Genomic DNA, 72,089 nt, shown 5'->3' with positions numbered 1-72,089 from the left:
TATATAATAATATCTCTTTTAATAAGAATAAAAGTACTAATAATAATAGTAATTTTTCCTCTAGTGTGTTTTTAAAATGGTTATTAATTTTTTAGTGTGATTTTGGATCTGTTTGTTTTTCGCCTTTTAAATAAAGAGCTTAGTTTTGTTCTTGCCCCTAAAAAGATTTTCATTGTTGACATTATTTGTAACATTGAAGATGGAATTAGAGACCTTTGACAATGTTAAAGAAGTTATTAGGCAAGACTAGGTTATTGTGCTTAGGAAAGCTAAGCTTCTTAAAAGCAACATTAGCAAAAATGAGTTTCTTGCCCTTAAAGCCTTTAGGGATAACCCTAGCATTGTAGTCCTAAAAGTGGATAAAGGTGGGGTTGTTGTTATTTTAGATAAAGTCGACTATGTTAACAAAATGATGGATCATCTTTATAATAGTGGTCGTTACATTAAAATTAAAAAAAATCCTATTAAAAAAAAATTCTAAAGAAGTTATGTTCGCCATAAAATCTAATAATGATCTTAATCATCTTAACAAAAAGCTTATTGAAAGCAACTCTCCCACCCCCAAAATTTATGGCCTTTCGAAGATTCATAAGGATGGGATCCCCCTACGACCTATTGTTAACACAATAGGTGGACCCACTTATCTTCTTGCTAAATTCTTGGCTCAAAAACTCAAACCTCTTGTTGGTTGCATTGATTCCTTTGTTAAAGACTTTGCTTCCTTTGTTAAAGAGTTGAAGGATATAAGGCTAGAACCTGGGGATCTGTTAGTAAGTTTTGACGTTGTTTCCCTTTATACTAATATCCCTATTTAGGAAGTCATCGATGTCATTAATCGAATCATTGATGATGACACGACCAAATTTCTTGGTATATGCCTTGCCTCTACCTTTTTTAGCTTCCAACGTGAGTTTTATGAACAAACCAGTGGGGTTGCGATGGGTTTGCATCTTTCCCCAATAGTTGCCAACTTATTCATGGAAGATTTTGATACCAAAGCTTTGGCCTTTGCTCAATTCTGCCCTAAGCAATGGAAGAGGTTTGTTGACGATAATTGTGTCATTTGGCCCCATGGTCGTGAAAATTTAGATTTGTTTCTCAACCATCTTAATTCCTAATTTGACTTCATCAAACTCACGATGGAAATTGAGGTGGATGGGTGCCTTCCTTTTCTTAATATTCTCCTCTCTAGAATGAATGATGGTTATGTTTATCACCAAGTTTTTCGCAAAAAAAAACACACACGAAACAATATCTTCATGTTAGTTCTCACCATTTTCTGACACAAAAACTTGGAGTTTTCAACACCCTTGCCACCTATGCTCTAATAATTTCTGATCAGAATCACTTAGAAGAGGAAAAATCTCATATTCTGGAAGTTTTTGAAAATAATGGCTACACTAAGCATCAAGGCTTCATAGCTTTTCAAAGAGCCAGTAAAGAATCAAAGGTTAAACCTTCTCATGAGGATCAAATCTCCATTGTTCAGCTTCCGTTTATCCAGGGGACCACCATAAGGTTTCTCATATTCTCAAAAAGAACAAAATTTCTGCTACCTTCAAACCCCTTCGTATCATTAGAAATTCTCTTAGATATGTTAAAGACCCTGTAAACCTTAAATACATGAAAGGGGTCTACTCAATCCCTTGTTACTATGGGATTCCGTACATCGAGGAAAAAGTTCACTCCACTAACCAAAGAATCCATGAACATGTAGCAAATATTAAGCACAATTGTTCTCGTTCCTCAAGTTTAGCTAAAAATGTGGTGAAATCCAAACACCATGTCTGCATTGAGGATTCTCGAGTGGCTAAGGTTGATCACTTCCATCATAGGAAGCTTAGAGAGGCCATTGAAATTGACAAGCAAACAATTTATCTTAACAGGTACGATGGTTGGAAGTTAAGTAGGTGCTTGAATCCTTGTTTATTTTCATATTAAAATATTCTCCAATATTTTAATATAATAACATTTAAAACTAATGTTTGAATAATATTAATCTTATTTTAAAAACTATTTGACTATATATATATATATATCCATTTCTATTATTATTAATTTAGTTTAACTTAATTGAATTCAATGTTATTTTAATTAAAAATAAAAATAAAATAAAACAAAACAAAATGATGATAATAATAATAATAATAAATATATGAATTTATTAATTCAACAACTAATTTTTAACGGATGCATTTTTGTCCTGAGGATGAACCACATTATACGGTTCGAAAGGCGGCTAAATCTGGAACATGATGCATCTTTGTTATTTAAACATTTGGATTGATTGATTTTTTCACCTTTGTCCTAAAGATGAACCACATTAGGTGGTTCTAAACACCGACCAAAAACTTATGATGTGATTAATGCTAAAGACATTATCAAAATAATTATATTTATCTAGCATATATATATATATATATATATATATATATATATTTAATTTAATTTATTATTGTTGAAGATTTGCGGCAAGAACTATATAGTGTTTTCGGTCCGTGCAACGTTTCAGATGGTTACTCCATCCATCATAAGGGACCAAAGAGCTATATGATTAAATGAGTGATGAAGAGCTTTTTTATAGAAAAAGGAACTAGAGGCATTTGGGTAAGAATTAAAATAGGTCAAAGATTAAGATGAAAAATAAAAATTTACCATTATTAGTTAGAAATAGATGTTAAGATATGTTTAAATTAATTAATAAACTAAAACAAATATTTGACCCAAATTTGAATAGGGTCAAATTGAAATTTAAGAATTTATAATAAATTGAAATAAAATAATTTTTAGAAGCGGTCGTTAAAATTGATTTAAATTAATGATTAAATAATTATTTGACCAAATATAAATAAGGTCAAATTAAAATATAAGGATTTAATTTAAATTTATTCAAGGTTAAATAAGAATTTAGAGTAAACTGGAAGTGATCGGAGATCGATAAATCGGATCGAGATAATACAAGGGAGCAACAGACTGGAGCCGAACTACTGATATACCAGGAGGCGGAAATGGAGCGCGGCGGTTTCGGCTAAAGGTTAGGGCTTCTGTCTCACTACAGCAGACCGAGACTGTTTCCTCTCTCGGTATCTTTCCTCACCCCCCATCGCCGATTACCTGCTAGGTCGTGCCTGGGCTCGGTCTCTCCCCTGCGCCCCCGTCTCCATGCCGTTTTCTCCTCTGTCGTTTCCAGATCGCCCTTAACCGTTACGGCCGCTACCGACCTGACCCTATCTTCTCCACGGTTACCTGCGAATCGAGGTGTCCGCCGTTCCGAGGTTTTGTAGCTGGCGATATGGAGGACCAGGATGCTGTCGACTATTCTGAGGACCCGCTGGAAGGAGTCTCCATCTGGCGTACGCCCTATTCCACATCACAAGGTATGCTCCACTCAGATCTCCCGGAAAATTTGGTTTCATTTTCCTCCGGGGAGTCGCCGCGTCACTATCCCGTGATTCTCCCGGATATTCCCCCCACCTGGCCGGCCTTGTCTACGCCTCCTCACTCTCCGGCCACCCTGGGTTTTGTGGCGGGCTGTATCAACCCTAACCCTAGTTCCACCCCTTTTCCTGCTTCGATGCCCTGGTCTTCCGCTGTTACTCCGTCTTCCGCACTCCCCTTAACCACCTCCTCATCTGCCGGTGCTTATTCTGGATGTTTCACCGATATCCCTCCACTCTCTGGACCGCTCACCTCTTCCGGCATCAGCCCCTCGCATACAGCGCTCCTCTCCCCCAGGGTTTTGGCTCCGACCCGGTTTCGAATCCTTCGTCGAGATCTGGTCCCAAAAAGAAGTACCGATGTTTCAAATCCAGGGCAGAGGATATTTTTCTTAGGCTTGAGGAGGACATTCAGTGGGGTGAAATCATGGATTTTGCTGACAGAGTCCTTGTGGGTCGCATCAGAGGCAGGAATTACTCGGCAGCACGACTAAAGACCTGGGCTACTGAAGTTTGGGGCCATCATCTGGTTGACATCCCCTTCGTGCAAACCTTTGTGAGAGGATGGTTCGCATTAAGGTTCGCTCGTGCCGACCATACAAATTGGGTCCTATCCTCATTTTGGCATTTCGAACATGCCCCGGTCCTTCTCAAACGATGGACCCCTATGTTCGACCCGGAAACTGAGCAGATTGGGATAGGACCAGTATGGATCAGGCTTCCCGGTCTTCCCCTGCAGTATTGGTCTGAAGACATTTTCAGGAGAATAGGAAACGCCATAGGCGTTTTTATGGACTATGACAAGTCGTATCTTCACACAGGCATGATGGCTTACGCGCGCCTTCTCATCAACCTGGACACTAGGGGAGGTCTTCAGGAATACATCACGATTCAGTGGAGGGACTCAACCAGGAAGCAGATCATTGATTATGAAGGGATCCCGTATAGATGCCGTAGATGCCACAAAGTTGGGCATCTTTATCGGGATTTCCCTTTGCTCCGTAAAGGGATGGTACGCGCTCAAGAAGAGGCACCGGTTAGGCCTCCCCCTCCACCTGCTCGCCCTCCGACAGGGGAGCCCTTGGAAGCACAGATGCAGGTTGATGGATCTCCTCTTTATCCTCCGAGCTCCTCGACTGGGGTCCAAACCCGCTCATCGCTTGCCCCCGCTCAAGAAGACTCTGAACCGGCGGGGGACGATATGTCGGGTATGTCTGTCACTTCCTCATCTTTCATTTTATCTCCTCTGCATGATCATGATGTCTCTGCATCTGTGCATCGGCATTTCTCGCATCCTCCATCTCTTTCTGCTCCTTTTTCGACTTCCATCTCCTCCTCTGCTCCTTTACCTCCCTCGCTAATCTGTCCCATCCCGCCCCCCTCACCTGTCTCCTCCCCGTGCCCGCCTACTCTTCCCCCGACTATTGTCGATGCGCTCCCGGCCCCTTCACCCCCTGTTCCCCCCAGATACTCCCTCTGTCCCAGATCTAAAGACAGAGGTCCGGATGTTATTGGACTTGACCTTGATTCCGTGCCTGCCTCTCTTAAGCTCTCTCGGGGAAGACCTTCTCGCATATCGAAAGCTAGACATACTGCAGATGCTGAAGTCGCCATTGGACGACAACAAACCATCCTTCGGGCCCTTAGAGCGCAGAATGGCCCTGCCTCCCATCCGTCATGAAGATTCTATCCTATAACTGCTGAGGGTTTGCTAGTACACCCAAGAAACTAGCTCTCAGGAGAATACTCTCCCTCTCACAATCGGATATAATTTTTCTGCAAGAGACCCTCTGTCCTGCTGATACCCTTATTCCTACTCTTAAGGCCTGGTTACCCAACTAGACCTTTTACGCTCTAGATGCCTCTGGGAGATCTGGCGGGTTGGCTATAGGGATCAATAATAGAGCGCTGAGGATTAAGAATACTTGGGGTGGAAGAGGGTTTATTGGTATAGATGCCTATGTTCTCTCCATGGACTTAGATCTTCGGCTCATCAACGTATATGGCCCATGCTCTGATAGGGCATCCTTCTGGAGTTCCTTACTGGGATCTGTTCTTTTACAAGAAGATAACATCATATTGGGAGGAGACCTAAATTTCACCATGGGATTCTGTGAATCTTGGGGACATGCGGCCCAGGTTGACCCCTTCTCGAAGACTATATCTACTCTGCTGGAAGAGCACCACTGAATAGACACCCCCATGGCAAAACTGCAACATACCTGGTCAAACAATCGATGTGCTGAACAGAGCTTAGCCAGGAGACTCGACAGATTTCTGATTAAAGAATCCCTCTACAATAGAATTGCTCGTATTAGGCAATGGGTTGGATCCGGAGGCATTTCGGATCATCGTCCAATCTTTTTGGAGATCTTCGACATCTACAACAAAATTAAGAGCCCTTTCAAGTTTAATTCCTCCTGGTTAAAGGACCCCTCCTACGCTCAGATGGTCACTGAGTATTGGCTGAGAAACCCTATCAGAGACGGTGAAAACTTTACCGAAGGCTTCACCAGGAAATTATCGGAGCTCAAAAGAATCTCTAAGCTCTGGGCCCATCAGAAGCGTCTTCGTGATGACCACACATTGAGGGAGGCTGAAAGGATAATAGCATCACATGAGGAAGATGAAAGAGGCATCTTCCTTTCTCAGGAAAGAAAGGATCTTTACACTTCCCTCATTGCCAAGCGGTCACAGATCCTGAAAGAAAGAGAAGAAAGTTGGAGGCTGCGGAGCAGAGCTATATGGCTCACAGAGGGGGATGACAACACCAAATTCTATCACAATTTTGCCAATGGGAGAAAGGCTATTAACACAATCTGGGAATTAAAGGATGATCAGGAACATATCGTTACATCTCAGAGGCACCTTGCTAAGCTAGCGACTGATCATTTCAAAAGCATCTTCAAGGCTCCCCGTGAGGTCAACATTCTTGAAATTATGAGGGTGGCCGAAAAATTCCCCAGATTTGTCTCTCAAGAGGATTATGACGACCTCACTAAGGAAGTGACCATGGAAGAACTAGAAGCGACCATTAAATGGTTTAATAAAGATAAAAGCCCTGGCCCGGATGGTTGGACCATCGAGTTTTATATTGCTTTTTTTGACATTCTGGCAAACGATCTCTTGAAGGTTATCGAACTTTGCAGGCAGAACGGTAGAGTCTCCTCGGCCCTTAAATCTACTTTCATCGCTCTCATCCCAAAAGCTGACCACCCTACATCTTTCAATGACTTCCGACCCATATCTCTCTGCAATTATCTATACAAAATCGTTGCTAGAATTATTGCCAATCGTCTGAAGCCTATTTTATCTCACCACATTTCATCAGAACAATTTGCTTTCCTAAATCATCATCAGATTCATGAAGCCATAGCTACTGCTCAGGAACTCCTTCATACCCTCCACATTAAAAAACAAAAAGGTATGATACTAAAGGTGGACCTATCCAAAGCCTTTGATAAAGTCAATTGGCTCTACATCAGATTGCTCCTGACACACCTTGGCTTCCCCTTCGACTTCATTAAATGGGTCATGAGTTGTATATCGGAGGTATCATACAGTGTTCTCTTAAACGGGGAGGCCACATCTTTCTTCACATCGGAAAGAGGGCTCAGACAGGGCTGCCCTCTATCCCCTCTCCTATTCCTCCTTGTCATGGAAGGGCTAAGCAGACTTATCATTGCTTCTAGGGATAGGAATCAGATAACTGGCATTAATATCTCAGATAATTTTTTCCTCTCGCATTTATTGTTTGTGGATGATATTCTCATTTTCCTAAATGGAGGCATAGGAGATGTCACTGCTCTCCACAATATTTTTCTTCTATTTCAGCAGGCTACGGGGATGATGGTAAACGATAGTAAATCCACTATCACGACGGTTGGTTGCTCTCGTCATGAATCTGCTTATGCTACACAGCGCTTTCCCTTTACCTCATCTACCCTCGCTGACGGTATCAAATATCTGGGGTACATGTTAAAACCACTCGGCTACAAAATTGTAGATTGGACATGGCTAATTGCCAAGGTGGAGAAAAGACTTCAGGTTTGGTATCACAAATACCTCTCTCGAGCGGGTCGGCTGATTCTCATCAAAGCTGTCATTGAAGCTATGCCTGTCTACTGGATGACTCTAGCTTGGATACCCCGTGGCGTACTAAGCCGAATTCAGAGTATATGTACCAGATTTCTATGGAATGGACATCACTCAGGGAAGATATTTGCATGGGTGAAATGGGATACCATTGCTAGGCCAAAAAGTTGGGGAGGCTGGGGCATTAAGAGGCTTGATCTCTTTGCAAAAGCATTAGTAGCAAAACTCGGATGGCAGCTACTGACCTCTGACAGCCTTTGGTCCCGTGTAGCCCAAGCAAAATACATCAGACCATCACATCTCATGGACTGGTTCCGCCAGCAACATGAGCCTGGGCATAATATATCCAACATATGGAAGGCAGTTTTGCGCTCCCTTCCTCTTTTGAGGGATGGTATTACCTGGCGCATCAAGAGTGGGCAAGATGTTAGAATCGGGATGGACCCATGGGTAGGGTGTGGTAACATGCACAGACTTTCGGAAGGCCTTATCAGATATCTGCATAGCAGAGGCATCACACATATAAACCAAATTGGAGACAGTGATAACTCCACTTTTCTACAACAGGCTTGGATTTCATCCGAGACCCTGGAAATTCCTGAACAATGGCAGTTTGAATGGCGCTGCTTTACTGACGCGCTCACCCAGGCACATATCAGACTGACTGAAGGATCAGATGAGCTTATCTGGGCCATTGCTAAGCATGGTTTATACTCTCCTAAAATGGGGTACCTGAAATTAATGGAACCACATAAGCCCCCGAATATTCTCCCACTCTGGAAAAATATATGGAAGCTTCAAGCTGCCCCTCGCTGTCGATTGTTAATGTGGAACATCATTTTTGACAAGATTCCCACCGGGAAAAATCTCTTGAAAAGATCTTTCCACGGACCTTTCAGATGTCATCTCTGTTGTAACGATGAGGAGAGCACAGATCACCTTTTCTTACACTGTTCAGTTACTAAAGATTTCTGGCACAGCATATCATCATATTGTACCTCCCTTAAAGCATGGCAAGGGTCGAACATTTTGGAAGCTTGGAGCTTTTGGACACGAGAACACTCAGGGAAACCCATCAACATGCCGCTCCTGGTATGCTGGGCTATCTGGATAGCTCGGAACCAAATTATTTTCAACAATAAGGCTCCCCACTGGCCTTCTATTCTGAGTCATACAATTGCTGACTACAATCTGCTTCCTGAGACAGACTACAACCCCCCAGCCCGCACTATTAATCCCATTACCATTGATAAGTCAAAGCCCTGGGCCTACTTTGATGGATCCGCACAAGAAGAGGGTTGTGGCGGTGGAGCAGTTTTATATATCAATGAGTCGCATTGCTATAAGATCCAGATCAAACTTGAAAATGGCACCAACAATTTCGCTGAATTAAGCACAGCAAAACACATCATTCATTTTGCACACCAAAAACATTGCAGACACCTACAATTATTTGGAGACTCACAGATTGTTTGCAATTGGCTGAATTCTGCATCTCATTGTTATGCTTTCTCTTTGAGACATATTCTTGACGAAGCCAAAAGACTGATATCATCTTTTGAATCTTTTGTCTGTCGCCATATTTACAGGGAACAGAATACAGAAGCGGACCAACTTTCCAAAGAAGCAGCGCATAGCCACCTAGATCAATGGCTGATCCAGGAGAAGATTGATGGAACTTTCCATCAATACTATCACAGGCCTTTTGTGGACCTTAATAGAAATGGGTCCCAGACCCGCATATAAACAGTCACAGCCATCTTAGACAATTTTGATACACGTACTTATATTGTATAGTTTTATTTTCAGTAACTGTCTATAATAGTGCTCTTAGTGCAGAGCAGTTTTTGATATAAAAACTGTTGGTTTTTTATCCAGCCAAAGCTTCAAGACTCCCTGCGTGGAGATCCAGATCATTCAAGAATTTTTTGTATCCAGACTGGCCATTGGCCACATATGAATATGCGACCAGCATCTACAAAATGTAATTTCTTTTTATTAATAGAAATTACGACTTTTTCCTTAAGGGAAAAAAAAAAGAATTTAGAGTAAACTAATTAGAAATAATGGTTAAATTAGATTAGAGTAATTAATGATTAAATCATATTCAAACAAAGTCAAATTCAAATCAACCTAAATAGATATTTAGGGATTTTTTATAGCTAACAAATTTAAAAAATGTGCCCTAAACTTTTATCCTTCCCTAAACTTTTTTCAAATTTGTTAGTTATAAAAAATTCCTAAATATCTATTTAGCTTGATTTGGTTTGAATCTGGTTTAATCATTAATTACTCTAATCTAATTTAACCATTATTTCTAATTAGTTTACGATAAATTTTTATTTAGCCTTTGAATAAATCTAAATTAAAACCTTATATTTTAATTTGACCTTATTTATATTGGGTCAAATAATTATTTAATCATTAATTTAAATCAATTTTACCAACCATTTCTAAATATTATTTTATTTCAATTTATCATAAATTCTTAAATTCCAATTTGACCCTATTTTGGTCAAATATTTGTTTTAATTTATTAATTAATTTAAACATTTCTTAACATCTATTTCTAATTAAGAATGTTTTATATTATTTGTCATCTTAATCTTTGACCTATTTTAATTCTTACCCAAGGGCCCCCTAGTTCCTCTTCCTATAATAAGACTCTTCAGCACTCGTTTAAGCATATAGCTCTTTGGTCTGTGATGATGGATGGAGTAACCATGCTAAACTTTGGAAGGATAGAAAACACTACACAGTTCTTACTGAAAATCTTAACAACAAAATCTTAACAACAATATGAATAACTGTGGAAGTCTTAAATTACTTATAATTTAATTTATTTTTATATATGATAAATATGTAAAATAGGGTTAATAATGTTTTTTTTTTGCATTTGATGGTAATGTGTATGTGTATATATATGGAAAGTTACAAATTCAAAATTTATATAAATTTATATGATTTATTTATTTTTAAATTTGTTTTTGTAAGATTGTGGGGTAACTTAATTAGTGATAGTTATGTTATGAAGTACTATGTAAACCAGGAAATCCAAGGTTCAAATCTCAATTGGTTAAACTAAAAAGAAAGAAAAAAATGTACCTATAATTTCTTAAGGCCAGTCTAACTTATAGACAAAATAGTTTTTTCAAACCATTTTTTCTAATTAATTTTAACCAAGATCTGGGGAATTTTTAAAAACTTCACTTTAAGTTGTTTAATCTATAAAATTCGATTGCCATAAAGTTTTTTTAGGGTGATGAATCCATTTAGGCATTAAAAAAATATTTTAAGCAACAAAAAATTAAAATCTTGTTGCAAAAAACCATTTCTTCTATAAGTTAGACTATATCATTTCTTAGTTATGAAATAATCGGACTTTCAAAACATTTTAATTTAATATTTTAATAAGTATAGTATATTATCATTATCATTATTATTTAGACAATGGGAAAACCTATCATAACTCATTTGTCAAAATAATAATAGGGTCTGTCAAAATAATAGTAGGGGCAACTATGAGTGGTTGCATTGACTCATCATTGTTATTCAAGCAAAATCACTCCACCTATAATTATTAGTTGGTGCTCTGAGGTAGGCTTTCACTCATGTGAGATGTCTCTCAGTTTTAGGTCTTTAACCTGTTTCCTTACCTCCCAAAAACACAAGTTCTTAGCCAAACATAAGTCATTTTGATTATATTATATTATTCTAAAACATTTTATTATAATACGTTTTCCCCATTTTAAATATTTTTAACATTTATAAATAAAACTAACAAGAACTACTTGGTGGCATGTCACTCCATTTTTCGTACTCATGAATTAAGTGCATCAAGTTTTGTTTGCTTTCTAAATACTTTGAAGTTGGCATATAAGACTATAAATCTATAAAATAAATTAAAATCACAAATATCCATGGTAAATATATATTTGAAAGTGAGAAAATCATTGTTGTTCAACAAAAGCTTTGATTACATACATATAAGATAAAACAATATATCATTCTTAATTATAATTTATTTGGGTACATATCATTATTTTTATCTTATTCATATATATTTAAAAATTATAATTAATTATTATTATTATTATATACTTATAAAATTAATCTAAAAAAAAATTAAACTAAAAACTAGAACTATATTTTCTATACAACCACATGCTTATTACATTAATGTTTTAAATTTTTATTTTAAGAATGATATTCACAACAACCATATTGTTATTACATTAATATCTAAAATTTCTATTTAAAAAATGACATTTACAACGTGAAATAATAAATTTAAAGAAAAATACAAATTAAAAAATTTAATGAAATTTTGTGTGAACAAAATGAATTAGACTCTTCATATCTTGCTATGACAAAATAATCCAAGGGTTTAGCTTAGCAAATTGTTGCTAATGAAGAAATTGAATTTATGTTAAATCATTGACATTTAATTTCCAGATCTTGTTTACTCAAAAGAAAGAAAACATCACCACTTACAATAATTCTTTCAATAATCAAAAGGACAAGCATAATATCAATTTGAAAACAAAACTACTAAGAGTACTAGCTTCATTTTAATCTTTCTAAACATGGAATCAAACTAGTTCAGTTCTTCGAATTAAAAGAGAAATATAGAGTAGCGCAACAAAGTCTTTCTTTTCAAAATTTCAAAACCCTTAAACATGGGTTCGAAAGAGTCTTGAATAGTTTTTCAAAATATGAAAGGACTAACCATAAGTCAGATATTCCCTCAACCAAAGTAAAACATACTAAAAGAAAATAGTAAATAGTTGCAACAATAAGACTAAAAAGAGATCATCCTTGAGTAGGTGAAAGTGATGATGAAGACTCATTGAATGACTGCCACCGAGAATAAATATTGAGAAGGTTATCCAACTCAGGAGGTGAAATGTTGACTAACATGTCACAATCTGAGCTTCTAGTATGGAAAATATTTGAATAATATGTTCATTCAATACCTTGGTGCTTCGATACTCATTGAAGTGTTTAATAAGGAATTCCCAAATTTTATCGAAGTTGAAAAATGTCAATTGATCAATTCTTTTCTTGAACTCATCCCTATTTTCATGTACTTCAAGCCTTAATTTGTCAACTTCGGGAAGAGAATCATTTGTATATATAATCGACATTTTAGTGTGTTTCAGTGATTGCATAGTCGATTGGATAAGTGAGTCTCAAAGCCTTTCTGCATCTTCTACCATTGGTTTGAGAGTGTGCAACTGAGCTTTCCATGAATGCATTACAATAGACTTTTGAATCTTGCTAATAGTGGGTAGGTTGGAAGAATTCCCATCTAGATCCCGCTGCCATTGCAACAACTCTTTAAGTTTGTTCCTTGAATGTTCAAATGATTTTTTCATGTTAAACTCATTAATTAAAACATCAACTTGTTTTTCCATAACTTGCAATTTTGCCAAATGATCACAGAATTGTACCTGGACATGCTAAAATGTTTGATTATTACTGAGTACTTCATGTTTGAATTTCGCCAAACTAATTACATTGGCTTCTATGGCTTCTATTTTCTGCAACAAGTCATTAACTTGAGCCTCTTTCTGCTTTATATCTGCTTCTAACATAGTTTTCACTTTAGCAACCTAATCATTTAATTGTGACCTCAATATTGAACAATCTAGTTCCATTAGGATTATCTTCTCATCGTTTTGCTTGATGAATATTTTAACTTTAGTTGCCTTATGGATTCTTGCATTGGCATAGGCTCCAAAATATTGTGTCAATTCTTCAAAATCTTCATACAAGGTGGAAGAAGAGGTTTCCCAAACAATTTCTAATGTTTTTGTTGACACAAAGGTGGCAAGTGAAATATTTCTCTTCTTCCTACTCTTCCTTAAGATGACTTATTGCTTATCATTGTAAAACACTTCAATTGGAGGCATTTGTGAAATCTAAAATTCAAAATCATTACCTTGTGGAGATACTTATTATAAAATAGGAAAAGTATTAATAGGAGTTGATATAATAACATCAGGATTAGAGATAGTAATGGCTATCACAACTGGAGAGTTTATTTCCATCTGTTGTTTGTTAGCAACTTAGGTGGACAAAAAACTGGAAACTGGGTTTGACGTATATTGAGTTTTATCTTGAGCAACATATGTCGAGATTATCTAATTATGGAATTTCCATTCTTCGTCCATTCCAGGATTAATAATGAGTTCGGGAATATTTTCCCTATGAGGCATAATCTTCTCTGAAATATTCTACTTTGAAAGAACAGTTTTCCCATGAGTCTTTTCTTTTATAGGATCAACAATTATATCTTTAGATTTCTTAATGAGGTATTTCTTCTCGATAGTAGTTGATTGAATAGTAGCCTTCTGAGTAGCAATTTATTTAGGATAAGCCTTTTCACAAGAAATTATTGGTGAGGAATTTCCTATTTAGTATTCTTTGGGGCGATGGAATTCATAGTTGCACTCAATTGCATGGATGAACTAGAATCCTATATAAAAAATCTTTCAGTCCCAAGTGATTGTAAAATTGGAGGAAATGTGTCTCCCTTGTTCTCCTTGTAGATTATAAAATCATGTTGTAGATTGGGTGGTAATTTGTTCATTCTTGCGATTACTTCTTAATAAGAGGATGCAGATTTAAATAAATCATCAAATGCAAAATTCTCATGAATATAATTTTTAGGACCAAAGGATGTAGTGATTGTTTTAGCTTGTTTCCTAAGGTCATGGTGTTTAAGAGGAATTGTAGCTAACTTGAGAGCTTGAAAAGGAATAATATCTTTTTCTCCATGAGGATAGTTCATAATAGAGTACATGCCCACTCGAATAGGGAATTCAAGCCAAACCCTTTTGGACACCTTTTTTAATTCATGAGTAATTCATGTGCCAATTGTCTGATAAGCAACCTCCCCATATACAATCGTGTTTGGAACATATATAGGAAGAGCATGGGGGGGAGCAAGGTAGCCCATGATTTTGATATAGGAAATTTCTCCTCAAAGTCTCAATCTCCAATTTTTTAAGACAATCAATAACTAGTTGAGAAATCCTGGAGGGTTTCCTCTCAGACAAGACTTCATGAACAAGAATCATAACATAGTTACAAATGGAATTCTGAGAAAAAATTGTTGGCATCGTAGTGTTGGAATTGATGTCAACATGGTCATGATGTTGCTTGTAATATGCATTTGTGATGGATGTTTGACTTGATGGTCTTGTTAGTTGGCATTGATGTCGTCATACTTATGGAGATGCTGCTACAAGAGTTAGAGATGTTGCTACAGGTGTTGTGTTGGAGGTGTTTGGACAAAATGTGGTTGCTGCTTGAGGAGCTAAAGGTGTTGATATTAGTGATAAGGTTGGCAGAATAGGGACTAATTGTCACTGATTTGTTGCAGGAGTTATTGGACTATGTCATCAGTTACAGACTTGTCACAGAGGTTTGGAGGAGTGTTCAGGAGCTGAAGAAGATGATACATCAGCTGGGAGAGGTCTTGGATTGATGCTTTAATGTTTTTCCTTATCATTTTCCCTAGTCGCATGGATCCAAGCCCGCGGGAGCAGCTGAAAAGCTCCAGTCCCTGGCAGACAGACCTATGGGAGCAACTGTGATGTTCCACTCAAGTTTGTCCAGTGTTATGCATGTGACTAAGTTTTTTCACAAGTTTTTCTCTGGATTCCTCACACTTGTCAACTAATTTCTGTATTGGGGTGAAGCCTATGATCAGAACTTTTCATCTTATGGTCGGAAAAGTCAATGGGACCTCCAGAAATTTACTAAAGTTGAAAATTTCAAAAGGAAAGCGGATCTACTGGCTTAATTGAGTTTTGAGATGATGTCAGATCAAATCAAGCATATGAACACGGTTGTGAAGCCCTGTAGTTCTTTGTAATTATTGACTTGAGCACCTGTTGTACCGACTACAACCACACTCCAAAATTTTTCCTTAGCTTTGTTTTGGAGCCTCCCTACTAACCATCCTTAGCAACATGTCTTGCACTGTCAAAGTACCTATGCTTTAGTTGAGTTTTAGTGGTTTATCAGCTTGTTTGCCTCCCTCCCACAGGCTAACATTCCGGAACTTAGACATTTTTTGGTTGTTATGTTCACTTGGAAAATTGTGCAATTCTGGAGGGGAACCAAACTTCCTCTCCAAAACTGTGTAATCCATATAGGCTACCTGCTGCTCTCCAAAAATGTGCAGAACAGCCAGACAACCTTCTCTCTGGAAATTGCGCAGAGCAGCCCATCATTGGGCTTGCTCTAAAAAATTGCGCAATTATGGCTGACAGCTAGGGCTTTAGTCTAGAAATTATGCAAAACCTCAGGGACAACTAGATTTTCTCAGCCCAGAAACTACACAAAAGTCACTCCCAAGCTTGCAGTCCATTGCATGTGCTCCCAAGTTGACAGGTTCCCTCTCGGACTGAGCAATCTTGATTGGCATGCATGATTTTATTTTCCTGAAAAAAAAAAAAAAAAGAAAAAAAAGCAAAAACATCCCTAGATTTTAGGTATACGTTTTTAGTAGCTTGATGTTACATGAAAAAACCATTTTAGAAGCCTCTCGCCAAGTGTCTCTTTTTCTGAGATTTGTGGCATGCACGTCATAAACCTCGATCTTATCAAAACTTATTTATTTGATGCTTTAGAGCTCATTCCTCACATGGATCTTGGAGCTCTGACATCCCACATCGGATCTAGGAGCATTCGGCACACTTAGATCATCTTTTTCTGGATAAGTCTGCTTTTCATGTCTTTTGCTGCTTTTTTGTTGCTTTTTGTATTTCAGTTTGTGTGGGTGTTGTTTGCTTGGTTTTGTTGAATGCTTATTGTCATTTTAATGCATGTTAGCTTGTAGAAGCATTATTTCAAGTTTTTCATTGCATCTCACTGTTATCGCATGCATGACACTATTTATACACTGACAGTTGTCATTGCAGCAACTCGCTTCACACACTTACTTGTTTTCCCATTTTCTGAATCCTACACTCACTGTTTGCATGCATGATCATTCATTCTTGTTTTCACTCAATTTCACCATGCATTCAACTGTTTCGTGTTTTTAGTTGCCCATCAACGGGTCTGGGTTGCCTTGGCTAGGACCATGCCTTTCCTGGCTTGCATTGCACATTTCTAAGAGTGAAGGTTCTCCCTTCCTCCCAGAAATTGCGCATATTTTTCCCAAAAATAGCCTCTAGGCTTGCTCTGTGCAATTCTAAAAGGCAGTGCTCTACTGGCCTCGGGAATTCAGTGGATGAAATTCTTGGTTTGCAGTCATTGCTGACTGAAATTGCACAGTTTTAATCCTCAACAGGCCAATATGGACTATGCATTGTGCAATTTGAGCAGTCAGTCAGTTCGTTGATAGCCTGGACTATGCTTTGCATAGTTCTTGTAGTCAGTCTCCCAGCCTCCTAGTGAAAATTGTGCAGTCTTTCCAATCAGTTACGCATGTGTGTTGCATGTCAGTCCTCAAGTTGCTTTTGGTTTTCAACTGAAAGATTGCTTGCCATGACAGTTGCTCTGTCTCCAGGTATCACAGGTGTTCATCCATCTCTCAGCAGTACAAGTATAATGGCCTCCAAGAGACTAGGGTCAACGGACACCGTTGAGAGTGAAACTAGAGATGTCGTTGAGCAAGTGCCTATGAGCTTGCCTATCTATGAAGACAACAAGTTGTTCACAGACAAGGAGATCAAGATGAAATGGAAATACATCAATGACACCTTTTCAGGCACATTTGAGGAGAATCTGGAAGACTGTAGGGTCTATGTCAACATTCACAAGTCTGGCTTGTATCGGATTGCATGCAGGTATCTCGTGTTTCCATGCATGGACATGATCCATTGGATTGTCTCTTATATTGGTCCAGAGACAATGATGTTGAGCAATGTTAGTGGAACACAACTTGCTACCTTGAGGGTGAAGGAGTTTCAGAAGATGTATCACTTGTTGCAGCTGGTGATCATGATGGATACACCCTTCACCAGACCCAACAACAGTGCAAACTCAAGAAGCATCTTGAAGAGCTAGGTGAAAAATCCATCCAAGTTCATAACGACACCCAGCTAGGTTTACAAGACAAGGATACTGCGGAAGGCATATCAGCTCTTGGTCATCTTCGCATGTCGCTTATACGACCAAGAGAGCACAAAACCTTCCTGCAGAGTTGGGTGATTGTGTTGGATCAACTAGAAAGCGAAGGAAGAGCTTTCAACTAGTCCGACATGTTGGCTCTCAGGTTGAAGGAACAGGTAAAATAAACTCGGCATCCACCCAAGGGTCAACAAGCGAAGCTATACATGTTTGCTTACATACTTGATGCAATCTGTGCCCATCAACAGTTCTCAGGCTTGGGTTGGGCATGGACACCTTTGGAAACCTCTGTGCACACTTATTGCAGGTTGTTCTCCGAATGCAACTTCCATGGAGTTATCATACAATTATCATACCACTTCGTCACCCCAGTGTACAAGATGATCTTTGAGCAGGATCCACCTTGCATGTCGTAGGCAGTGATGGAGGCATTGATCAACATAGCATATTGGTATGCCTCACCCCTTGGCACCTTCATACGAATGTACAATGCGGAGAAGGCTCCGCATGTTTTACTGAAGTTTGTCGTGGATAAGCTCGTCATGCAAGAAGTGTCATATCACATCTCGACAGGGTTGTCAGCTAAACTGCATAGGAAGAAGAAGGCACCTTGGCCTGCTCTTCCTTTACGGATTGAGTTGTATGAGATCTGGAATCTCAAGCATGTTGAGGCCGAGATAGAGGAATTTAGGATATTCACCTTCGGCACCAGAAGTTTCAATGTGTATGACCTGCATTGCTTAGTGAAGGACCATTGTGTGAGAGTGCAACATCCTTAGATCTACAGGGCGTGTCATTGGCCTGAGGAAGACCCATGGAGGTACTGCTATCACTTCTCAAGGCTCAATGAACTGGTCAACATAGCTATAGAGTGGTTAACAAAGTAGAAGGTAGAAGCATCTCAGAGAGCAGCATCATCAACAATAACAAAGGGTAGCAGACCTACGTGCACAAAGGCAAATAGAGAAGCAAAAGCTGGAAGAAGAAGAAAAGGAGTTGTAGGAGTTGAAGCAACAACTTCGGGAAGAACAAGAGCTACGCTAAAGAGAGAAGGAATAACAACAGGAACAGGAACAAAGGGAGGCACATCATGCAAATGTTGATGAAACTGTGCCCATACAGGTTATAGAGTCATTCGAACAACTGGCACATCGCAGACATGGTGACTAGTTGCATGAGCAGGACTTTAGTCAAGAGATTGAACAAATGCTAGAGAATATGGACACGAATGTGGCTCAGCCAGAGTCAAATTAGGATATTGACCTCATGCCTCAGAACCAAGATGTCACCCCACCATCTTCACCAAATCCAAAATCAAAGCAAGTCCTAAGCGATCAAGGAGAAACTGAAATCCTTGAAGACAATCCAGAGGCGGAGATGCACAACATATCTTTCGATGAGTCATAACACAGAGTTTTGCAGTCACACAGAGTACCTACTCCAGATGTCCATGTATCCCCTGGACAGTTTTAAGAGCTAGTGATCGTGTTTTATGTGCGTAGACATCCAATTGCATTGGTCGATGCTACCAAAGCATATGCCGAAGCCACCATCTCAAGTGTTAGATTCTTGATAGTTGAGAACGAGTGCATGGCTAAGGAGTTACAAGTGGCCAAGCAGGGAGGAGAGCAGGTTATGACATCCTCCATAGAAGAATTGAGGAGAGCGATGCTAGATGAAGTATCGTCTCTCAAGATAGTCATGCGGAAGCTGTACTTCAGATTCGTCACCTTGCATAATTAATTTGTCCATCTCAATGTTGGAAGTAGCGTTGTGCTAGGAGAGCATGCATCTTGTCAGATTTACACAATGTTGTCGATCACATGCAAATATGGACAATGAAGTACAAAGGAGCCCCATTGCACTTCCCAAAGATGATGAAGCCAAAGTCGGTAGAATTGAAGGCACGCATTTAGAGTCAGATCTAGAATTATGAGGAACTCCCACAGCTCATCACCATCTTATAGGCTTTACATCCACGGCGTTCAGGAGCATGGATATCATTGTGCGCACACATACGATCCCATACATTGGCACACTCACTGAGGTGAAGTCAAAGAACCAAGTCTAACTGAAGCTGGACATGCACTTTGATTAGATGATGCACATAGCCACTAGCACAAACTTGTATATGAGCATAGACACTATGCATCAGTATGTTGCTGGTTCAGCTGCACTCAAGACTATGATGTGCATGCTATCAGATGAGTTGGGCAGAGGTGCCAAATCAGTGTACCCGGATGCAATGGAGGCAAGAGTTCACTTTTAGAAGGATGTCACCATAGAGCACGTGGACACCATAATAGACTAACAAGCTTGGCATCAGTTCACCACCGACGATCATCGCAAGGATGTCGAAGATTTAGTCTTCCCACAACTGTTGGAGTCTTAATGATGTCTTGCATGGCTTACTCAAGCCTATTTTTGTCTCACATGGGTACATGTGCAGATTGTAATGTAAACCTATTGTAAAAGTGAAAGACCAAGTGTCAATAGTAGAATGTAATAGTCATGTAGTATTTGAAGAGTCATGAGGCCCGAGGGTAGGTGAAGAGTCACAAAGGGGAATGTCAAGGGTCACCCCACCCTTTGTAATTTATAGAACCTCCTAACTCATTGTACATGCTTTTGGGAGCCAAGATTCCTATAGGTGTAACTTAGAGAAAGCTTGGAGTGTATTGTAACAAGCCTTGGCTTCTCCATAGTACAGAGCTAGTACATCTCTTTGGAGGAGTAGGCGGAAATGACTGTAATGTTCCACTATCGGGGCTAGTGGAAGTCATGGTTGTATGTATGATTGGATCTTAAATTATTTTAATATAATAGAGCCATCATGTTTCATGCATATGTTTTTATTGTAGTTCGGCTATCCTGGTTACTTTAATGATGTATGTAGTTGTTATTTACGGATGTATGTATGAAATATTCTATATGTGTTTGTATGAATCTTATCGAAGTGTGTTGTTGATATAACCTATTAGTGTCAGTATTTGCATACTTCCATTAGTGATAAAAATTCCTCTTTTCATATCATATTAGGGTCTCATTCCGAAATTTTTGTCATTCCACTAGGTCGTCATGCAAAATTTGGTCACCGAAGGTTGAATTAGGGTTTCCTTTACTCCTTTTAGAAATTTACCCCTCGCTAGCTCATTTCAACCTTGCTCAGTATCCATTGTACATGAATTTAATGACATCATGCCATTGCATTAGTCATGTCATCTTGAAATTCAGTCCTTCAAGGTCTCATTAGGTCTTTTAGGGTTTCCAAGGTTCCATTAGGTCATTAGGGTTTCCAAGGTTCCAATAAAACTCCATTCCATTACATAAGACCAACAAGTAAAGGGTGATCAAATAACATCTCTTCAAAATGTGAAGATGATTTGTAAAGGGAAATGTTTATTTCATCATGTAATTCTATGTTCACTATATGTAATAAGTATTGTTCCTAAGCTGCCAACTCAATCTCTATATGCCAACTTCATTAAAGCAAATTCAAATTCAAAAAAGTTCTCAAAGACCATCAAAAGATCAATTTGTCAAAGGACACAATCAAGTGAAAGGGTAAAGTTTCAAAAGGTTAAGTGAATGCCAAAGGGAGTTGTATTTTCCCAAGGGTGCCAAAATCATCATTTTCCACAAGCACTAAACCCTAATTTCCTCTCCCATTGAGCTAGGGTTGGTGCTGGCTTGTTGGGGCCTGACCCAGGTTCGAAGGTGATTTAGACAAACAAATACTGGTACTACTGGCCCTTTCAGGAAAAGTCCATGGAGTGCGGACTGAGGTCTCACCCGAAGTAGTATGGGAGGGTGCTAGAACTAGGTTTCCGCACCCTGGAGATGTCTGATGGTTTCAAGTGGTGCGTGGTTCGGCCCTGTGTGCACGTCGCTACGCGCACTTACTCGTACCTCGCAGCCTATGATGTGGCCTTTGCGCAACCCTACTCAGGGGTCGACCGCTATTATTACCCAAGTCCTTACTAGTATTCCCCTTTTAGTTGATTAACTTAGCTTATTTGCATGTGTAAAGTATATTAGCAATATAAATCATTCATACAAGTGCGCGCAGTAAATAAACAATATATTTGCAATTGATATCCAACATGTAATAACTCAAGAATAGATACACAGAATTTGGATAAAACTTCTCTTTATTATTCTCTTCTTTGGTTACAAACTCGACTCCACCCTGCGCACTCAGCTTCTGCACACTTAGCTGCGGACAACTAGGCCTCTCCACACTTAGCTGCAGAGCCTTCTCCTACCCTATGACCCAAGATACACTTAGACACTTACTCTATGCTTCTACTTCCTTATCTCCTACTTCGATCTCTTTCCTTTAACTATATTTTACACTTAGAGCCTCGCTCTATTTATACAATCCAATGGTCCGCGGACCATGGGTAGGCCGACATTACATCCAAAACTAGGGCAGACAACCCTATGACTCTAACATACTTCTGCGCCCACAATTCGTGGGCCTTTACAACATCATTCGGTCAAAACATGGGCTTTTAGCGCCAAAACATACTGTAGGGGGATTCCATGCCCAACAGGCCCCAAACACAAAGATCGTGACTCACCCTCGAGTCACTCTGTTGGTGCGATGATCTTGGCACAAAGTTCCTCCAACTGTCCTTGAACTGTGCTGATGTCGGCAACACACTGAGCCGCTGCTTGCTGAATCTGTTGCATCCGCTCCTCTGTGTCTGAACTATTTCCATACATCTGTACTGGTGTCTATGGCATGTGTTTAGAGTCCCGCGCCTTGGTCCGGCTCCTCAGAGCGCAAAGACTGTGCTTTTGCTGGCTAGTCAGATAGTTGGTCCAGCCATGTAAGGCTTCAAATGGCTGCCATTCACCTTGCCTAGGAAAGGTTCTCCATTTAGTTTGACTAGCTGTACTGTGCCTCCGTCTGTGACCTCCTTAATCACGTATGGTCCCAGCCAATGCATTTTGAACTTCCCTGGGAATTTTTCAAACTTACTGTCATATAACAACACTAAATCATTTACCTTGAAGGTGCACAACTTAATATGGCGATCATGCCAGGCCTTTTCATGCTACTTTTTTACATGCTAATGAAAACTAGCCAAGAATCATTCCTCCTCAAGTTCTTATAATTGCGCGAGCCTATCTTCCAGAGCTTCGCAGTCTGTCATACCTGTAAGTGCGACTATTCGTAGACTAGGTACAATATATTCCATTGGCATGACAACTTCCACGCCGTAAACTAATCAAAAAGGTATTTGTCCCATCAGTTTCTTGCACATTATCCAATAAGCCCAGAGTACTGCAGGTACGCACAGGTCCAATCGTTTTGTTGTGTGTTGCACACTTTGGTTAGTGCAGTCTCTAGTATTTTGTTGAAGACTTCTACTATCCCATTAGCTTGTGGGTGATACGGTGTGCTTTTCTGATGATAAATCTGGAACTCTTCTGTGAGTGCACTGATGGTTTCATTCAATAAATGTGTACCCCGATCACTCATTAAGATCTTTGGACATCCAAATTGGGTCAACACGTGTTCAACCAAAAACTTCACAGCCGTTGTGGTCATGCAGTCTTTGACCAGTTGTGCTTCCGCCCATCGCGTCAACTACTCCATCGCGGTGATGATGTAGCGTGCGCCCGTCTTTCCTTGAGGTTTGATGGGTCCCACAAAGTAGATTTCCCATTTCTCGAACAACTGTAGTGTTATTTGTCGATTCAATGGCATCTCGTCCCTTCATGATGGTTTTCTGGTTCTTTGACATATATTGCAGGCCTTACAGTGCGCTTTTGAATCCTGGTGAAGGGTTGGCCACCACAACCTTGCGCGGAGAACCTTTTTTGCAGTCGCTCGTCCTGTATAATGTCCTCCTGCAGTGCCCCCATGTTCTTTTGCGAGGATCTGACTTTGTTCAAATTTAGGTATGTATCATTGCAATATCTCATTATTTCCCATTTTATAGAGGTGCCCTGCGATGACAGAAAAGTTTGTCGCGTGCACCACTAATTTCTTCTTCTGTTGGACGGAGTATTCCTTCAGTGTGGTCCCAGTTGTCAGAAAGTGGATTATGTCTTCGAAGTTCTTGTTCACGACGCGTACAACAAAGATCTATGTGTCAGGTAATCCTTCCTTCAAACTAGTAGGTTCCTCGCCTGTTTCAATACGCGACAAGTGATCTGGGCATGTGTTCAGGTGTCCAGGTTTTACCATGACCTCAAAGTCATATTCTTTGAACAATAAGAGCCACCGACATATGCGCCCCCCAAACACAGGCTTATTGACCAAGTACTTTAGCGCGAAATGGTCTGTATACATTTTGAAATGTCCTCCTAGAAAATAGTGTCGGTATTTTTGGAGCGCGTACACCATCGCCAACCCCTCGCGCTTAGTTGTGGAATAGTTCTTCTCGGCTTTGGACAATCTATGACTTGCAAACGCGATAGGATGATCCAAGCCCTCTCCACCCTCTTGTGTGAGCACTACTCCCAGCACGATACACGACGCATCAACATGGACATGAAACTCCACATCCCATTTTGGGAAGACCAGGATTGGAGCGGAGGCCAATTTCCCCTTTAGGACATCCAGGCTTTTCATGCAATCATCATTCCAGCAAAATGTGACATCCTTTTTTAGTAATTTCTCCATCAGCACGATGATTTGGGCATAGCTTTTGAGGAAATTCCTGTAGTACCCTGTGTGTCCCAAGGTAGTACGCAACTGTTTAACACTTCGTGGTGCTTCAAAATTTAGAATTACTGCAATCTTCGCAGGGTCCACCATCAGCCCCTATTTGCAGACCACATGTCCCAACAGGTTCCCAAAGGGAATGAGGAATGTGCACTTCTTAAGGTTCAGCACAATCTGGTGTCGTTGGCAAGTATCCAACATCAAGCGTAAGCTTGCTACGTGGTGCTTAACCAATCCAAAGACAGTCCAATCATCCAGATAGACCTCCAAGAACTTGTGGATATATTCTTTGAAGGCGACAACAACTATGCATGAAAATATGGCTGGCGTGGTCTTTAATCCAAACAGCATAACAGTTTATTGAAAGCAGCCTCGTTCAACTGCGAAGGTTGTCTTGCTCCTGTCTTCTGGCACGATTTTGATCTGGTGGTACCTTGAGAACCCATCCGTGAAAGAGTATGCTTCTTGTTCGCCAACATTTTCCAATACTTCATCTGTGAACGAGGTCGGGAATGGGTCGTGTACACAGGCATCATTCAATTTCCTAAGGTCCATGCATATTCTTATCTCACCCTTCTGTTTCTTTTCCTGTACGACCATAGGGCTTACCCAGTCTGATTCTTCCACTGGTTCAATAATTCCGGCCGTGAGCATTTTGTCTAGTTCAACGCGGACCTTTTCCTTGTATTTCAGATTCAAGCGGTAAGGCCTCTGCTTAACCAGCTTCGCGTCGGGTTTTAGGGTGATCTTCATCATCCCTAAATCACCAACGATCCCCTTTAAGTCCGTGATCTTGGTCGGGAATAAATCTTGGTACTCACAGAGTAACTCAGTGACTTTATCCACCATGGCATCATCCCAATAGTCACCGAGCGTTGCATACTTTGGTTCCGCCTCCGTCCCAATGTTTACCTGCTTTGTTTTTAGCGGCGCGGTGATGTCAGGATCCTCAATCAATGGTCCTCGAACCTCATGACAGCCTTCAGTTTCTAGAATGTTAATATTCCATGGATCCTCATCATCTTCCTCAATATTTACATTATAACACTCCAGCATGCAGCTTAGCTAGGTCGCCCATTCTGGTTGAAGCACTTCCATTGGTTCCTGGGGTATTTTGAAGATAGTTGCTTTTACTGCTTGTAGCGCATCATCAACAATATCCCACCAATGATCTTCAAATGTGAAGGTTAACAGGAATCCTTCACGCAAGATATCCCATTCGCTCGTGCCATGGCGAAGCTCTGTCTTAGTATACCAATTCATGGGTATGACATCCAGGGTATGACAGAACAAATGCACCCATTCAGGTTGTGGCTCTTCCCCATAGACCTTGGTCCATTTCGCGAGGTGTGCGTGTGGATCATCCCATCCGTCATATTTGTCTGTTAGCCGCATCTGTGGTTTCCCAAATCGTAGGCATATCATCCTTCCACATTCCCGCCAGTCCTTAAAATTCTGCTAGTACGTACCCCACCATCTTGCGGGTGTAGCGCGCAATGCCCATCTTAGAGCATCAAAATGTTATTGTTCCAGTACTTCTATTTCAAATTTTTTCAAGAAATCATCTACCACAATGAGTCCATCATACATAGGCAAATCTATTGCTTCTGTTGCTATATAACGTAGTGATCTTAACATCATGTTGCAATTGAGCATGGTTACCTCGTGTAACCGGTTCTTCCATTGTTCTATTTCCTCATTTGACTCTGATGTGCAAGAGCTTTCGTGCTCCCACGAAATCCTGCCATCCACAGTTGGATTCATCCAATCTTATTCCCGGGTGGTTATCTTGTAGATATAGTCTAGATCGTCATTGCTCTCGTCGTCCTTCCGTAGGGTCTAAAGGTACCACTACGCGCATTGACTTTTTCTCAAAAATCATTTTACGCTTCTTTAGATTTATCACTCCGTTCATATCAATGGCCCAATCTATTCCCAGTAGTGCGTGATAGGGATTGTTGTCATCAACAAACTCTATCACTTCCAAATCTACAAGCCTGCTTGCACCTTCAATATATACCATTATTCCTCGCAATCTTCCCATCGATAGGATCTTCTACTGGTTGGCCATTCGCAATTGAATAGGAGACCATTATAATTCTAGCCTGCCCATGCGCTCCCATGTCTGCTTTAGAAGTACGTTCACGTCTGATCCTAGATCCAAAATCACCTGATCCATTTCATATTCCCCGATTTGCGCAGTAAATCTCATCTCCCTTCCTATTCGCGTTGTGTGCTTTCCGAGCTTCCAGACTATGCGCGGTTTGCCTGACCCAGTGCACATAGTGATGAGTTCTTGCAATCCCTTCACAACCTTGTTGTTGTGTAACAACTTCATGCATGTCTCCAGAAAGGTAGTAATCATTGATGGGTCCATCTCTGGTTCTAGTTTGTCTTTACTACCTGAAGTGGAGGCCTCCGTGAAGCTCTTCTTAGCCTCCATGAATGTTTCCTTCGCGCGCTCCAAATCGAACTCTGGTTCCTTTGTAGGAGCCTTGCGAACCCAAACACTCTCTTTGGGTTGCTTGCCCTTATCATCTCCTGTCGTAATACCGCTTTGTAGCACGATGTTTACATTTGGGTCCTCTTCGTGTGGCTCAAACCTCATCATTTATAGGTTTTGAGTCGGGGGAGGTTGGAGTATTCCTTTATTGCATAACCTCGCTATCAGTGTAGGGCAGTCCTCCGTCTCATGATCAAACTGGGTACAATATAAACATGATGCTATCATCGGATTTGTACAATCACAGGTATAATGCCCTTTCCCTCTGCAATTGTAACAAATCAGTTGTCCACTACCCCTTCCTGGTCCCATTCCACCTCAACCTCGTCCGCACCCTTGAAATCTAGTGCGTGCCATTCCTGCATTTTGATCGAGGGCTTGTGTTTTGGTCTTAACTCTGTAGGAAGGAGTCCGATCCATCATCAATTCATAACTTCTACAGGTGTGTTCATCATGGCCTACTGATCTACATAAATTACAGAATAACTGCTGGGACGTCTGCGTATACTTTTGTAATAGGTGACAGTTATCTGTAGCGTGCTTCCCTCATATCTAAAAAATCGCGCACCATAATGCAGGCGCCGTTCTCGGTCTTTCTTGTGCCTTTGGTCTCCATGCCATCAACCCTCCTCTCGCTAGGTAGTTCATGAAGATTGGACAATGGTCCTTGTCATGCCCTTGGCCTTTGCATTTTATGCACCATACCTCCTCGTGCGCTTATGGGCGAGTTGTCCTATCCTGTTTCAAACTTTGCATTTCCAGACACTAACTTTTCAGTTGTGCGTGGATTTTTTGGACTCCTAGGCCAAGATCTTGTATCGGGGTCTCATGAATTCTCATTGCAATCTCCAAAGCTTCGGCCTGCATGGATAACTTCTGCTGTGATAGCGCGATCCTTAGATGTGGCGTTAGTGACGCTACAAACCATGCTCGGTGTTGTCCATCCATCAAGGTCATGTTGGCTTCATGAATCATACCCTTCAGTCTTTGATCCAGCTCCTAGGGGGTCTCACTTCAAAGCATCGCGATTTCCTTAAACCTGATAATTGATTGTGTCTTCGATTTTGGCCTGCTAAATTACTTGTTCAACGTAACCTGGATATCTGCGATCCTTGCATTTGGATGGTCATTAGAATTCTTAATGTACCATGTCAGTGCACGATCTTGCAACACGCTTACCAGCGTTTCCTTCTTTATATTGTCATCCACGACTCCTTGTGCTTCACATACAACTTTTACTATGAACTAAAATTGGTTCGGATCTTAGTTTCCTACTCCTTTGAACACTGGTAATTTTATTGCACTTGCCATATTGAATTGTGGTGGTGGCCGAGGTGGTGTGGGCAGAGATGGGGGTGAAGATGGTGAAACCGGTGGTGGTGTAAGTGGAGGTGGTATGCGCGGAATTTGCTGCCTTATCATATTTATCACACTCCTTGGTGAAACTTCCACGAGCTCTTCCTCGCTTTCTCGCCGAGGCGAAATCAAGGGGCTAGTTTCTATCTCTGCGCTACCTTCATTTCTATAGATCTTCCCACTTCGTGTAGCCCCAAACATCAATTTATTCACAAAACTCGCTTTTCACATAGTATCATTTTAATCCAAGTGTTCAAAGATTTAATGTACTTACCTCGCGGTCCTTTGAGGAAGCGTCATTCCGCCTCGTTGTAGCTGACTGAAATGTCTACTGCGAATTCGATGATAAACACTCCTATAATTCAATCGAGCCAATGGTCCACAACATGCACAATATTATCTTCCGATGCTTCTAGTCCGTGCACCAATTCTAGAGTCCACATAATCGATTTGTTGATCCTACACCTTCCCTGACTGTCTGCTAGCTTCACGATCAACTCATACAACTCAGAGGGGAAGGATGTAAAGAAAATTTCATGGATTTCCGTATATAAGTAGCGCTCTAACCATTGTTCCTTCGATACTCATAGATACCTATTTTCCTACGGTGTGAACTCGTGAATTTTTTTGTCCAACCACCCTTCAATTTCTTTCTTTGTCGGATTCCAACGACACGACATCAGACATCCCTTATGGAGATCTCGGTCCCGGCAAAAGAACCATTTGTTTGCTTGTTGGGGCCTGACCCAGGTTTAGAGGTGATTTAGCCAAACAAATCCCAGTACTACTGGCCCTTTTGGCAATAGTCTACAGAGCGCAGACTGAGGTCTCACTCGAAGTAGTATGGGAGGGTGCTAGAACCAGGTTTCCGCACCCTGGAGATGTTTGATGGTTTCAAGTGGTTCACGGTTCGGCCCTGTGTGCACGTCACTACATGCACTTACCCGTACCTCACAGCTTGTGATGCGGCCTTCGTGCAGCCCTACTAGGGGGGCCGAATGCTGTTATTACCCAAGTCCTTACTAGTATTCCCCCGTTAGTTGATTAAATTAGCTTATTTGCATGTGTAAAGTATACTTAGAAATATAAATCATTCATACAAGTGCACGTAGTAAATAAACAGTATATTCACAATTTATATCCAACATGTAATAACTCAAGAACAGATACGCAGAATTTGGATAAAACTTCTCTTTATTATTCTCTTCTTCGGTTATAGACTCGACTCTGCCCTACGCACTTAGCTCCAGGGGTTCACGCACTCAGCTACAGAGCCTTCTCCTATCCTACGACCCAACATATACTTAGACACTTGCTCTGTGCTTCTACTTCCTTTTCTCCTACTTCGCTCTCCTTCCTTTAACTATCTTTTACACTTAAAGCCTCGTTCTATTTATACAATCCCATGGTTCGCGGACCATGGGTAAGCCAACATTACATCCAAAACTAGGGCAGACAACCCTATGACTCTAACATACTTCCGCACCTGCAATTCGTGGGGCTTTACAACATCATTCGGTCAAAACATGGGATTTGAGACCCAAAACATACTGCAGGGGGATTCCGTGCCCAACAGGCCCCCAACACAAACAACGTGACTCGCCCTCGAGTCACTCTGTCAGTGCAATGATCTTGGCATGGAGTTCCTCCAACTGTCCTTGAACTATGTTGATGTCGGCAGCGCACTGAGCCGTTGCTTGTTGAATCTGTTGCATCTGCTCCTGTGTGTCTGAACTATTTCCATACATTTGTACTGGTGTCTGTGGCATGTGTTTAGAGTCCCGTGCCTTGGTTCGGCTCCTCGGAGCGCAAAGATTGTGCTTCTGCTGGCTAGTTAGATAGATGGTCTAGCCGTGTAAGGCTTCAACTGGCTGCCATTCACCTTGCCTGGGAATGTTCTCCATTTAGTTGGACCAGCTGTACTGCGCCTCCGTTTGTGACCTCCTTAATCACGTATGGTCCCAACCAATGCATTTTGAACCTCCCTGGAAATTTTTCAAACTTACTGTCATACAGCAACACTAAATCATTTACCTTGAAGGTGCCCAACTTAATATGGAGATCGTGTCAGGCCTTTTCACACTGCTTTTGTACCTGCTAATGAATACTAGCCAAGAATTGTTCCTCCTCAAGTTCTTCTAATTGTGTGAGCCTGTCTTCCAGAGCTCCGCTGTCTGTCATACCTGTAAGCGCGACTATCCATAGACTAGGTATAATATATTCCATTGGCATGACAACTTCCACACCGTAAACTAATCAGAAAGGTGTTTGTCCCATTATTTTCTTGCACATTGTCCGATAAGCCCAGAGTACTGCAAGAACACGCAGGTCCCAATCGTTTCGTTGCGCGTTGCACACTTTGGTTAGTGCAGTCTCCAGTATTTTGTTGAACGCTTCTACTATCCCATTGGCTTGTGGGTGATACGGTGTGCTTTTCTGATGATACATCTTGAACTCTTCTATGAGTGCGCTCATGGTTTCATTTAGGAAATGTGTACCCCGATCACTCATTAAGATATTTGGACATCCAAATCAGGTCAACACGTTTTCAAACAAAAACTTCACAGTCGTAGCGGTCGTGTAGTCTTTGACCAGTTGTGCTTCCACCCATTGCGTCAAGTACTCTGTCGCAGTGATGATGTAGCGTGCGCCCATCTTTCCCTGAGGTTTGATGGGTCGCACAAAGTCAATCACCCATTTCTCCAATAGCTGTAATGTCATTTGTGGATTCAATGACATCTCGTCCCTTCATGATGGTTTTCCGATTCTTTGACATATATCGCAGGTCTTACAGTGTGCTTTTGAATCCTAGTGAAGGGTTGGCCACCACAACCCTGTGCAGAGAATCTTTTGTGCGGTCGCTCGTCCTACATAATGTCCTCCTGCAATGCCCCCATGTGCTTCCGCGAGGATCTGACTTCGTTCAAATTCAGGTACATATCGTCGCAATATCTCATCATTTCCCATTTTATAGAGGTGCCCCGTGATGACAAAAAAGTTTGCCACACACACCACTAATTCCTTCTTCTGTTGGATGGAGTATTCCTTCGGCGCGGTCCCGATTGTCAGAAAGTGGATTATGTCTTCGAAGTGCCTGTCTGCGACACGTATAAAAAAGAGTTGTGCGTTAGGTAATCCTTCCTCCAAACTAGTAGGTTCGTCTCCTGTTTCAATATGTGACAAGTGATCCGATTCTGCATTCAGGTGTCTAGGCTTTACCACGACCTTAAAGTCATATTATTGGAACAATAAGAGCCACCGACATATGCGCGCCCCCAAAACAAGCTTATTGACCAAGTGCTTTAGCATGGAATGGTCTGTATACATTTTGAAATGTCCTCCTAGCAAACAGTGCCGGTATTTTTTGAGCACATACACCATCACCAACCCCTCATGCTCGGTTGTCAAATAGTTCTTCTTGGCTTTGGACAATCTACGACTTTCAAACGCGATAGGATGATCCAAGCCCTCTCTGCTCTCTTGTGTGAGCACTGTTCCCAGCACGATACACGATGCATCAACATGGACATGAAACTCCACATCCCATTTTGGGAAGACCAGGATTGGAGCGGAGGCTAATTTCCCCTTTAGGACATCTAGGCTTTTCATGCAATCATCATTCCAGAAAAATGTGACATCCTTTTTCAGTAATTTCTCCATCGGTGCTGTGATTTGGGCATAGCTTTTAATGAACTTCTTGTAGTACCCTATGTGTCCCAAGGTAGTGCATAGTTGTTCGACACTTCGCGGTGCTTCCAAATTTAGAATTACTGCAATCTTCGCAGGGTCCACCATCAGTCCCTGTTTCCAGACCACATGTCCTAACAGGTTCCCAAAGGGAACGAGGAATGTGCACTTCTTAAGGCTCAACGCAATCTGGTGTTGTCGGCAAGTATCCAACATCAAGCATAAGCTTGCTACGTGGTGCTTAACCAATCCAAAGACAGTCCAATCATCCAGATAGACCTCTAGGAACTTGTGGATGTATTCTTTGAAGGCAGCAACAACTATGCGCGAAAAGATGGTTGGCACATTTTTTAATCCAAATGACATAATGGTGTATTGAAAGCAGCCCCATTTAGTTGTGAAGGTTATCTTGCTATTGTCTTCCGAGGCGATTTTGATCAGGTGGTACCCTGAGAACCCATCCGTGAAAGAGTATGCTTCTTGTCTGCCAACATTTTCCAATACCTCATATGTGAACGGGGTTGGGAATGGGTCATGTACACAGGCATCATTCAATTTCCTAAGGTCCATGCATATTCTTATCTCACCCTTCTGTTTCTTTTCCTATACGACCATAGGGCTTACCCAGTCAGATTCTTCCACTGGTTCAATAATTTCGGCCGCAAGCATTTTGTCTAGTTCAACGTGGACCTTTTCCTTGTATTTCGGATTCAAGTGGTAAGGTCTCTTCTTAACCAGCTTCACGTCGGGTTTTAGGGTGATCTTCATCATCCCTAAATCGCCAACGATCCCCTTTAGGAAAGTGATCATGGTTGGGAATAAATCTTGGTACTCATGGAGTAACTCAACAACTTTATCCACCGTGGCATCATCCCAATAGTCACTGAGTGTTACATGTTTTGGTTTCGTCTCCGTCCCAATGTTTACCTGCTTTGTTTTTAGCGGTGCGGTGATGTCAGGATCCTCAATCAATGGTCCTCGAACCTCACGACAGTGTTCAGTTTCTGGAATGTTAATATTCCGTGGATCCTCATCATCTTCCTCAATATTTACATTGTAACACTCCAGCATGCAGCTTAGCTGGGTCGCCCATTCCGGCTGAAGCACTTCCATTGATTCCTGGGGTATTTTTAAGACAACTACTTTTACTGCTTGTAGCACATCATCAATAGTATCCCACCAACGATCTTCAAATGTGAAGGTTAACAGGAATCTTTTGCGCAAGATATCCCATTCACTCGTGCCATGGCGAAGCTCTGTCTCAATATACCGATTCAAGGGTATGAAATCCAGGGTATGACAAAACAAATGCACCCATTTAGGTTGTGACTCTTCCCCATAGAGCTTGGTCCGTTTCGCGAGGTGTGCGCATGGATCATCCCGTCTGTCATATTTGTCTGTTAGCCACATTTGCTATTTCCCAAATCGTAGGCGCATCATCCTTCCACATTCCCGCCAGTCCTCAAAATTTTGCTGGTGCGTACCCCACCATCTTGTGGGCGTAGCGCGCAGTGCTCATCTTAGAGCGTCAAAACGCTATTGTTCTAGTACTTCTCTTTCAATTTTTCTCAGGAAATCATCTACCGCGGTCAGTCCATCATACATAGGCAGATCTCTTTCTTCTGTTGCTATACAGCGTAGTGATCTTACCATCATGTTACAATTGAGCGTGGTTACCCTGTGTAAGCGGTTCTACCATCGTTCTATTTCCTCATCCGACTCCGATGTGCAGGAGTTTTAGCGCTCCCACGAAATCCTGCCATCTGCAGTTGGATTCACCCAATTCTGTTCCCGGGCGGTTATCTTGTAGATACAATCTAGATTGTCATCGCTCACTAGCTTCGTGTAGTGCGATCCTTCCGTAGGGTCTAAAGTTACCACTACAAGCAATGATTTTTTCTCAAAAATTATTTTGTGCTTCTTTAGATTTATCACTCCATTCATATCAGTGGCCCAATATATTCCCAGTAGTGTGGGATAGGGATTATTGTCATCAACAAACTCCATCACTTCCAAATCTGCATGCGTGCTCGCAACTTCGATATCTACCGTTATTCCCTACAATCTTCCCATCAGTAGGATCTTCTGCTGGTTGGCCATTCACAGTTGAATAGGATACCATTGCAACGCTGGCATTCCCATGCACTCCCATGTCTACTTTGGTAGTAAGTTCGCGTTCGATCCTAGATCCAAAATCACTTCCATTTCATATTCCCCGATTTGCGCAGTCAATCTCATCTCCCTTCCTATTCACGTTGTGTGCTTTCCGAGCTTTTGGACTACGCACGGTTCACCTGACCCAACGCACCTAGTGATGAGTTCCTATAGTCCCTTCACAGCCTTGCTGTCATGTAGCAGCTTCATGCATGTCTCCAGAAAGGTAGTAAGAATTGATGGGTCCATCTCTAGTTCTAGTTTGTCTTTACTACCTGAAGTGGAGGCCTCTGTGAAGCTCTTCATAACTTCCATGAATTTCTCCTTTGCGCACTCCAAATCGAACTCTGGTTCCTTTGTAGGAGCCTTGCGAACCCAAGAATTCTCTTCGGGTTGCTTGCCCTTGTCATCTCATGTCGTAATACCGCTTTGGAGCACGATGTTTACATTCGGGTCCTATTCGCGTGGCTCAGACCTCATCATTTGTATGTTCTGAGTCGGGGGAGGCTGGAGTATTCCTTTATCATGAAACCTCGTTATCAATGTAGGGTAGTCCTCCGTCTCATGATCAAACTGGGTACAATATAAACATGATGCTCTCGTCGGATTTGTACAATCACAGGCATAATACCCTGGCCCTCCGCAATTGTAACAAATCAGTTGTCCGGGACACCTTCCTGGTCCCATTCCACCTCGACCTCATCCGCGCCCCTGAAATCCATTGCGCGCCATTCCTGCATTATGATCGAGAGCTCACGTTTCAGTCTGAACTCTGTAGGTAGGAGTGCGATCCATCATCAGTTCATAACTTCTACAAGTGCGTTCATCATGGCCTACTGATCTGTAAAAATTACAGTACGACTGTTGAGATGTCTGCGTATACTTTTGTAATAGGTGATAGTTATCTATAGCATGCTTCCCTCCTATTTGACAAATCGCACACCATAATGCAGCCGCCGAGCTCGGTCCTGCTTGTGCCTCTGATCTCCATGGCATCAGCCCTCCTCCCACTAGGTAGTTCACGAATATTGGACAATGGTCCTTGTCGTGTGCCTGGCCTTTGCATTTTTTGCACCATACCTCCTTGCGCGCTTCTAGATGAGTTGTCCTATCCTATTTCAAAATCTGCATTTCCAGACACAAATTTTTCAGTTGCACGTGGATTTGTTGGACTCCCAGACCAGGAACTTGTATTGGGGTCTCGTGCAGTCCCATTGCAATATCCAAAGCTTCGGCTTGGGTGGGTAACTTCTGCTATGACAGCACGGTCCTTAGATGCGGCGTTAGTGATGCTACAAACGATGCATGGTGTTGTCCATCCGTCAAGGTCGTGTTGGCTTCGCGAATCATACCCTTCAGTCTTTGATCCAGCTCCCGGGGGTCTCGCTTGGAAGCATCGTGATTTCCTTAAACCCGATAATCGACTGTGTCTCCAATTTTGGCCTGCTAAATTCCCTGTTCAGCGTATCTTGGATATCTAAGATCCCCATGTTTGGATGGTCATTTGAATGCTTAATGTACCATGTCAGTGTGTGATCCTGCAATGCGCTTACCAGCGTTTCCTTCTTTATATTGTCACCCACGACTCCTTGTGCTTCCCATACAGATTTTACTATGAACCAAAATTGGTTCGGATCTTCGTTCCCTACTCCTTTGAACACGGTAATTTTATCACACTTTCCATATTGAATTGTGGTGGTGGCGGAGGTGGTGTGGGCGGAGATGGGGGTGAAGATGGTGAAACTGGTGGTGATGTAGGTGGATGTGGTATGCGCGGAATTCGCTGCCTTATTAGACTAATCGCACTTCTTGGTGAAACTTCCGCAAGCTCTTCCTCGCTCTCTTGCTGAAGCAAAATCAAGGGGCTAGATTCTATCTCTACGCTACCTTCATTTCTATCGATCCTCCCACTTCGCGTAGCCCCAAACATCAATTTATTTGCATAACTTGGTTTTCACATAGTAGCATTTTAATCAAAGTTTTCAAAGATTTAATGTACTTACCTTGCAGTCCTTTGAGGAAGTGTCGTTTCGCCTCGTTGTAGCTGACTGACGTGTCTACCGCGAATTCAATGATAAACCCTCCTATAATTTGATCGAGTCAATGGTCCACAATGCACATGATCTTATCTTCCGATGCGTCTAGTCTATGCACCATTTATGGAGTCCACACAATCGGTTTGTCGAGCCTACACGTTCCCTGACTATCTGCTAGCTTCGCGATCCACTCATACAACTCAAAGGGGAAGGATGCAAAAAAAATTTCATGGATTTATGTATATAAGTAGCGCTCTAACCACTGTTCCTTCGATACTCACAGATTCCTATTTTCCTGCGCTGCGAACTCGTGAATTTTTTTGTCCAACCACCCTTCAATTTCTTTCTTTGTCGGATTCCAATGACACGACATAAGACATCCCTTATGCATATCCCGGTCCTGACAATGGAACCATTTGTTGGCTTGTTGGGGCTTGACCTAGGTTCAGAGGTGATTTAGCAAAACAAATCCTGGTACTACTGGCCCTTTCAGCAACAGTCCGCGGAGCATGAACTGAGGTCTCACCCGAAGTAGTATGGGAGGGTGCCAGAACTAGGTTTCCGCACCTTGGAGATGTTTGATGGTTTCAAGTGGTTCGTGGTTCAGCCTTGTGCGCACGTCGCTACGCACACTTACACATACCTCACAGCCTGGGATGAAACCTTCGTGCAACCCTACTTGGGGGCCAAACATTGTTATTACCCAAGTCCTTACTACTATTCCCCCGTTAGTTGATGAACTTAGCTTATTTGCATGTTTAAAGTATACTTAGCAATATAAATCATTCATACAAGTGCGCGTAGTAAATAAATAGTATATTTGCAATTGATATACAACATGTAATAACTCAAGAACAAATACACAGAATTTAGATAAAACTTCTCTTTATTATTATCTTCTTTGGTTACAAACTCGATTTCGCCCTGTGCACTTAGCTGCAGGGGTCTGCGCACTCAGCTGCAGACGACTAGGCCTCTGCGCACTCAGCTATAGAACCTTCTCCTATCCTATGACCCAAGATATACTTAGACACTTGCTTTGTCCTTCTACTTCCTTATCTCCTACTTCGCTCTCCTTCCTTTAACTATCTTTTACACTTAAAAGCCTCCCTCTATTTTAATCCCATGGTCCGCGGACCATGGGTAGGCCAACATTACATCCAAAACTAGGGCATAAAACCCTATGACTCTAACATATTGTAGGTTTTAACCCTGTACAAAAATTACCTGCATACGAATTCTAAAACACAGAAAATAAACAATGCGAGAGCATAACACATAAAACACATATACACAGAGATTTTCCCACTGGATCCCAAAACCGGGACTGCTAGCTTGATTTTTCGTTATGTTCCTTTCAATGTTACAATACATATTTATACAGGTCAAAACATCCAATACCATGGACCGAAAGCCATCGCGTCCAAAAAAAACACATGTGCGAAAATTATGCACAAAACCATAGGTGGGTCCGCCTAACCTAACATAGGGTCCAAAACCAAAATTTTCCAGGGCACTTCCCCAGACCCCATAAAGTGGGGTTACGGGTGCCCTTCAAACCCCCTGTTAACTACGTGGAAAGAATATAACAGAACCCAACATTCTCCCACTTGTTGTTTTCTTTCCACAAGGGGCCACAAGAGAGCTTAGTCATTTTCCCAGCCCTGAAATGCCCATTGTCTCTCCACACCAAGAGAACTTCTCAGAGCTCATTGATTTTGTTAATGCATCTGTAGTATTCTTCAAAGTGTCCACCTTTACTAGCAACACCTTTTTGTCTTCTATCATATCCCTCACAAAGTGATACTAAACATCAATGTGCTTTGTCTTTGAATGATATGTAGGGTTCTTTGCCAAGAAAATTGCACTTTGGCTGTCATAGTCTATCCTTATAGCTTCCTATACTAACCCCATACTTGAACACAATCTCTACAACCAAACTACTTCCTTGCATGCATGAGTGGCTGCCATGTATTCTGCCTCTGTAGTTGATAGTGCCACTACAGATTGTTTCTTACTCATCCAACTGACTGCACCTCCAAATAGGTTAAACACATACCCACTTGTAGATCTTCTCTGATCCAGATCTCCAACCCAGTTTGCATCAAAAAAGCCATGAATATCCAAAACTTTGTCCAATCCTGGTCTTCCTTGGTAGCACAGACCATAATCACTAGTGCCATGCAAATACCTGAAAACCCGCTTCATTGCTGTCCAATGCTCCTTTCCTAGTTTTGACATAAACCTGCTCAATACTCCCATTGCATGTGCAATGTCTGGTCTAGTACAAACCATTGCATACATTAGGCTACCAACTACACTTGCATACAGAACACGGGACATGTACTCTTCCTCTTCTTGTGTCTTGGGACATTGTTCAGCAGATAACCTCACACCTACAGGAATAGGAACCTTCACCGGTTTACTATCCTGCATATTAAACCTCTGCAGTATTGTCTCTACATACTTCCTTTGGTTTAACCAGAGCTTCCTCTTTGCCCGATCTCTTTTAATTTCCATGCCCAAAATATAGTTTGCAGCACCAAGATCTTTCATGTCAAATTTGGAGGATAATTGGGTCTTCAAATCCTGGATAATTTCTTTGTCATTTCCAACCAACAACATATCATCCACATACAAGACCAGATAAATAACATGGTCACCAATTAATTTAAAATACACACAGTGATCTGCTTTGCTTCTCGTGAAGCTAAGTCCCCGTATAAATGTATCAAATTTCTGATACCACATCCTTGGTGATTGTTTTAACCCATACATAGACTTCTTTAACTTGCATACCAGTTCTTTCTTACCCTTCGCTGCAAAGCCTTTAGGTTGCTTCATGTAGATTTCCTCTTCCAGATCCCCATGAAGAAATGTTGTCTTCACATCCATCTGTTCTACCTCAAAATCAAAAGCAACAACAACAGATAAAAGTAATCTAATAGAAGTTACCTTGGCAACAGGAGAAAAAATATCACCAAAATCAATTCCCGACACCTGGGAATAACCTTTTGCTACCAACCGAGCTTTGTATTTATCCACTTTTCCTTCTGCATTTGTCTTCTTTTTGAACACCCATTTGCTGCCAATGGATTTCCTTCCAGCTGGCAACTCCACCAGATCCCAAGCCTCACTTTTGTGCAAAGATGCCATTTCATCAACCATGGCCTCTTTCCAGAGTTTTCCATCCTCTGAATCTACTGCTTTCTTCTCAGTTTTGGGATCATCATCAGTAATAGATAAAGCAAAATTTGAACAGAAAGTAGATGGACTATACCTTTCAGGCTGCCTTCTTTCGCGAACTGATATTCTCACAGTCGGATTTTGTGGCTCTTCATCTTCTGATTCCTCCTCTGCTGTAGAGTCTGATTCTTCCTCCTTTAGATCAAACTCTATCTTCTCAGGTTCCTTTCGTTGGAATTCATGTTTAATAACATCTTTCACCTCTCTGAACACCACATCTCGGCTGTACACAACCTTCTGTGTGACTAGGTTCCAAAGCTTATAACCCTTTAAACCATCCTTGTACCCAATAAAGATGCACTTTTTAGATTTACTATCCAACTTGGTTCGTTTCTCCTTTGGAACATGTACATATGCATCACATCCAAATACCCTCAGATGTGAAAGAGAGGGTTTCTTACCAATCCATACCTCTTATGGAGTCTTATCCTCCAATGCTGATGAAGGTGACCTATTGACCAGGTAACATGCAGTATCCACCGCCTCTGCCCAGAATTCCTGTCCTAACCCGGCACCACTGAGCATGCTTCTTGCCCTTTCCATCAACGTCTTATTCATTCTTTTTGCAACTCCATTTTGCTGAGGTGTATATGGAGTAGTCTTCTGCCGTGATATACAACACTTCTTACAGAATTCTTCAAATTCCTTACTACAAAACTCTCCACCGTTATCTGTCCTCAGCACCTTTATCTTCTTCTCTGTCTGGTTTTCCACTAGAGCCTTAAATTCTTTAAACTTGTCAAAGACTTTAGATTTCTTCTTAAGGAAATATATCCATGTATTCCTTGAGAAGTCATCTATAAATGATACATAGTACACAGACTTACCCAGTGATGGAACCTTCACAGGTCCAAACACATCACTGTGCACAAGTTCTAATATCTTTTTCGCCCTCTTACTACCAGAGGAGAAACTCACCCGATTCTGCTTCCCATATACACAATTTTCACAGAAATTAAAATCCAGAGAGCTATTACTCATACCTTCTACCATACCTTTACCATGAAGTATCTGAAGGCCCTTTTCTCCAATATGTCCAAGCCTTTGATGCCACAGCATGGTCTTCTCTCCAGAGACCACTAGATTTTCTGCTTCACTTTCAGGAACCATAGAACTATTGCACCCATCAATAACAATGCTACCTTGCAGCTTGTACAGAGTTCCAATCCAAACTCCCCGCATCAATATCAGTGCTCCCCAAACCATCTTGCAGGTATCCTTCTCAAACACTGTTTTTACACCTGCATCATCCAACTTGCTAATAGAAATCAGATTTCTGGCTAATGCAAGAATATGTAGAACACCTGGAAGCATTCTAACCCTTCCACCTTGCAACTTCAACTTTACTTTTCCGCGACCAATGATTATAGACTTCTTGTCATCCCCCAAGAAGACATCACCACCATCATATTTCTAATACTCGCAGAACCACTCTCTATGGGGAGTGAAGTGAAAGGATGCACCTGAGTCAATCAAACATGCCTCATGATCTACATGTGTACTTGAAGAAGCCAAGTACACATCCCCACCTTCATCTGAGGTGGTTTTCGCCTCTACAGAAGGAGCCTCATCATATCCCTTTCCTTTGTTAGGAGCTTTAGATTTACAGTCCCTTTTGTAGTGCCCTTCCTTTCCGCATTTCCAGCACACCACCTTTATAGGTTTTCCTGGAGATTTAGATCTCCATTTAGATTTAGATCTCCCACTTGATGACTTATTTTTATTTCTGTTCTGAGTCTGCCCTCGTACAGACAAGGCATCACCATTTTGGCTCTCCATATTTTTCTGTCTCATCTCCTCCGTCAGCGAGGATGAGACTATTTCATCAAAATGCAAGGCAGTTGCATTGCTACCTATTGCAATAACCAGAATATCCCACGAATCTGGTAGAGAACACAACAAATTGATGCACTTATCTTCATCTGAAATTTTAATATCAACAAATGCTAACTGACTTACCATAGTATTAAATGCATTCATATGCTCTGTCACCCAGTCTCCATCTTTCATCCTCAGGTTATACAACTTTTTCCACAAGAACAGTTTATTCACCAGAGACTTAGATTGGTAGAAAGTCCCTAATTTGTCCCACAAATCCTTCGCCGTAGCTTCCCCTGATACATTCAGTAGTACTAAATCTGAGACACACAATCGTATTGTGCTCTTTGCCTTCCGATCCAACTTCTTCCATTCTTCATCGGACACTCCGGTTGGTTTAGTACCTGGATCTACCACGATCCATTGGTCTTTATCCACCAACAGATCCTCCATCTTGAGTTTCCACAACTCAAAACTCTGACCATTAAATTTCTCGATCTCTATCTTTCCACTGCTCACCATCTTCTTTCACCACTAAAATCGATCTCGAAAATCTCCCACTGAACAGGGTCTACCACAGGCCCGAGCAGAACCCCTTAGCAACAAAGGCGTCCTCTTGAAGCCAAAACAGCTCTGATACCAAATGTAGGTTTTAACCCCGTACATAAATTACCTGCATACGGATTCTAAAACACAGAAAAATAAACAATGCGAGAGCATAACACATATACACAGAGATTTTCCCACTGGATTCCAAAACCGGGACTACCAGCTTGATTTTTCGTTATGTTCCTTTCAATGTTACAATACATATTTATACATGCCGAAGCATCCAACACCATGGACCGAAAACCATCGCGTCCAAAAAAAACATGTGCAAAAATCATGCACAAATCCATAGGTGGGTCCACCCAACCTAACATAGGGTCCAAAACCAAAATTTTCCGGGGCGCTACCCCGAACCCCATAAAGTGGGGTTATGGGTGCCCTTCAAAACCCCTGTTAACTACATGGAAAGAATATAACAGAACCCAACACATACTTCCGCACTCGCAATTCGCGGGGCTTTACAACATCATTTGGTCAAAACATGGGCTTTGAGCCCCAAAACATACCACAGGGGGATTCCATGCCCAACAGGCCCCCAACACAAACAACATGACTTGCCCTCGAGTCACTCTGTCGGTGCAGTGATCTTGGCATGGAGTTCCTCCAACTGTCCTTGAATTATGTTGATGTCGGCAACACATTGAGCTGCTACTTATTGAATCTGTTGCATCCGCTCCTGTGTGTCTGAACTATTTCCATACATCTATACCGGTGTCTTTGGCATGTGTTTAGAGTCCCGCGCCTTGGTTCGGCTCCTTGAGGCGCAAAGACTGTGCTTCTACTAGCTAGTCGGATAGCTAGTCTAGTCGTGTAAGGCTTCAACCGACTACCATTCACCTTGCCTGGGAAAGGTTCTCCATTTAGTTTGACCAACTGTACTGCACCTCTGTTTGTGACCTCCTTAATCACGTATGGTCCCAACGAATGCATTTTGAACTTCCCTTGGAATTTTTCAAACCTACTGTCATACAGTAGCACTAAATCATTTATCTTGAAGGTGCACAACTTAATATGGCGATCGTGTCAGGCCTTTTCACGCTACTTTTGTACTTGATAATGAAAACTAGTCAAGAATCGTTCCTCCTCAAGTTCTTCTAATTGTGTGAGCCTGTCCTCCAGAGCTTCGCGGTCCGTCATACCTGTAAGCATGGCTATTCATAGACTAGGTACAATATATTCCATTGGCATGACAACTTCCACTTCGTAAACTAATCGGAAAGGTGTTTGTCCCGTTAGTTTCTTGTATGTTGTTCGATAAGCCCAGAGTACTGCAAGTACACAAAGGTACCAATCGTTTCGTTGCGTGTTGAACACTTTGGTTAGCACAGTCTCCAGTATTTTGTTGAACGCTTCTACTATCCTATTGGCTTGTGGGTGATACTGTGTGCTTTTCTGATGATACAACTTGAACTCTTCTGTGAGTGCACTGATGGTTTCAGGAAATGTGTACCCCGATCACTCATTAAGATATTTGGACATCCAAATCGGGTCAACAGTTTTCAAACAAAAACTTCACAGCCGTAGTGGCCGTGCAGTCTTTGACCGGTTGTGCTTCTGCCCATCGCATCAAGTACTCCATCGCGGCGATGATGTAGCATGTGCCCATCTTTCCCTGAGGTTTGATGGGTCCCACAAAGTTGATTGCCCATTTCTCCAATAGCTGCAGTGTCATTTGTGGATTCAACGGCATCTCGTCCCTTCGTGATGGTTTTCTGGTTCTTCGACATATATTGCAGGCCTTACAGTGCACTTTTGAATCCTGGTGAAGGGTTGGCCACCACAACCCTGCGTGGAGAATCTTTTATGTGGTCACTCATCTTGCATAAAGTCCTACTGCAGCACCCCCATGTGCTTCCGCGAGGATCTGACTTCGTCCAAATTCAGGTACATATCGTCGCAATATCTCATCATTTCCCATTTTATAGAGGTGCCCCACGATGACAAAAAAGTCTGCCATGTGCACCACTAATTCCTTCTTCTATTAGATGGATTATTCCTTCGGCGCGGTCTCGGTTGTCAGAAAGTGGATTATGTCTTTGAAGTGCCTGTCCGCAATGCATACATCAAAGAGTTGTGCATCATTTAATCCTTCCTCCAAACTAGTAGGTTCCTCGCCTATTTCAATATGTGACAAGTGATCCGGTCCTGCGTTCAGGTGTCTAGGTTTTACCATGACCTTAAAGTCATATTCTTCGAACAATAATAGCCACCGACATATGCGCGCCCCCAAAACAAGCTTATTGACCAAGTACTTTAGCGCGGAATGGTTTGTATACATTTTGAAATGTCCTCCTAGAAAATAGTGCCGGTATTTTTGGAGTGCATACACCATCACCAACCCCTCGCGCTCGGTTGTGGAATAGTTCTTCTCGGCTTTGGACAATCTACGACTTGCAAACGCGATAGGATGATCCAAGCCCTCTCTGCCCTCTTGTGTGAGCACTGCTCCCAATGCGATACACGACGCATCAACATGGACATGAAACTCCACATCCCATTTTTGGAAGACCAGGATTGGAGCAGAGGCCAATTTCCCCTTTAGGACATCCAGGCTTTTCATGCAATCATCATTCCAGCAAAATGTGACATCCTTTTTTAGTAATTTCTCCATCGACGCAGTGATTTGGGCATAGCTTTTGATGAACTTCTTGTAGTACCCTGTGTGTCCCAAGGTAGCGCGCAACTGTTTAACACTTCGCGGTGCTTCCAAATTTAGAATTACTACAATCTTTGTAGGGTCCACCATCAGTCCCTGTTTGCAGACCACATGTCCCAACAGGTTCCCAAAGGGAACGAGGAATGTGCACTTCTTAAGGTTCAGCGCAATCTAGTGTCGTCGGCAAGTATCCAACATCAAGCGTAAGCTTGCTACGTGGTGCTTAACCAATCCAAAGACAGTCTAATCATCCAGATAGACCTCTAGGAACTTGTGGATGTATTCTTTGAAGGCAGCAACAACTAGGCGCGAAAAGATGGCTGGCACGTTCTTTAATCCAAATGACATAACAATGTATTGAAAGCAGCCCCATTTAGTTGTGAAGGTTGTCTTGCTCCTGTCTTCTGACGCGATTTTGATCTAGTGGTACCCTGAGAACCCATCCGTGAAAGAGTATGCTTCTTGTTCGCTAACATTTTCCAATACCTCATCTGTGAACGGGGTCAGGAATGGGTCGTGTACATAGGCATAATTAAATTTCCTAAGGTAAAAGCATATTCTTATCTCACCCTTATGTTTCTTTTCTTGTACGACCATAAGGCTTACCCTGTCTGATTCTTCCACTAGTTCAATAATTCTGGGCGCAAGCATTTTGTCTAGTTCAACGTGGACCTTTTCCTTGTTTTTCGGATTCAAGTGGTAAGGCCTCTACTTAACTAGCTTCACGTCAGGTTTTAGGGTGATCTTCATCATCCCTAAATCGCCAATGTTTCCCTTGAGGTCCGTGATCTTGGTCGGGAATAAATCTTGGTACTCACGGGGTAACTCAGCGACTTTATGCACCGTGGCATCATCCCAATAGTCACCGAGGGTTGCATACTTTGGTTCCGTCTCTGTCCCAATGTTTACCTGCTTTATTTTTAGCGGTGCGGTGATGTCAGGATCCTCAATCAATGGTCCTCGAACCTCACGACAGCCTTCAGTTTTTGGAATGTTAATATTCCATGGATCCTCATCATCTTCCTCAATATTTACATTGTAACACTCCAGCGTGCAGCTTAGCTGGGTCGCCCATTCCGGCTGAAGCACTTCCATTGGTTCCTAGGGTATTTTGAAGACAACTGCTTTTACTGCTTGTAGCACATCATCAACACTATCCCACCAACGATCTTCAAATGTGAAGGTTAATAGGAATCCTTCACACAAGATATCCCATTCACTCCTACCATGGCGAAGCTCTGTCTCAGTATACCAATTCATGGGTATGACATCCAAGGTATGACAGAACAAATGCACCCATTCAGGTTGTGGCTCTTCCTTGTAGACCTTGGTCCATTTCACGAGGTGTGCACGTGGATCATCCCGTCTGTCATATTTGTCTGTTAGCCACATCTACGGTTTCCCAAATCGTAGGCACATCATCCTTCCACATTGCCGCTAGTCCTCAAAATTTTGCTGGTGCGTACCCCACCATCTTGCGGGCGTAGCGTGTAGTGCCCATCTTAGAGCATCGAAGCGCTGTTGTTCTGGTACTTCTCTTTCAAATTTGCTCAGGAAATCATCTACTGTGGTTAGTCCATCATACATAGGCAAATCTCTTTCTTTTGTTGCTATACAGTGCAGTGATCTTACCATCATGTTATAATTGAGCATGGTTACCTCATGTAACCGGTTCTACCATCGTTCTATTTCCTCATCTGACTTCGATGTGCAGGAGCTTTCGCACTCCCACGAAATCCTACCATTCGCAGTTGGATTCACCCAATCATGTTCCCGAGTGATTATCTTGTAGATACAGTCTAGATCGTCGTCTCTCATTGGCTCCATGTAGCGCGATCCTTCCGCTGGGTCTAAAGGTACCACTATGCGCAATGAATTTTTCTCAAAAATCATTTTTCACTTCTTTAGATTTATCACTCCGTTCATATCAGTGGCCCAATCTATTCCAAATAGTGCAGGATAGGGATTGTTGTCATCAACAAACTCCATCACTTCCAAATCTGCAGGCGTGCTCGCACCTTCGATATCTACCGTTATTCCCTGCAATCTTCCCATCGGTAGGATCTTCTACTGGTTGGCCATTGACAATTGAATAGGATACCATTGCAACACTGGTGTGCCCATGCACTCCCATGTCTGCTTTGGTAGTACGTTTGCATTCGATCCTAGATCCAAAATCAGTTGATCCATTTCATATTCCACGATTTGTGCAGTCAATCTCGTCTCCCTTCCTGTTCACGTTGTGTGCTTTCCGAGCTTCCGGACTACATGCGGTTCTCCTGACCCAACGCACCTAGTGATGAGTTCCTGTAGTCCCTTCACAACCTTGCTGTCATGTAGCAGCTTCATGCATGTCTCTAGAAAGGTAGTATGCATTGATGGCTCCATCTCCAGTTCTAGTTTGTCTTTACTACCTGAAGTGGAGGCCTCCGTGAAGCTCTTCTTAGCTTCCATGAATGTCTCCTTCGCGCGCTCCAAATCAAACTCTGGTTCCTTTATAGGAGCCTTGCGAACCCAAGCACTCTCTTCGGGTTGCTTTCCCTTGTCATCTCCTATTGTAATACCGCTTCGGAGCACGATGTTTACATTCGGGTCCTCTTCGCGTGGCTCAGACCTCATCATTTGTAGGTTCTGAGTCGGGGGAGGCTGGAGTATTCCTTTATCATGAAACCTTGTTATCAGTGTAGGGCAGTCCTCCATCTCATGATCAAACTGGGTACAATATAAACATGATGCTCTCACCGGATTTGTACAATCGCGGGCATAATGCCCTGGCCCTCCGCAGTTGTAACAAATTAGTTGTCTGCGACCCCTTCCTGGTCCCATTCCACCTCGACCTTGTTCACGCCCCTGAAATCCAATGCGCGCCATTCCTGCATTTTGATCGAGAGCTCGTGTTTCAGTTTGAAATTTGTAGGCAGGAGTGTGATCCATCATTAGTTCATAACTTCTACAGGTGCGTTCATCATGGCCTACTGATCTGCAAAAAATGTAGAACAATTGTTGGGACGTCTGCGAATACTTTTGTAATAGGTGACAATTATCTGTAGCATGCTTCCCTCCTATCTGACAAATCACACACCATAATGCAGGTTCCGCACTCGGTCCTGCTTGTGTCTCTAGTCTCCATGGCATCGACCCTCGTCCCGCTAGGTAGTTCGCGAAGATTGGACAATGGTCCTTGTCGTGCCCCTGGCCTTTGCATTTTATGCACCATACCTCCTCGTGCGCTTCTGGGTGAGTTGTCATGTCTTGTTTCAAACTCTGCATTTCCAGACGCAAATTTTTTAGTTGCGCATGGATTTGTTGGACTCCTAGGCCAAGAACTTGTATCGGGGTCTCGTGCAGTCTCATTGTAATCTCAAAAGCTTTGGTTTGGGTGGATAACTTTTGTTGTGACAACGCGGTCCTTAGATGCGGCGTTTATGATGCTACAAATGATGTGTGGTGTTGTCCATCCGTTAAGGTCATGTTGGCTTCACGAATCATACCCTTCAATCTCTGATCCAGCTCCCAGGGGGTCTCGCCTGGAAGCATCGTGATTTCCTTAAACTCGATAATCGACTATGTCTCTGATTTTGGCCTGCTAAATTCCCTGTTCAGCACAGCCTGGATATCTACGATCCCCGTGTTTGGATGGTCATTTGAATGCTTGATGTGCCATGTGAGTGCATGATCCTGCAACGTGCTTACCAGCGTTGCCTTCTTTATATTGTCACCGACGACTCCTTGTGCTTCCCATACAGATTTTACTACAAACCAAAATCGGTCCGGATCTTCGTTCCCTACTCCTTTGAACACCGATAATTTTATCACACTTGCGATATTGAATTGTGGTGGTGACGGAGGTGGTGTGGGCGGTGTTAGAGTCGGTCTAGTTATCCCTCCACCAGAGATCAAAGCTCTTTTGCATTTCATGATTAGGTGTCCCACCAATTTTGATCAGTTGCATTTCGTTAGGCATGCCATAACTCTGATGGAGTGGGTTGTGTCATTCATTCCCCTCGTGCTTGGCACTGCTGGTTCAGGCCTGTTTATTAAAATAAGTCTTCAAAGGTCATTTACAATCATGTTTTAAATTTTTAGGTCTTAGGTCTAGGGTTGAGTCAATTTTGTCTTGAAAAGTCTTAGAAGACCAGCAGGCCAGAGGGATGTCTTTGATAGATCATCACTTCAATAATTTTCATCATTGTACAGCTGAATTAGGACTTCTCTTCAAAACTCCGTTTTGAAGATATGTCGCCATCTCATTTTTGTAAAAATTGTCAAAATTTTCAGTTCTTCAAATCGTTCAAGTGCAGCCTTGGTCTCCTTTGCCAGAGCATATCAGAGCTATCCCTGCAAAAATTATCAGAAAAAATCATTACTTCAACCAATTTTAAAGGAGAAACCAAAAAGGTCAAAGCCTATTAATTTTCAAAAAGTGTCAACAACCAAACATAAGAAAAGGGGTTTTGGATCAAGCAAAAATCAACACGGAGTCTATATGAAGATATTTCTCCTCATTTGCAACCCATTCTACATTCCAAAAGCAAAGAGCATTGTGTTAAGGCGATTTTGTGAATTTGAGGGAAAATCAGGCTGTTTCCAAGGCGCGCTACGCACTCAGGTGTGCGCTACGCATTGGGTAAAATTTTTGCTCCTTCATCCAGATTCATGCCAAATTGCCTCCAAATCTTCAAGTAGGTGTTCTATGACCGATTCAATCAATTTCATATTGTTTATAGTGTGTTTGAAGAGAGGTGTGATGTGTTGAATGTAAAAAACAAATGAAACCCTAGGCCTCACCAAAATCTACCTTAAGGGTGTTTATGGATGATTGGTGAAGATTTGTTTTTGCTCTCCCTTGGTGAAACATAGCCTCATACCCATTTGTAAGCTTTGAACCAACAACACTTCATATTTTGGTCCATATGTCAAACTGTCCTTATGACTGTTTTATGCCCAATACATTAAACAGAATGTCCATTATGGCATAAGTCTTATGATGATTGGTTGGCCTTTGAGTATGTATTGACATTGTGATTTCACCACAGCTACAACACACATCCTACATATTGCAGACCTCCTATATATTGCAGTCATTGTGTTTTCAAAGCCATGTCAGACACAGATTCAGCTTATGAGCAGGATTATGATAGTGATTCTACACCAGAGGTAAGTGTGCCAAGGAGGTATCACAAAGGTGGCAAAGGTGGTCGGCATGTCAGAGAAGAGCCCACTTCTTTGGTTCAATTGCAGGCTTGCCCGCTTGCAATGGATTGTTTTCGCCACCAGTCCTGCTATCACTATTGTGAGCTAATTTCACAAATTCATCATCATCGTGAATTAGCTCGCTTGTTTGTTCTACATTTACAGGATGGTCATGTAAACCTTGCCGGAGTGAATTTCACCTTGTCACCCGAGACTATTGCTCAGGCCACTGGGATACCAAATGTAGGGGAGGAACGGCTGAAAAGGGCCGATAGAGACCATGCATTATTGAAACACATGGTTATGCATTACAAGGTCCAGAACCTGGTTTGCAAGGCGCGAATTAGGAGTCTTAAGGCAAAATTGAGGAAAATGGTCAAGAAGCAAAAATGACAAAAGGAGCTTGATCGTCTTCGGATTCTGATCGAAGCCTCTTTGACTGAGCATGGTACTTGATTGGGGACCCCCAGCCCAAATTTCAACAAGTTTGGGGAAAATTTTGTCAACTTTGAAATTTTTGTGTAAAAAACAGGTTTTTGGGCTCAACGCGTAGCGCGCCGCGCGCTACCCTTAAAATTGGGAGGTCCAAATCACGAAAGGTTTGCATTTTTGGATTTTTCATAATGAAATACACCTGCTCAGCTACTGCCAAGGCATTTCATCAAGGTTTGGGTCCCCAAAAGGTCAAAAAACATGCAAAAAATGACCTCACTGCCCCTTTTTGGACACACAGGTAGCAGCCTTGGGAGAATGCACTTTTGGAGGGGCAAATGGACATCAAATTGGAAAATTCTACTTGGGTTGGAAAGTAGACATCCAGGGCTTTCCAACAAGCCAACCTGAGCTCAATTTGGATGCCGGGGAGTGCCCCAAAAGCAGGTGTAAATGCACGCTACGCGTAGGGCTCAGGCGCGCTACGCATCAGGATTTTTTGCAAAGTTTTCATCTTCAGCTCAGGAAACGAAGCCAGTTTGACCAATTTTGACTTGTGATGGGATTTTTCACCCTCCTTGATGTAATTAATGTAATTTTATGTTGACTTGACACTTATTTACCTATTCTAGATTATTCATTCATAAAATAGCAAACATTTTAATGAATGAATTGGTTTCCTAGCTTATAGAGGCAAGTTGTTTTGACTGCCTAGATTATAGTGCTTTGTTTAGAATTGGTTGAAACAGCTCCTAGGATGATGAGATCGACCCCTAGAGGCAAGGGAATGTGTTAGATTTCCTATATTATGTATTTTCTCAATCATTTTCAGGGGTTGGAGAGGTTGGACTCTTTGGGAAGAGGCTTTGAGACTTTATTGTACATTTTACTTCAGCATTTTGGCAAAGGGAAGACCAGGGATTTGCAGCACTATTTGGAATTCTTGTGGCTTTATGTCTTGATGGTGTTGAAAAGTGTGCAACAAGAAATGCTTGTTGAGAGTGCAACAAGATGATGGAGCTTAGTGAAAAGAGTCGCCTTCACTAAGTGGGCCTGCAGGCTATTTTTGGCGCAAGTCTATTTTTAGACTATGTCTATTTTTAGACATATGGATCATGTCTATGGATTGCAGGTTGCTGTTTATGGATGATTGGTCAAGTTGGGAAAATAGATGGACTTCTATTTTTGATCAAAGTGTGAGTGATCACAGTGTGAGTGATCAAAGTCTATTTTTAGAGTGGCTGTCAAAAATAGAAAAGTCAAATATTATTATCTCATAATAATATTTGGACTATAAACATGATCTTATTCTCTTGGAGCACTTCAGGATGAGCTACAGATGTGGTACATGCAGATCCCAGAAGGAAATACATGGTTACCTATGGGATGACTAATATTTGCATGCAGGACTTCAGTTAGAACTCAAGTGAGTTGAGTTTAGTGGACTGGAGGTGCAGTTGATGGAATTGTGTTCAGTTTAACTTTGTTAAACTAGTTGTATTTAGTCTAACTGATCAATAGACTAGAGATGAGTTGGGTGAATTAGTTATTAATTAATTCACAAGTTATTAACTCATAATGCAACTATAGAATACATCAGTTAACTCAGTTGCATGTCAGTGCATGTTCAGTTCAGCAGGGACAGGTGTTAGAGAATCAGATTACTATCAGTTGTGACTATAGTTGTGCACCAGATCTTGCACAATCAAGGGATTGAGTATGCCAATGAGTTTGCTCATGTATTTGCCCAGTATTGTAGCCTTTTCTCACGTCCAACAAAGTGTGAGTGATTATTTTGAGGTGAAATACGAGTTTGGGAAGCCATTCTCATCAGTTCTTGAGCAGGTATTGAGTAGTGGAGGCAGGCAAGCAGTGGAATAGATTTGGAGATCAGATCTGAGCTGTATTGTGTGTAACAGGTGGAGCTGGTACTGGATTGCTTTTGATAAGCATTGTACTTTGTAATATTACATGATTCAATCAATATAATATACAGATAGTGTGGGGTTTTTAGCGAGATGCTTTCCCCGGGATACATACTGTGTTTATGAGTTTGATTGATGCTTCTATGTGTGCCAGTGAATGTTTCTGCTTCTGTAAATTGATGATCAACGTAGAGGAGATTATGTATTATACATGTTCCGCTTATAATTTTATGATCAGGATAATCTCTGTGAATATGTGTTAAATTATTCAAAATTTCTACATGGTATCAGAGCTGGTTGATTTGTAGAAAAAGTTCTACAAGATATCAAAGCGAGGATTGATCATCGGATCTATTATTCAGAAAGTGTTTACATTTTATTTCTTTAGGCAGAGTCTGTAATCGGGCCAGGTAGCCTCTGGATTCATCCTTCTTTTGGAAGGTGAGATATCCAGTGAATACCGAGATAGTCGATCTCTGTACAAGAAATACTTTGTTCTCATGAATTCTAGATCGGAAGCGGTTGAGTTTTGAGCTGGTGGAATTTGAATTTAATTCCAAAGCAAGAGATGAAACTCAGAAACATTCAGTGTGAGAATGGAGATAGTATGCCCCAGTATCTCACGAAGTTCACCCAATGTCGGGATGAGCTGGGAAGTGTGGGGGTGACTGTCGGATGAGGATGGTGAGTCTAGCACTCCTTGACCTTCCTAAGAGTTGGCATAGCTACCAGGACTCGGTGAATGGAAGGGAGAAACTGCCAAATTGGGAACGACTATGGTCAGATTTGATGCAGGAGGAGATTAGACGGAGCACCAGAGACGGTTCTTCATCCATGCAGGATGAGGAGAACTGTGCCTTAGCGAGTAAGGCGAAGAAGGGAAAGGAGAAGGTTTCTCTTTTCGAATCTTGTTCTTCCAGTGATGGGAAGAAAGTTGACAAGTCGAAGGTGAGATGCTTTCATTGTCATGATGGAGACTTGGTGGTTGAGAGGGAGCATACATTACCTCTCAACATGAAGTGCCAGAAGAAGTCTCAAACGATTATGGAGGAGCCACGATTGGTGCAGCAGCTTCAGGAGGTTGTGGAGGAGCCACAATAGGGGAAGCCGAGATGGGATCGAGTAGAGACATCTACTCATGCAGAGACCTCCAGTAGGGGGAAACTTCGAGCCAGGTGGGCTGAGGGATCACATGTAGCCATACCTCCAGGTAGGAGGTGGGGTGATGTGGATTGATTGTCCCAAGGAGGAGGGGCAGGATCCTTGAGGTACCCAACCTCTTGGATGAGACCTTGCTACAGGAGCCCCGATGTGTAGTAGCAGGAACTGACTGATTGGGTAGAGACAGATGCGGATGGAGCGGCAGAGAGAGTGACAGTGCAGGGAATCCCAGGACAGCACATAGCTAGCAGGCTGTAGCAATGCGAGAGGCACAAGTGTTTTTCACAGTGTTAGGTGGCACAGAGAGGTGTGCAATGGTGCGAGATGCATGGAGATGTTGCAGTAGCGCAGATGTCAGAGAGGGAGCACTTGTTAGCAGCAGGTAGAGCTTCAGCATCAGAGGGTGTTTCTATCCCAACAGGGAGGTCAGTTGGGAGGTGCAGTGCGGATGCAATGCTGGGAGATAGAACCAGCAGCAGCATGGATGCAGTCAGAGATCAAAGTGATAGAGGCTAGAGCAGTCAGATACTGAAGAGCACAGAGATGCAGAGTTTCAGTCGACAGAGGCAATAGCAGTCAGAGACTTTGATGACAGAGCAAGTGGACCGGCCAGATGTTTTGCATGGAGAACATTCCAGAGTTACAGGATCGGGTTTGAGAGGAAGCCTTTCTTGTTGAGAGGGAGTGTTGAAAAGTGTGCAACAAGAAATGCTTGTTGAGAGTGCAACAAGATGATGGAGCTTAGTGAAAAGAGTCGCCTTCACTAAGTGGGCCTGCATGCTATTTTTGGCGCAAGTCTATTTTTAGACATATGGATCATGTCTATGGATTGCAGGTTGCTGTTTATGGATGATTGGTCAAGTTGGGAAAATAGATGGACTTCTATTTTTGATCAAAGTGTGAGTGATCACAGTGTGAGTGATCAATGTCTATTTTTAGACTGGCTGTCAAAAATAGAAAAGTCAAATATTATTGTCTCATAATAATATTTGGACTATAAACTTGATCTTATTCTCTTGGAGCACTTCAGGATGAGCTACAGATGTGGTACATGCAGATGCCAGAAGGAAATACGTGGTTACCTATGGGATGACTAATATTTGCATGTAGGACTTCAGTTAGAACTCAAGTGAGTTGAGTTTAGTGGACTGGAGGTGCAGTTGATGGAGTTGTGTTCAGTTTAACTTTGTTAAACTAGTTGTATTTAGTCTAACTGATCAATAGACTAGAGATGAGTTGGGTGAATTAGTTATTAATTAATTCACAAGTTATTAACTCATAATGCAACTATAGAATACATCAGTTAACTCAGTTGCATGTCAGTGCATGTTCAGTTCAGCAGGGACAGGTGTTAGAGAATCAGATTGCTATCAGTTGTGACTATAGTTGTGCACTAGATCTTGCACAATCAAGGGATTGAGTATGCCAATGAGTTTGCTCACGTATTTTCCCAGTATTGTAGCCTTTTCTCACGTCCAACAAAGTGTGAGTGATTATTTTGAGGTGAAATACGAGTTTGGGAAGCCATTCTCATCAGTTCTTGAGCAGGTATTGAGCAGTGGAGGCAGGCAAGCAGTGGAATAGATTTGGAGATCAGATCTGAGCTGTATTGTGTGTAACAGGTGGAGCTGGTAATGGATTGCTTGTGATAAGCATTGTACTTTGTAATGTTACATGATTCAATCAATATAATATACAGATAGTGTGGGGTTTTTAGCGAGATGCTTTCCCCGGGATACATACTGTGTTTATGAGTTTGATTGATGCTTCTATGTGTGCCAGTGAATGTTTCTGCTTCTGTAAATTGATGATCAACGTAGAGGAGATTATGTATTATACATGTTCCGCTTATAATTGTATGATCAGGATAATCTCTGTGAATATGTGTTAAATTATTCAAAATTTCTACAGATGGTGTGCTTCTTTCAGTACTTGTAAGTTTGTTATGTGTATCATTTTCCCTCTCTCATCTTCTGCAATTGAACAAATGAAGTGTTAAGGTAGAATCCATAAATTTGCTATGCTCTGCCTTTAAATTTGTTTAATTTTCCATGTTTTCTTCAGTTTAAGGAGAACCCTTGCGCTTGCTTGCTCTCCTTAGCTCCTCACCTGTCTGATCTATTCACCTCATCACTTTAAAAGCATCAAAACAATTGCCTACCTTGCTCCAATCAGACCTCTGCAGAAACTGTGTCTCATCCCCGCACCCAAAATTGCTTTTCCCTTTGATTCAACAAAAATCCCAAAAAATCACCTTTAAACCTCTGCACTTAATATCTAGCCTAAGATCAGTATTCCTTATTGGTAATCTTAGCCCCTTTGAAAACCTTTTGCCGAGATAGACCCAGAGAGAGCCCTCTCCTGTCCTCGTAGGGCTAGCTACGAGGCTGAGCGTGGTATGATGTTGCCTTGAGTTTTGCCTTCCTCAGCCTGAGGCAGATTTGAGCGCTAACAGGCGGAGATGGGGGTGAAGATAGTGAAACTCGTGGTGATGTAGGTGGATTTGGTATGCACGGAATTCGCTGCCTTATCAGACTGATCGCACTTCTTGGTGAAACTTCCGCGAGCTCTTCGTCGCTTTCTCATCGAGGCGAAATCAAGGGGCTAATTTCTATCTCTACGCTACCTTCATTTCTATAGATCCTCCCACTTTGCGTAGCCCCAAACATCAATTTATTCGCATAACTCACTTTTCACACAGTAGCATTTTAATCAAAATTTTCAAAGATTTAATGTACTTACCTCGCAGTCCTTTGAGGAAGCATCGTTCTGCCTCGCTGTAGCTGACTGACATGTCTACCGCAAATTCGGTGATAAACCATCCTATAATTTGATCGAGCCAATGGTCCACAATTTGTGCGATCTTATCTTCTGATGCTTCTAGTCTGCGCACCAATTCTGGAGTCCACACAATCGGTTTGTCGAGCCTACACCTTCCCTGTCTGTCTACTAGCTTTGCGATCGACTCATACAACTCAGAGGGGAAGGATGCAAAGAAAATTTCTTGGATTTCCATATATAAGTAGCGCTCTAGCCATTGTTCCTTCGATACTCACAAATTCCTATTTTCCTGCATTGCGAACTTGTGAAGTTTTTTGTCCAACCACCCTTCAATTTATTTCTTTGTTGGATTCCAATGACACGACATTAGAAATCCCTTATGCATATCCTGGTCTCAACAAAGGAACCATTTGTTGGCTTGTTGGGGCCTAACCCAGGTTCAGAGGTGATTTAGCAAAACAAATCCTAGTACTACTGGCCCTTCCAACAACAGTTTGCGGAGCGCAGATTGAGGTATCACCTGAGGTAGTATGGGAGAGTGCTAGAACCAGGTTTCCGCACCTTGGAGATGTTTGATGGTTTCAAGTGGTTCGTGGTTCAGCCCTACATGCACGTCTCTACGCGCACTTACCCGTACCTCACAGCCTGTGATGCGGCCTTCGCGCAGCCCTACTCGAGGGCGGAACATTGTTATTACCCAAGTCCTTACTACTATTCCCCCATTAGTTGATGAACTTAGCTTATTTGCACGTGTAAAGTATACTTAGAAATATAAATCATTCATACAAGTGCACACAGTAAATAAATAGTATATTTGCAATTGATATCCAACATGTAATAACTCAAGAATAGATACACAAAATTTGGATAAAACTTCTCTTTATTATTCTCTTCTTCGGTTACAGACTTGACTCCGTGTTGCGCATTCAGCTGCAGGGGTCTGCACACTCAGTTGCGGACAACTAGGCCTCTGCACACTCAGCTGTAGAGTCTTCTCCTACCCTACAACCCAAGATACACTTAGACACTTTCTTTGTGCTTCTACTTCCTTATCTCCTACTTCGCTTTCCTTCCTTTAACTATCTTTTACACTTAGAGCCTCACTCTATTTATACAATCCCATGGTCCGCGGACCATGGGTAGGCCGACATTACATCCAAAACTAGGGCGAACAACCCTATGACTCTAACATACTTTCGTGCCTGCAATTCGCGGGGCTTTACAACATCATTCGGTCAAAACATGGTTTTTAAGCCCCAAAACATACCACGGGGGGATTCCATGCCCAATAGTTGGCTATGGAATCAAAGAAATCTGAGTAGAGGAGGCCAAAGGGAGGTCATTTCATTAGTATGAGGCCATTCCAACTCATAAACATCATGTCTCCATCATTTTTCAAGAAGTCATTCCAAGGGACAAATCATTTGCCACAGATAAGACCAGTTTTTCTTCAAAGTATGTTTCCAACCAAACATAGATTAATTTTACAAAAATGAGAGATGTTTTTGTCAATAATAGACCAAGGATGAAAAAAATCCTTCATGTTAGGAGATATTTTTCGGCGAAAATCACAAGGAATGAAAAAAATCCTTCATTTTTGACACAGGTGTTATGGTTTTGGAGAAATGTCAAAAATACAGTTTCTACAAGAATGTTGTTGCACTTCTGGAGTGACCTTGGGCAAATCAATGTTTCTCCTTTCTAGAGTGTCCAAATGAATTACTTGATGAGTCAACTGATAACTGTACAGAAATATATTTCCAATGAGCTATCATGAACTCAATTTGGAGTTGAGGAAGACCTCCAAAAGTTTCCTGCAATATCACACTTCTTTTTTGCACCCTCATTCTGCACTTTTTGACCAATCTTGGGAGAATTGATTTTTGAGGGGCTATAATTGATTATTTTCAGTTTTTGATAGGTCCATTGTGTAGCCAAGAGAGATATATTTCCAAATATCTATCATGGGTGCAATTTGGACTTCACGAAGGCACTCAAAATCCAATTTGAAGTCGGCACGACACACTTCCTTCTGGCGCTACACACTTGCCCATAAATCAGCTGCATGGTCAAACGCGTAGCGCCTAGGTTTTCTGGGACACTTTTTGGAGGAATGGAAGCCACCAATGGATTCATAAGGACCAAGACATCTAGGAAAACCATGTTTCCAGCCCTGGAATGCAAATCTGGCAGGTGAAAAAGGAAAAAAAACTACCAAAAAATCATGTTTTTGCCTCATTTTTGGACAAGGCGCTGCGTGTTTGACTAGTCTTGGGAGAATGGAGTTTTTGGGGTCAAATCAAGCCCATTTTGAAAACCAAAGGTAGTTTTGGAAACTAGACAGGATAAACTTTGCAATGAGCTACACTAGCGCTGTGTTTGACAGTTGGCCTAGTTTTTCACTGTTCTTCTCCAAATTTGATTTTTGCCTACGGGAAATCAATATTTTACTGATGTAATTGATATGATTGATGTAATTAACATGTTTTTACTGTTACCTAGGGTAATTACATTAGGTAAATGGCTTCATGATATGTAATGAATTAGTTCACTTAAGTTAGGGATGAGTCATTTTGACCACCCTACATTCTTGCTATCAGTTTAGTTTTTGTTGTAACTTCTCCTCCTCTCATGGATTCGACCCCTGAGGCTAGGATGAGTTGGTTTGAGGCCTATATCATGTATTTTCTCAGTCATGCTATAGGTTGGACTCTATTGGATGTTGTATTAGTGTTTCAGACTTTGGCATGAAATATATTGGATGAGTTGCAACTATTTTGGTGGGATTCTTGTCGCATGGTATTTTGATATTGTTGGACACCTAATCCTCAATGGGTTAGTGTGGAAGCCGAATGGACAAAAGGAGTCCAAGAGACCTTGGGATGTGAAACCCAACGGTCAAACAATGTACTATAAATGTATATCATTTGTCAATAAAAATTTTACTTGCATGTTTCATCTTTCATTTTTTCTCTTGCTGCCCATGTGTGTTTAACATGGTATCAGAGCAAGCGTATTCCTGCCCTGCATAATTAATTTGAGCCATTTGTTTTATGGCCTTTCTGTGTAGTTTATTTCTGCCATGAAATTCATGAATATTTTCTCATGAATATTTCTTCAGATCAATTTTAGCTGCAACCTGATTATACTGCTGCTGGTGTCTGCTCTCCATATAGAAGCGCCTCCATACCCCTGACAATGCCTGCACTGCTCCTCCATATAATTAGCTGCTACAATGCATGTGCTCTGTCCTGAGTTAACCTGCCTCTATCAGCGCTACACATCTGTCCATATCTTTTTAACGCTATCCCATAACATTTGAATGTGTTTCCATTTGAACGCTGTCCATATCATATTAACGTTGCGTTGGTATCATTATTGAATGGTTGTTGAATATTAATGTTGTGCGTTGAACTGGCCTAACATGCTGATAATCGAATGCTGGTACGAGCGCTGTTTGAACGCTGCTGTATATTAAATCATAGCACTGTCTTTTCCTATTTTAGCACTGAGGCTGACACGCCACCATTGATGAAGGTCCAGCTCCTGGTATGCGTATGGTTCGAAGTTGAATGGTATGCGCATGGTTTTTGAATATTAATGATGTTGAATGAATGCGTTATGTTAGAAGTTGAATGCGGTTTTGAATCATTTGAACGCTGTTGAATGAATCTGCTGTGCCACGCAGAGATACCTGTATTGTTGTAACGTTTGAATGGTATATGTGTTAAAACGACTTTGGTATAACGCTGTGGCTTGAACGTTGAATGGTACAACGTTGTGGCTGAATCATTTGAACATTGTTTTAACGTTGTATATATTGAATGGAGTCCAGTGGTATAAATCGTTTGGCTTATTGAACGTTGAATGGTATACACCGTAAGTGTGCAAGAGTTCAGCTTATTAACGTTGTTTGGTCCAACGTATATATGGTATTAAACTGCCGTGTTGTCGTTTGACACAACGTTTGAGTGGGAATATTGAATGCATTTTGATATGCGCTGTCTAATGAGCTTTGGTATACAACGCTTGCATATGCATTGAATTAACATGGTATAGACAGAAGTATGTGCACATTATATCCCCACCGTGGAGACTTTTCTGAAAAGGTTCAACATAATCTTGACATGTGATACAGGTATGGGCCTCTTTGGATTTCCACAACTCTTGTATTTGCGGTAACGACACTGGGAAATTATGCTTCCTATTTTTCTTCCATAAAGAGTGAAGATAAAATTGACTGGCATTATGACATTAATTATATGAGCTGGGCTGCGTGCTTGATTTATGGATACATCTGTTTGGTACCCCTCAGATTTTATTTCCTCCTCCGTTACTTGGGCATATCAACACCCTTGGTGCAGCAGTGGTGTCTTTATGGATATTCTCTGTTTATCTTCATTCCAGCTTCGATTCTGTTAATCTTCCCAACTGAGTTTTTAAGATGGACTGTTATTGCTCTTGTTGGCTTAGCGGCAGCAAGCTTTGTAGCACTGAATATGTGATCTTGCATGAGTGGAAGTGACAAATGGATTACAGCATGCATAAGTGCATTTTTAATGCAAATATTCTTGGCCTTTGTAATTAAGTTGTGTTTCTTTGTATGAATGGGAAGGGCGCACTTATATATTTGATATTGGTTCATTTAAAATAATGTTAAAATTAAATGATGGGGCATTGTCTCATTAACTTCTGAGTATATGAAATCAGATACTGAAACCCATATATAAATGATTGTGGAAATGATTCAAGAAGAATATTTTGGGCTTAAAACTAGAATTAAAAGGGCTATTGTATTGAGGTTTGGTTGAGACAAAACTTTGTGCAATTTAATGTGAAATGGAAACCATATAGATAATGGCCCAGAGTGAGTGAAATGCCAAGCTTTTGATTGAATCCAGCATATGTGAATGTAATTGTGGTAATGAATCTGAATTATGAGAGCATTCGAAGTTGATGGGATTGATAGTTAAAATATGAATGAGGATGAAGGAAACTTCACATACAGTGATTGATTTTTATTGAGTTTTCATGAACCATGAAATATGTGAACAGGTGTTTGATAAGCTTCCGCATGCAAATGATAAAATGTAAATTTGCCAGGAATTGAAAGGTAAGCTTCCACATATTAATTGAGATTGCCAGTGGTAGAAATTTGCCAGACATTGAGATATTGATTGAGCATAGGCCGAGATGAATGTTCATATGCATGTGCTACTATGAAACCCTTGAAATTTCAATGTTGACTTAGTTTATATATCTGCATTGTTCCAAATAAGATTATGAGATTATGTACAATTCTTTCTCTGGGAATCTGTAATCCCACAATTGTAGTTGTTCCACATGTTATCATGAATGGTTACAATCGCTATTGAACTTGACTATTCTTTTCCACTGGCCGAGAAAGTGAAGGATTATTTGAAGGATTCAAGCAAGTTTGCATTTGCTAATGCCCCAGTGTGGCTTTGTATTTAAAATTCATTATAGTGCATTAATTCCTTGCTTCAACTGCTGCATAAAGAGTTTGGTGGGCTGATTGTAATCTTTTATGGAGAAAAGTTTTGTCGGTTGTTTTGTCAGAACATAATGCTGGTCATGAGTAAACTCTTATTTTCATGTAATGGATTGTAATCAGTGCTTATTGGTTGAACTCTAATCATTTGTTGCACATGTATAAAGGATATTGCTATGTACTGTGAGTAGGTATTACTTTTCTGCGCTGAGTAGTAGTTGTAAGGTGTAAATCTGACATTGAAGAAAAAAAAATGGCTAGAATCAGTGAAGTATTAGAGTTCCTCAAAACTCTAATGTCGTCTACTATTCATGATACATTAAAATTCAGCAAAGTTTCTCTCACAGATATTCATGTCTGTCTACAAAATGCACAGAAAAAGATTGTTTTTTTTGCAGCTTGAATCACAGCTACAACAAGAAGAGCTACATCAAAATAGATATCATTCTGAACCTGTTTTTGTTTAGAACATTCAGACAACCACCCATCAGCAGCAAGTCAATAATGTTACAGTTCATTCAAATAAAGCAGCAGTTGTAAATGCAGATGCAAAAACTCAGTCTGCACTTCCCAAGCCCATCATCAGACCTTGGGAACAGCTTGTCCACAACAAGCACAAAACTAGTCTTGGATATGACAAGGACTTGTCCTTTCATATTCCAGACTATTCCAAGCCCGTTCAGTTTTAGAGTGCTGCATTTATTCATGACAGTTCACCTAATCCTCATGACAGTTCACCTCCAGTTGTTCCAGATTCTACCCCTCTTCCACAACAACAACAACAACAACAACAACAACAACAACAACAACAACAACAAAAAATAGATCATGAAATGCCAACACTGTGACCGAGTTGGCCATATGAAAGATCACTGTTTTGATCTTCATCCACTGTCATAAAACTAGCCATTCTTCACACAGATGCTTCAAAAACAAACGTCCTGCAAGAACAAACATTCATCTTCGATGGATCGCTTCTTGGCAATGGGCATCAACAGCCAAGAAGATATTCCAAACACATGTCAGAACTTGTTCCAGAGTATTGAACAATCTTGCAGTTGAGTTTTCTCCATCATCTCACCTTGTATCTGACAGGGGGGGAAATGATGGTCATCTACAAGCTTCAAAGTCACATCAAGCGAGCCTGAGCCACAACCTGCCACACCGGTTTCAGAGTTGTAGCCAGAGACAAAGATGCCCCTGAACATGCCTTGAGTTGGCAATCTGGGACACTTCTTCTAGCAGAAGACTTCAGCGTCTTTCCAGTTTTGGAAGAATTCCAGGAACAAAATTGAGGACACTTCCTCTAGCAGAAGACTCCAGCTTCTTGCCAATTTTGGAAGAGTTCCAGGAATTGCATTAAGCATTCCAGAGTTGTTGGTTATCCTTAAACCATCACAGGTTGAGACTTCCCTTTTCAGGTTGAAGTTCTCCCTTTTATGCGAGGTGAGACCTCCATTTCATGGTTGAAGGTTTCCCTGTTCAAAACAATAGGACCACTTCCTCTAGCAGAAGACTTCAGCTTCTTGCCAGTTTTGGAAGAGTTCCGGGAACTACACTAAGCGTTCCAATGTTGGTGGTCATCCTTAAATCACCGCCCTTTATACCAACATTTCAGAGAGCACATTCAGCCTTGTGCTGCCATGCATTTTTGCACATTTTGTATTACAGCTCTCTTCTTGGACTCATACATAACCCTTCAGATTAAGGGGGGGAATGTTGGACACCTAATCATCAATGGGTTAGTGTGGAAGCCGAATGGACAAAAGGAGTCCAAGAGACCTTGGGATGTGAAACCCAACGGTCAAACAATGTACTATAAATGTATATCATTTGTCAATAAAAATTGTACTTGCATGTTTCATCTTTCATTTTTTCTCTTGCTGCCCATGTGTGTTTAACAGATATTGTTTCCTATTCACTTACATATGTATGAATGTTTTGTACCTTTCATGATCCATTTCACTTTAAATATGTTTGATTTCAAGGTGTGATAAACATAATTCATCTTCTATGCTCTGTTTTGGGAAAATCATCATGAATTGTTTCATTTCTTCAATTTAAAAAGAATTCATGGTTTTCATGCTCTTTTTAGCACCTCACCAGTCTAAACCATTTCATCACTATACTACAAAGCGTTAAAGTAACTTGCCTACCTTGCTCCATCAGATGTCTGCAATTCTGATTCTCTCATGCCTTGACCTAGTTCACTCTCTTACCTAATTCACTCATCCAGTGACTACCCCAATCAAATCAAATCAACACCCTAAGCTACTATATCTAGCATAAAACCCTAATCCATATAACCCTCTTTCCTGTGAACCTTTGGAGAGAGCCTTCTCTAGCTTGGTAGGGATAGCTACCAAGTCAAAAGATTGGTCTGTGGTTACCTCAGGTGGACTCTTCCTCAGCCTTGGAGATCTAGAGGAGTGATAACATAAACCATCACTTTGGATTGTTGGCTATCCTACTTTCCATCTCGTGATGTCCTTATGCTCGTGTGTTCTCTTTCAAGCTGTGTGCTATCACAGGTTTCTAAGGGGCGCACTCACTTCCCCTTCTGTGTGTTAGAGCCTTTCATGCACCTACCTTGACTTGTTGCAAGGTCACACCCTTGCTACCAACAAGGACATCTTACTTACTTTTGCACGCAACCGCAGTAAAGGTGATACTGTACTGCCCACTGCTGGGACTCCTACTCCAAATGGTCTGAGGTCTAGTTGGCACTTATTACCGGGGAGATCCCTTGACATGTTGGTGGGTCCAGCAATGTCAACAACACCTTAGTTCATTTATTTATTAGAGATAGCTCAATGATAGTTGGGTTGATTTTTCTTAGTGTGTGGAGTGAGTGTGAGCTTGGAGAATATTATGCAAGTTGTGTATTGCAGATTTTCTGAAGCAGTTTGAAGTTGTAGCAGCAGACAACTGAAGTATGTTTGCCATCATATTTGTGCAGTGTGTGAGAAGATGAAGTGTCGATTGGAGTAGTGTTTTGATGAGATTGTATTGCAGTTTGTAGTGTATTTTGGGTTTGAAGATTTTTTTTTTTTAGCTTTGATGATACGTTGTTGCAGTGCTCATGTTGAGCAATTCTCAGTTCTAGTGTGAAACATTTTGAAACGAGAACCACATAGAGGAGAGGAATTGGCGGACTCTGGAAAAATCAATATAAGTGAGCAGATTTTATCATTCCAATGGTGGTTGGATAGTTCAACAGAAAATGGGTGAGGCTCGTTGATCATGGTGGCTTCCAATAGATCGGGGTCTGTAGAGTCGATTGATAGTTCTGGACTAACTGAGCAGGGATCATTGATTGTAGTGGCCTTCAGTGGATGGTAGTCCATATATCTGCATGAGAAACAATCTCCATTTGAGAGTAGCCATATTTGTACCTCTACGTAAAGAATTGTTTAACATAATATAATTTGAGCAACGCATCAGTAGCAGGTGGTTTTTTACCTTGGAGAGGTTTTCCACTAGACATAATTGTGTCCATGTGTTGATTGATTTTCATGCTTTCATGTTTATTTTTGATGATTTGATCTATGGTTGTATGTTTTAGTTTATGGATGGTTAAAGATTAATTAATTGGAGAAAAAGTTTACAAGTTCCATCACTACTGATTCAACCCCCCCCATCTCAGTAGTGATCTAGTTTCCAAGAACTGGTATTAGAGCGGGGCTCTCAGTTGCAACTTGATCACTGGAGAGTGGATCTTGGAGATTTTGACAAAAATTTGCATTTTTTTTCTTTTCAAAATGAGTTCTTTAAGGAAATCAATTCTTACTACTGCAAATTTTAAGGTATTACAAGAAAATGTGAAAAATAAATTATTGCTTTGTGGCTCTAACATTTGGATATTGGTTTGTGAAGGACATGATGGAGATTTTCTTGCATCTAAAGTACGGAAGAAAAATTCTCAAGCAAGGAGAATTATTTTCGAAAATCTCCATAATGCAGATTTAGAGAAAATTGGAGATTTAAAATCTACAAAGGAAATTTGGGATAGATTGCATATGCTATATGGAGCCAACAACAGTAACAATGATGAGAGATTGAGAAAAGCAGGAAAAATAAGAAAGAAGCTCCACTTGAACCAACTGTGAAAAAGGACAACAAATCTGAAGGTATAAGCTGTAATGATATACTCTTTAGTTATATTTATGATAGCGGTAATGACAATGATTCAGATTTAGTTAGTGAAAGAGATGATGATCACAATTATGCTCCTTAAGGCTGAATATGAATTTTCCATGATTGTTATTAAAGAATTTTCTAGTGAAATTGGTACACTAACAAATGTATGCAAGGAGCATGAGAAGAAATTGTAGGGTTGTGATCAAAAGGAGAAAAATCTCAAGGAAGAAATCACTACCTTGAGAACACAGCTAGCAGAATCGAAAAGATTAGAAGAAGTCAATTGCAACAAGAAAAAAGATAGGAAGGATTATGTTGAAGCACTTGAAGGTGTGATTAAAAAGTTGAGAAAGGAGCTTGAGGAAAAGAACCAAAAGTTGGAAAAAGTGAAGAGCACCATAACAATGAGAAAATCTAGCAGCAATTTTCAAAAGGGTGAGACAAGTTTTCATGTAAGAAAGAAAAACTAAGCATAACCAAAGAAGCTTGTAGCAAAGAATGTGACCAACAATAGAAGCAAGAAAGGAGCTTTCACATATAGAAGACCATTTTCTCCTATGGTTGAAGGTAGGAGATTTCAGAGAAAAAGTCAAAACTCCTTTGTCCCCTTGATGGACGAGATTGAGTGCTTCAACTGTCATGATTTTGGCCATGTGGCAGCTGCTTGTAGGAGGAGAATGCACACATCTATGCAGCAGCATGATCATCCAAGAGGAGGATCCACTTTCAGGTATACAATTTCATTGAATGGATATTGTTTTGCATGTAAGTTGTTTGGGCATAAGGCCATTGATTGTAGATCTAGTGTGAGAAGGTGGAGGTCAAGTATGAGCAACAAAAGATCAGATCCTTTGGCTACATATCTTGGTCATATAGAGTGTTATGTGTGACATAATTTTGGACACAAATGTGAGGATTGTAAGATGCCTAGATCTTTAAGGCCATTTGTTCAAAAGTAGCATCCAAGGAAGAATTTGCAACTAAGGAACACATGGAAGAAGGAGCAACAGCTAGGAAGATGTGGCATTGCACTTTGTTCTCATGATGAAGATGACATGTGGTATATAGATAGTGGATTCTCAAATTGCAAAATAGCTGTTGGGGGGTCTGTGTAAACTTCTGCAATGGATGACAGTTGTCCATTTTGTGCTTTCCTCCCACCTGACAGATCGCGCACCAGAGAGCGGATGCCGCACTGGGTCCTACCTACACCTCCGGTCTCAATGGCATTGGCCCTCCCGCTGCCAAATAATTCGCGAATATCAAACAATGATCCTTATCGTGGCCCTAGCTTCTACATTTTATGCACCACATTTCTTCTCGCACTTCTGGCCGGGGCACCCTATCTTGTCTCAAATTCTGCATCTCCAAGCACAGGTTTTGTAGTTGCACGTGGATCTACTAAACTCCCAACCCAGGATCCTATATTGGAGTCTCATGCAACCTCATCGCTATATCCAATGCTTCTGCCTGGGTTGAAATCTTCTAATGTTACAGCACCGTCCTCAGATGTAGTGTCAAAGATGCCACAAACCACGCGCGGTGCTATGCATCCGTCAGTGTCATGTTAGCTTCGCGAATCGTGCTCTTCAATCTCTGATCCAGATCCCACGGAGTCTCGCCTGGAAGCATCACAATTTCCTTAAATCCGATGATAAACTGAGTTTCTGATTTCGGTTAGCTAAATTCTTTGTTCAATGCATCCTGGATATCCGCTATTTTGGCATTTGGATGATCGCTAGAGTGCTTGATATACCACGTCAACGCACGATCTTGCAACATGCTCACCTAAGTAGCCTTTTTAATGTTATCATCCATAACCCCTTGGGATTCCCATACTGCCTTTACCATGAACCAAAACTGGTCTACTTCCTCATTTCCTATGCCTCTAAATACGGGCAACTTGATCGTACTCGCCATTCCAACCCTTGGAGGTGGTGGAGATGGGGTGGGCGAAGATGGGGTTGATGTAGGTGAAGTGGGTGATGGCGTGGATGGAGGTCGTAACTGTGGAACGTACTACTTTATCAACTGAACCACACTTCTCGGAGAGAACCGAGTAAGCTCCTCCTCGCTTTCTCGCAAAAGTGAAATCAGGGGACTAATCTTTAATCCTTTGATCCCGTGGTAGCCTCTTCTGCTTCGCGTTATCCTAGACATCAATGAATTTGCATAACCTGTTTTTCACACAACAACATTTTAATCCAGGTATTCAATGCTTTGATGTACTTACCCCGCGATCCCTTGAGAAAACGTCGCTCTGCTTCGGTATAGCTCATAGTTGTGTATATCGCGAACTCAATGATAAACCATCCTATTATCCGATCCAACCAGTGATCTACTACCCATGCGATTTTATCTTCAGATGCCTCTAGCCTGCGCACCAACTCTGGAGTCCACACAATGGGTTATTCAAGTCTACACCTTCCCTCACTATCAGCTAGCCTCATGATCCACTCATACAATTTTGTCAGGAAGGACGCAAAGAAGATCTCATGGATTTCCATGTATATGTAGCAATCTAGCCACCTCTTCTCAGATATCTGTGGAGTTTTGTTTTCCTGTACCACGAACTTGTGAAGCTTCTAATCCAACCAATCTTCAATTTCTTTCTTCATGGGGTTCTAGTGTTCTGACATCAGACATCCCTTAGGCTAATCCCTATCCCATCAATGGAACCATTTGTTGGCTTGATGGAGCCTAACCTAGGTTTGGAAGTGTTTTAGCCAAACAAATCCCGCACTACCAGCCCTTTCGACAACAATCCGCGAAGCGCGGACTGAAGTCTCACCTGAAGTGGTATGGGAGGGTGCTGGAACCAGGTTTCTACACCCTAGGGATGTCTTGATAGGGACTGGAAGGGTCGTGAACCGATCTACATACTCCCGTTATTCTACTCAGCTGTCAGGCCTTCGCGTAGCCCGACGACTAGGCACTTCTTAGATTATTATTATTATCATGGTTATTATAGATCAGATCTAATTCTTAAGGTCTTTAATCAAGCATTCGACAGTTGTAACCAGTGCGCACACCCATAAATCTTACAGATTAGCATAAACTCATAACATAAGCATAAACATATAGATTTGTGATAAAACACAAAATATTTCCAAAACAACTTATCTTTTATTAACTTTGATCCAGTACTCTCCAAATCCACCCTGCGCACTCAGCTGTAGGTATCCGCGCACACAACAACAGGTATCTGCGCACATAGCTGCAGACTCTCCCAGGCCTCTGCGCACACAGCTACAAAGCCTCTATCTATCTACTAACACCCACGACTCAGACTTACAAACTTAGAGCGAATATTGCAATTAAAAACCCATAATACATCAGATTTTCCCTAAGCTACCTTCTATCCTTAGTACTTTGCCCTATTTATACCTTCCCATGGTCCGTGAACCATGGCGGGCCGACTCGCTCTCTATTATTTTACATTATTTTCGGGCGGAAAACCCTTTGACTCGACCCATTACAATTCACTCTCCGCGCACTTCGCGGAGCTTTTACAATATCGTTACCCTAAACTGTGGGCTTTAAGCCCCAAAATCGTTACGCGGGGGATCCGCTACCCAACACACATATAATGGCAACAATGATAATTCCCTTATTGATGCATATACCAAGCGAACTACCCATATTGACCACCTTGCATTGATAGATGTCACAAAATCATGGTCATATGACAAACATTTACATGGGGAGAAATGGTTTGAACAAAATAATGCAACTATTGTACATGTGTTTCCTTAATTTAACTCAGTTCCTGATAAAGAAGATGACAAGTTTATAGAATTTTGTTGGTCTGAGTTGGTATTATACAAGGCATTTCATGTTTTCCATATAGATATATGTCAAGAAGATGATGAGATAGTGCATAATTGGAAAAAAAAATTGATAAAAGCCATGGAATGTTGATCACAATCCATTTCCTTAAGTTGTTCCAGCTAAATCTAATGGAGAAGAAGAATTTTAGAATCCACCTGCAAAATCTAGAGAGAATGAATGGGAGATCATTTTGTCATTGTATCAAAATAAATATATAAATTACAATCAGTTTGAGATAGTGGAACATACAGATCGTGATAGTGTGCTTAATTGGAACACACATTTTGTTGATGAAGTCAATTCCAATCACACTATTCATTTCATATCCAAAAAGTGAAAGTTGAATTCCATTCATACTAATCAACATGCAAAGTATTATTCCTTTGAAATATTTGGGGGTAAGCAAAGAAGAGAATTTTTTTGGGTGTGGAGCCTAATTATCTTCTGTATTCAAAGGTTTCAGCCGGATGTATACCCCAGGAAGACTGTACACCCCTCCATGCGGGGGGGACTTATCCCCCCCGCATGGGTTCGAGGGGGCTAATCCCCCCCGGTTGGGGGGTTCAGGGGCCAGCGGTCCTATGGCGGGGGTGCCCTCGAAGCTAAAAAATAGATGTAAAATTGCCTTGTAAAAGTCTAGTAATTTCTAATCAATCTGGGCCATTCATTAGGTAGATGATCTGACGGTAGAAGTTATGTTTAATTTAGGGTTTTTTGCCCTAGAAGGCAACCCCTCACTATATATGAGGGAATTATATTGCGTCTATGCATATCTGTATTCTGAGTGAGGAAGAGAGAGGAGATTGAGAGCGAAGAGGGTGTTACAGCGGATCTGCTATAGGTTATATCTCTTCAGTTTGATGGATAATATAAAAGGAAGAACTGGTTGTTTCTCCGTGGACATAGCCGAAACTGGGTGAACCACATATATCTGTGTCTCTCTTGTTTTATGCGTTTTCTGTGTTTATATTTCTGTAATATTTTAGTGTTCCATTGCTCCGTAATATATAATTTTCTAACAACTAGTATCAGAGCCGAAGGTGTCTTTGGTTGATAAACTCGCAGGAGAGAAGGGTTCCTGGTTCAAGTGGGAGCAATGGTGGAAGATGGTAGGTTTAGGGTCGAAAAATTCAATGGCCAAAACTACCAGTTGTGGAAGATGCAGATGGAAGATTATCTGTATCAGAGAGATTTGTACCTACCATTGAGCAAAAAGACAAAGAAGCCAATGAGTATGATAGATAGAGAATGGGATATTCTAGACAGAAAGGCACTTGGAACAATACGGCTGTGCCTAGCAGCGTCAGTAGCGTTTAATATTTCAAAGGAAACGACAACACAGGGTTTAATGTCGGCATTGGCCAAACTATATGAAAAACCCTCGCCCTAAAATAAGGTATTTCTTATGAAGCGTTTATTTAATATGAAGATGTCAGAAGGTGGATCTGTTGCAGATCATTTAAATTATTTTAATACAGTTACAAGTCAGTTAAGTTCTGTAGGGGTAAATTTTGATGATGAAGTTAGGGCTATGTTATTTCTGTGCTCATTGCTAGAAAGTTGGAATGGTTTAGTTATGGCCGTTAGTAATTCTGTCTCTGGATCTAGTACTTTAAAGTTTGATGATGTTGTTGGTGCAATCCTTAGCGAGGAAATGCAATGGAAAAGCTCCAGTGAGACATCAGGTAATGCTTTGATTGCAAAGACTAGGGGAAGAAAAATGGAAAGAGGAAAGAGCCCAGGATATCGCAGTAAGTTAAGAAAAGGCAGATCCAAGTGCAGATTGTGGTAGTGTGCTAGAAATGCAGGAAGAAAGGACACTTGAAGAAAGACTGCAAATCTTGAAAGGGAAAAGAAGGAGATGCGCAGCAATAAACTAATCATGAAGCAAATGTAACAGGTGATGTGTTGCAAGATACTTTGATTCTTTCATTAGAAAATATTATTGATGCCTGGGTGATAGATTTAGGGGCCTCATTCCATGCCACACCTAATAAGAAACATTTTCATGATTATGTTCAAGGAGATTTTGGACAAGTTCGATTGGGTGATGATAAACCCTGTAGATTCGTTGGAATGGGTATAGTTTTCATAAAATAGCAAAATGGAAATCAGTGGATATTGAAGAAGGTAAGGCATGTTCCAGATCTGAAGAAAAATCTGATTTCAACAGGGTAGTTGGGAGGTGAAGGTTGCGTAACTACTTTCACAGATAAAACCTGGAAGGTCACTAAAGGATCCCTAGTAATAACGAAAGGAGAAAAGGCCGGTACATTATATTTATGAAATGGTATTTCTAATTATGTTAATGCTTTAACCTCTACAAGAGAAGATACATAATTGTGGCATCATAGGCTCGGGCACATGAGTGAGAAAGGGATGCAGATTCTTCACTCAAGAAATTTGTTACCAGGTGATGAGCCCCAAAAATGGACAATTATTTGGGCTCATTCAACCTCCTAATTTGACTTAATCCACCATTCTCATTAGTTTATTGCATGTTTTTGATTATATTTATGCTAATAGAGTGAATTTGGTTAGTCATTATGCCAACAAGTCTAATGGGTGCTTTGTGTAGCCTTTTTGGTCAATTTGGAGACAAAATTGAAGGTCTTAATGAGCACTTGGCAGCCAAATTCGTGGGAGAACAAGGGAGAGGATTTGTAGGAAGGTGTCCCCTTCATTTATAGGCCCTTACCTCGAATTCTCCACTATCAGCTCGGAGTTCAAGGGCCACCAAATC

This window comes from Pinus tabuliformis, chromosome 8, assembly GCF_031772625.1.
Source record: "Pinus tabuliformis cultivar Carrire ecotype Pingquan chromosome 8, CPIR1, whole genome shotgun sequence".
NCBI classification, from domain to species: Eukaryota; Viridiplantae; Streptophyta; class Pinopsida; order Pinales; family Pinaceae; genus Pinus; species Pinus tabuliformis.
This window is presented reverse-complemented; position numbering follows the sequence as displayed.